At 44.2% G+C, this 72,089-nt stretch overlaps 2 protein-coding genes and 1 long non-coding RNA gene across 5 annotated transcripts; 2 read left to right on the plus strand and 1 right to left on the minus strand.

Moving 5' to 3' along the window:
* Nucleotides 1-14,522: 14,522 nt before the first annotated feature.
* On the plus strand, nt 14,523-15,945 carry LOC120660050 (ethylene-responsive transcription factor 1B-like). Its single transcript, XM_039938373.1, has one exon. It carries the CDS (start codon nt 14,661-14,663, stop codon nt 15,444-15,446), a length of 786 nt encoding a protein of 261 aa, XP_039794307.1. The 5' UTR covers nt 14,523-14,660; the 3' UTR covers nt 15,447-15,945.
* Nucleotides 15,946-19,429: 3,484 nt separating this feature from the next.
* LOC120658772 lies at nt 19,430-21,611 on the minus strand. Its single transcript, XR_005668837.1, has 3 exons — nt 21,412-21,611; nt 21,182-21,304; nt 19,430-19,986 (listed from the first exon to the last, which is right to left on the minus strand). It is a non-coding gene; the product is annotated as an uncharacterized LOC120658772 (long non-coding RNA).
* Nucleotides 21,612-56,209: 34,598 nt separating this feature from the next.
* LOC120660051 (P-loop NTPase domain-containing protein LPA1 homolog) lies at nt 56,210-60,427 on the plus strand. 3 transcript variants are annotated; one of them, XM_039938375.1, is made up of 7 exons: nt 56,210-56,450; nt 56,544-56,803; nt 57,471-57,552; nt 58,010-58,405; nt 58,586-59,323; nt 59,441-59,563; nt 59,721-60,427. In XM_039938375.1, the coding sequence occupies exons 1-7, from the start codon at nt 56,325-56,327 to the stop codon at nt 60,096-60,098; spliced, it is 2,103 nt and encodes a 700-aa protein (XP_039794309.1). In that variant the 5' UTR covers nt 56,210-56,324; the 3' UTR covers nt 60,099-60,427. The 3 variants fall into 3 exon arrangements, with proteins under 3 accessions (XP_039794309.1, XP_039794310.1, XP_039794311.1); XM_039938376.1 differs by having other exon boundaries at nt 56,544-56,758; nt 59,721-60,403; XM_039938377.1 differs by having other exon boundaries at nt 56,313-56,450; nt 56,549-56,803; nt 59,721-60,403.
* The last annotated feature ends 11,662 nt before the right edge of the window (nt 60,428-72,089 follow it).

Raw genomic sequence — 72,089 nt, forward strand, 5'->3', positions numbered from 1 at the left:
CTTTTAACACATTCTAGAAGACTTGATAAAACTCTGGTGGGAAACCATCCGGACCGGGAGCAGTATTATTTTTCATTTGAAAAATAGCCACTTTTACCTCAATTTCAGAAAATGTTGCAACTAGTAGCTCATTTTCCTATGGTGAACTTGAGGAATATCATCATGGATCGACTCGTCCATAGACACAAATTTGTTGTCCGGTGGCCCGAGCAACTTTTTATAATATTTGGTGACACATTTCTTAAGTTCAATATCACCGTTGCTTTGTCAGATATTTGTATTAAAGTTGCGAATAATGTTATTAACGTTGATGAATCAAATGTTTGGCATTCGAGGCTTTGTCACACTAATTTTGGTTATATGATGCGGTTAGCTAATTTGAGTTTAATTTCAAAATTTACCTTTGTCAAAAAATTTAGGTGCCAAGTATGTGTTGAATCAAAACAAACTCGCAAGCCTCACAAGGCCGCGAAGGCGAGGAGCTTGGCGCCCTTAGAATTAATTCATTCCAATTTGTGTGAAATGAATGTCATGTTGACAAAAGGTGGTAAAAAGTATTTCATTACTTTGATCGATGACTGCACTAGATTTTATTACATCTATTTCTTGAAGTCAAAAGATGAAGCTTTACACTACTTTAAAATCTATAAAGCTGAAGTAGAAAACCAACTTGAGAGAAAATCAAAAGAATTAGGTCAGATCGTGGTGGTGAGTACTTCTCTAGTTTATCCACTTCATTCTGCGAGGAACATGGTATTATTCCTGAGAGGACGCCTCCCTATTCACCTCAATCAAATGGGGTTGCCAAAAGAAAGAACCACACTCTAACTGATTTGGTTAACACCATATTAGATACAGCGGGACTTTCAAAGGAATGGTGGGGTGAAGCTATATTGACTGCATGTCATGTCCTAAACCGTGTTCCTACAAAGAATAAAGAGAAAACACCATTCAAAAAATGGGAGAAGAAAAGGCCAGCACTTTCATATTTACGTACATGGAGTTGTTTGGCCAAGGTTAGTGTGCCAATAACCAAGAAACGTAAGCTTAGACCTAAAATTGTGGATTGTGTCTTTCTAGGTTATTCTATTCGCAGTGTTGGTTATAGATTTTTAATAGTGAAATATGAAGTACCTGACATACATGTTGGTACAATATTGGAGTATAGAGATGCTACATTTTTTTGAAAACATTTTTCCCATGAGAGATGAAACAAGTTCATCTAGGCAAGAGTTTATTGAGGATGATAGCTCTGCTGAGCCGATAGAATACAATGAACCTACACTTGTGGAAAATCCTGAGAAGGATAACAATGATGCTCCTAGAAAGAACAAGAGACAAAGGACTGTAAAGTCTTTTGGTGATGTTTTCATTGTATACCTTATGGATGATACACCGAAAACCATTGAAGAGGCATATCCATCTCCTAATGCTGACTATTGAAAGTAAGCAGTGAGGAGTGAGATGGATTCTATTATGTCTAATGGAATCTGGGAGGTTGTTGAATGTCCTTTTGCATGTAAACCTATTGGATGCAAGTGGGTGTTGCCCGATTGACCACAAATTATGTGTTATTTTCCTTGGCAGCCTCTTATGGTATTCTCGTTCATCAGATGGATGTTAAGACAGCTTTCCTCAATGGAGAGTTGGAAGAGGAGATCTATATGGATAAGCCAGATGGGTTTGTATCAAAGGGTTAAGAAGGAATGGTTTGTAAGTTGTTGAAATTTTTATATGGTCTCAAGCAAGCGCCTAAGCAGTGGCATGAAAAGTTCGACATAACTTTGACATCTGCTGGCTTTGTTGTGAACAAAGCTGACAAAAGTGTATACTATCGCTTTGGTGGGGCTGAAGGAGTGATCTTGTGCTTGTATGTGGATGACATACTGATCTTTGGGATGAGCCTTAATATGATTAAGGAAGTCAAAGAATTTCTATCTCAAAGTTTTGAGATGACGGATCTGGGAAAAGGTGATGTTATCCTTAACATAAATCTGGTAAAAGAGAGTAACGGTGGGGTGATTCTTACACAGTCTCATTATGTGGACAAGGTTTTAAGTCACTTTGGTTATCTGTCTCAACACCATACGATGCTAGTATAATTCTGAAGAAGAACAAAAGGACAATGAGAGATCAGCTAAGATATTCTCAGATCATTGGTTACTTGATGCTTTTAGCTAGTGCAACGAGGCTTGACATCTCGTTTGCTATGAGCAAACTGAGCCGGTTTGTTTCAAACCCAGGAGATGATCATTGGAAGGCACTTGAAAGAGTGATGTGCTATCTAAAAGGCACAATAGACAATGGAATTCACTACACCGGGTACCCTAGGGTACTAGAAGGGTATAGTGATTCAAACTGGATTTTTGATGCTGATGAGATAAAAGCGACAAGTGGATATGTGTTTACAGTTGGAGGTGGAGCTGTTTCCTGAAAGTCTTGCAAGCAGACTATCTGATGAGGACATCCTCCACTATTACCCGCTGGCAAAGACGCAACAAAAAAAATGGGCCAAATGGCCCAGTTGTAGTCGGCGCGGCGACTGTGTGAGCCTCATAATCCCACCTTGCTTAGCTTGGGAGGAGGAAGCCACCTTAAAAGGTAGAGCCACCCTTCCCCTATTGGACTAGTCTTTTAGGGTGATTGGGTCTTTCCCCAAGGGGTGCGTCGGAGTACGGTGCTAAGATTGCCGAAGTTCAGGTCGTTGGGCCCTAGTGGACTCCTGAGGCCGGATTGGTGCATCATATTTTCGGCTGTCGGTGCTAAGATTGTGGGATTCGGGGAATCTAGATCGGTGTGTCGGGCTTTTCATCCAATCCCACCTGGGCCGGACTCATCATTTGGTATCAGAGCTGGGCCCTTGTTTAAGGGGTGGGAATGATGAGGACATCCTCCACTATTACCCGCTGGCAAAGATGCAATAAAAAAATGAGCCAAATGGCCCAGTTGTAGTCGGGCGGCGACCGTGTGAGCCTCATAATCCCACCTTACTTAGCTTGCGCGGAGGAAGCCACCTTAAAAGGTAGAGCCACCCTTCCCCTATTGGACTAGTCTTTTGGGACGATTGGGCCTTTTACTGAGTGGGTACGCCGGAGTGCGGTGCTAAGATTGCCGAGGCACAACAAGAGGCCCTAGTGGCGTTGTAGGCCGGATCGGTGCGTCGTAATTTCGGATGCTGGTGCTAAGATTGCGGGATTCGGGGAATTCGGATCAGTGTGTCGGGCTTTTCATCCAATCCCACCTGGGCCGGACTCATCACTATCTTAACGAGGTCAACAATGGAAGCTGAACACACAGCATTAGATACCGCCACTCTTGAGGCCGAGTGGCTTTGTGAACTCCTTATGGACTTGTCGATAGTTGAAAAACCGATACCAGCAATCCTAATGAACTATGAATCAAACGGTGATTGTCAAGGCAATTCAAAGGATAACATGAAGTCATCAAGGTATGTGAAAAGGCAGTTGAAACCTGTCAGGAAACTGAGAAACTCCGAAGTAATAGCCTTGGACTATGTTGAGACGGCTAAGAATCTGACAGATCAGTTCACAAAGGATGTTTCACAAAATGTGATAGACAATGCATCTATAGAATTGGGCTTGAAACCCATGTGAGTCATTCTATAGTGGTAACCTATCCTACGTGATCGGAGATCCCATGAAGTAGGATTGTGAAACAAACTAAAGTCTGACTGAGAGAAGAGAATCTTTGTAAAAAGGCTCATTCTGCGTGTAAGGTGCATTTCTCTTATTATCTATATGGCAGGTTGGTCTATACCTTAATGTGTTCAAGGTGATTTGTTTAAAACAAGTTGAGTTGTTTTCTTGACAAAGATGTTCTCCTACAGAACAATTACAAGAAACACACCTATATGAGTCTGACTATTGGTCATAGTCTGTGAGAAGTGGAAGTGGGTAATCTCTAGAAACTCATGAAACGCATGGAGTATGACTTATAAGCTCCAAACCACAGGGATGCTTATGCAGCCTAGTACCAGTGTAGGTCTCTGGTCACACTTGTCTGCACAAGACTGGTAATTCAAGGCATAGTCCATTGTACTGTTGTAAATAAGTATAGCCTTTGTTCTAGATGGAAGTTCAACTTAACAGTCTCGGTCAAATACTGGTATATCAATGAGGAAATAAGAGCATTTCTAGTGTGGCTTGAAATTCTTGGTGGAAATTGTTGGAATTTACGGGCTTGGCCCCTTTAATTAGCAATGAAAAGAATTAAAAGTCCACTAATAAATGCTAGGGAATCAAATGCTTAATTCCATATCGGAATTTGAGGAGGATCTCAACCAACTTAAATGGTGGACCCTGTGTACACCACTTGTGAAGCCGGTAAGAGAAGATTGGTGAACCACACGCGCGTGCGCTCGCTCGCCTCGCCGAGCCGGTGAGAATGTTTTGTGGTGAAAAATGACATAGAATTAACTTCGGCTGTTAATTGTGATTCATGTGATTCATGGCACCCGTAACTGACGCTCATCAAAGCATATTATAGCATCCAGGTTCATTGAATCTGGGGCACCTCACACCTATATAAGCCAGCTCCCTCCTCTCATTCTAGACACACAAGCACTACAAGCTTCAGGTACTCCTGCTTAGGAGATCTCTCCCTTCTCCCTCAGCTGCTTTCTGCAATCCCCATCGTTAGCACTGCGAGAATGGTTCTGGCAAAAGCAGGCCTCCGGAACCTCTGTAATGCTAAGATCCTGCTCGGGATAGCGAGGCAATCAGGTTTTTGGGGAGTGTCTTTAGGCGACTGCTCACTTGCTCCCCAAACGACTACTTCGTCTACTTCCTGGTGATCGTGACCGAACAACAACGTCCTCTATATACCTGTGGTCGGACCTGTGTTCCCCAAGTGAACATCAAGATCGTCTCGACTACTTTCCGACGGCCATCTGCACTACAACGACTAAGTTCGGCTACATCGAGCAGCCCCTGATCGACACAATGTCCAGTCATGGGAACGGCGCACCCGGTGCCTCCGGCACAGGTCCCGCCTTGGGGTACATTCTAAACCAATTCTGGTTTATTATTTTATTCATATTTATTAGTGAGAATAACATGAACACGAGCATATTATTTGTCCGCACAATATCACTCATTTATGCCATGAAATTGAAAATAACATTTGAAATTAATATATTGAAAATTGCATAGTTATCTAACAGGTCGGAGCGTCTGTTTTTTTCTACGCATCAAACATCCTAATTCTAGCATTACCCTAAAAAATAGAAAACACAAAAGGGAAACCACAGTGCATCCTCCTCCTCTCTCTCTTTTCGAAAGAAAAGGGGAATGCACCAACGAGTAGTGCATGCGCGCGGCCCAACCCATCCTACAAGGCCGACAAAAATGGAATGCAATTCAACTCTCCACTAATTATTCGTGATTGCTTGGATGGGCCCTGCTAGCTGACTGGTTCTCCGTGGGTACAATTAGAGGCTGCAACACCTAATTGAGCTTCTCACTAATTAGTTGTTCACTTGGAGAGGATGCAAAAGCTTCCCTTTTTATATTTGGGAAATATTTCAGGAAAAGCACAATCTTAATCTCAGTTAAACATTTTAGAGAGCTAGTCAGCTACATCACCGAATTATTATTGTCTTGACTGCAAGAAAAATATAATTGGCGTGTTTTAGTGTTCCGTAGTGCATTGATTTTTGTTTAAACCTTAGTTACAAGTAATCTTATATTAGAATTGAAGTGAATGTAGATGAGTTACATTCACATTTTTATGAATTTTAAGTGGTGAGTAATGTATTAAAATTTGAAGTGCTTGAGGACCAGGTTCTAATAACATCTGAACTTTTTGTTAGTATACAATTTCGCATCTAAGATGGGACACAGATCTAGAAAAATATAGTGGCTCAAAAATCAGGCGAGCCCCTAAAACGACAGGTGGGTTCCCAAGTCTTTCCTTTTTGACATGATATTACCTTTCCGAATTGAGGGCTCGATGCGTTGACCAAGCTGTCTCCCTTTGACCGTCTCGCATCTCCACATAGCTGATGATACGCACATCACATGCATGAGATGAGAGAAGAAGATAGAAGACGAGCAGGAAAAGTCATGAGTAAGAGATTCCCTTGTTCGGTGTGTTGGGTGGTAACGGCGGTCAACTAGAAACTACCTGCATGCATCGCATATATGCTGGCGCGGTGGCTACAACAACAACTCCTGCTCGATACATGCATGGGCATCGACGCATGGAAGAAGAAATTAAAAACGCAGCACGGCGCAGCTAACATATACTCCATCTGTCCTGAAATGTAAGACATTTTGATTTGTTCTAAATCAAACAATTCCAAATTTGATCAAATTTATAGAAAAATAATAATAACATTTTGAATGCCAAATAATAATAATTAGATCCACTATGAAATATACTTTCTTAATTTACACCTTTGTTGTGTTATATGTTAGTATTCTTCTCTATAAATTTAGTCAAAAATAGACTACTTTGACTTAGGATAAAGTAAAATGACTTACATTTCAGGAGGCCAACTCGTATTTTTTCTTCTTCCTTTCTCCCCATCACTCTAACAAGAAATAATTCTCGCGTTACATCAGTGTGACGTCATTTTAATACTCAATCGGCCGCGTCATTTTAGTACCGGGCCAAGACACCGGCCGGTACTAAAATGCGACATTTAGTACTGGCCGATGTCTTGGTCCGGTACTAAATGGTCATGCACGGGTTACTTCAAAAGGAATGCATCTCCCTTTTGGTCACATGTGATGTGTAGGTGAGATGGTAGGGATGTAACGCGCGAGGCTGGAGGTCATGGGTTCGTCGCGATCGTGCACGGCATTTATGCGTGAAAAATCGCGTGACTTGTGTCTTGCGACGATGCGCGTGTGCGGGGGGCCTCCCAGGTGTTCTTCATTTTTTTTCTATATTTTTTGGGTGCAAAACCGTGTTACCGACGATACTAAATCAAACCTTTAATACCGGGCATTTTGACCGGTACTGAATGGCGTACCATTTAGTACCGACCAATTGGTACCGGGCGGGTAAACGGAACTAATTGGGGGTTCCCGCCCGGTACTAATGGCAATATTTCTAGCAGTGTTAGATTTAGAATGGAGTGGATTGCTACATTTTTAAAAAATAATTTAGTTGTTTTAGTAGAATTTAATTTTTTGGTAGTCGTTTGATTCGATGTATCCAACTTTGCTTTGTTATATCAATTTTAAATCTAATGTTATTTTTAATTATAATTCTTTAAACATGTGATATTTTCTAATATAAATATTTTTTAAACACGTGCCACCATCACGCATCTCCACTAGTATAGAAAAAGACTAAATAAAGAGGGCTCTCCTTTAGTCCTAATGGGAGAATTTTAAAACATTCCTAAAATAGAAAGTTTGATTGCAACATATTAAAAAAAGGAAAACTGGTATATTTACCTTATGCCATAAAGTAATTTCAAAGCCCTGTATAAATAAGTAATTTTATACTTTATGAAAAAAGTAACTTGCATAGTGTATTAATGTTAGAAAATGGTAACTTGCAAATGATCTGTGCATTTATTAAGAAAAGTAACTTTGTATTTATAAAATCTAAGAAAAAATAACATGGCAGAATTTTAGAAAAAGTAACTTTCTGGTTTAGATAGAAAATAACATATCAATAGTATACATGATATGAAATAAATTTTGGGACAGAGAAAGCAAGCTCTACTCAAGTGAACTCTTGTTAAAACAAACACAATGGTACAATCAAATTTTGATTTATTGTATGATTGTAAAATTATCAATTTTTAAGATTGGCATTAATATGCATATGCTTATCGTGCTCTCACATGCAACATAGAGAGTGGTATGGGTAGGGGCTATTCACGGATCGTTACAGGTCCAAAAAAGTTATATGCATGTAATCCAACGTGGCTCTGGTTAAGTTTGGACGAAAAACTCGTGGCTCGCTTGGATTGGCTCTTTAGTGGCTCGTTGAAAAATATTATTGAGCCGAGCTAAGATTTTAGCTCGGTATTTTATCGAGCTAGCTCGTGAGCCAAACGAGCCCAAAGCTATGGCTGAAAATAGTAGTCGGTCCAGCCCATACCTCTCACTTCTCAGCCCAATCCGCTGGCCTATACCTATTCCCCATCTCCTCGCAACCCTCCCTCTCTTCCTCCTAGTTCCTAGTCGCCCCCCCCCCCCCACCCGATCGCCCAACCCTAGCCACCACCCACTGGCTGGAGTCACCACCGTCGTCTGCCGCCTGCATCCGGCCATCCACCCCTCCATCCCACCGCTTTGGTCCTCTACCACTCTGACCACTCTGTCTCTCAACTTCATGGCCGAGCAGCCAAGCGGGCGGGCCGGTGACAACCCGTGGCTGTGTTGCACCCCACGCCGCGGCCCCTACGTGGCTGCGTCGCCCCTCACTAATTAACAACGATCTTTTTTAGGAGCTCTAAGGCGGGCACAAAAAGTAAACACCTCTGTTAATGCCCAACATTAACAGAGGCGGTCATTTCTTATCAACTGAGGCGGTTACAAAAACCGCCTCGCAAAATCGATTAACAGAGACGGTCACCTTTAATGTGACTGCCTCTGTTAATACCCCTATTTTCAGAGGCGGATACGTTATAGATATCTACCATAGTTAATGGACCGGCCCAATCAAATCCCGTTTGAGCCCGGTTGCTGAGAGGAGTATATAATAAACGCTAACCCTAAGCCTTCCATCCTCTCTCTTCCTCAACTCTCTCTCTATATATATATATCTCTCTCACTCACTCTCTCTCTCTCCCTCCCTCGCTCCTCGTGCTCAGATCTGCTCAGGCCGCCACCCTTTCCTCCCTCCGCTCCGCTCTGCCTCGTCCTCATGGAGCGGCGCCTCCCTCTCTCGTCCCCTCCCTCTCTCCCATGGCGCGGCACCTCCCTCCCTTGCGACCCAACCCTCACCCTCTCCTCACCTCCCTCTCGCTCCCTTGGCGCGGCGCAGGGAGGCGGCGCGGGCGGAGCTGAGGCGGCGGAGCTGAGGCGGCGGCGCGATGCGGCCCCGAGCGCATGGTAGTGCAGCACGGCACCGAGCGCGCGGCGGGCGGTCGGCACGGACGCGGGCGAGCCGACCAAAGGCGGCGGCTCTGAACGGTGTCGCAGCCCCGAGCGCGTGGCGGGCGGCAGGGGGGGGGAGGCGACGGCGGCGCAGCGGGCGACGACCGGTGGTCAGTTCAGATGGGCTTGGCATGCCCATGATGCGCTCGGCGGGCTCATCACGGGTTTTTCTTTTTTTAATTTTGTTAGTTGATTAACTGAGGTGGGCGTACAACCGCCTCAGAAAAAGTCCCATTTACTATGACCTTTAGTCTAAAGCGGTTGTTAAAACCGCCTCAGTTAATCGATTTTGCAAGCCTCAGTTAATTGATTTTGCAAACCTTTAGTCTAAGCCTGCGCGCTGCCCTGGCTAGCCGGTCCCTAAGGTCTGCTCACCTCAAGCTATGGCCGGACCCCTTTCCCGCGGCCTCGCGCGGCTGTGCTGCACCGCCCCGGCCGACTGGTCCCCACGGTCCGGTCGGCACCTGTAGCCCTGGTTGGATCCCTCTCCATGCAGCCATGGAGGAAGACCTGGACACCTTGGTCCTATCATCGCTATGATTATGTTTTCGAGCTAGTTCCCGAGCTAAACGAGCCAGCTCAAGTTGGCAAACGAGCCGAACCAAGCCTGACTTTGCTGGCTTCGATATTGAGCCGAGCCGAGCCGAGCTAGCTCAGCTCGAGCTAAGCTGGCTTGATATCCAACCTTAATTAGCTCTGGTGCGCGCTTGTACACTGTTAAAAAAAAGTAAAAGGGAGCACTTCCCCTGCGTCTCGATATCTGCCCTTGGAAATCCTTCTCTTAGCATGAATCTCAAAGCACAGCCCGATAGATATATATATGTGCAGAGAGAGAGGGGGGGGGGGGTGTCAAGTGTAGGAAAATTTGGCCGGCTGACAAAAGGGAGTCGAAAGCGCTGATCCAATAATTAAGCTCTTCGTACATATAACATTTGTGTAGCGTACTCCAGTTGTATATTTGAAGGTATTTGGTCAACGTGCGCTTTAATTTTTAAAATTATTTATTTGACCTTTACTTATCGACCGGTTGAAGACTAATTAGTGTTTATGCATGCTTTGCCCTGTTCTGTTCAACTTCAAAAAGTCGACAAGTAGTCTGGATGGATCGGATGCAGCTTAGGTGAATTGCGGCGGACGCAGCAGCTAGCAGAAGAGAGCGCCTAGCGCTACCAAAGGTCCAAACCGTTTGACCATCAAAATAATTAATTTAATTGAATCTAAGCGGTATATACATACTCATACTTCACCCCAACGTAGAAAAGCCGCGCTGCTCCGTCTGACCGTGCAAAGTTGATCTTTCAATTTGATCATGACTTATAATAATTCTTTATTGTTAGCTATAAAACTATATATAATAATCAGCAAGCATTTATAAATATACTCCATCCGCTTTCACTACAAGAAAAATGGTCATTCGTCCCTGCATGTTAGTACTAGTCATAATTTCATCTGGTACTAAAGTTGGCACGAGCCATTTTAGTACCGGGTCCAAATTTAAGAGCTCCCGGAGCCATTTTAGTACCGGGTCATAACACCACCCGGTACTAAAAGTCACCTTTTAATACCGGTCGGTGTTTTGGTCCAGTACTAAAATGGCGCGGCCATTTAGTACCGGCCAACGACACGGACCGGTACTAAAAGGTGACATTTAGTGCCGGTCGGTGATTTTGGCCGGGTACTAAATAGGCCTCCACGAATACTTCAAAACGAAAGCATCTCGCACATAGTCACATGTGATGCATAGGTGGGATAGTAAAGGAAGCTCTGCGTGAAGACTGAGGTTGTGGGTTTGAGTTCTCAAAATTGCATGCATTTTTCGTCTTTATTGTCTGTCTTTAGTACCGGTGGTGCGACCGGTACTAAATAGCCATCCATTTAGTACCGGCCAGCCAGTACCGGTACAAAGCCATCCCTATGACCGGTACTAATAAGCTATTTTCTAGCTGTGTTTTATCTACATGTCATATTAGGTTTGTTCTAAATCAAACTTGACTAACATTACCAAATTTAGATAAAACAATAATATTTACAATACCAAATTTATTTCGTTGAATCCACCATGAAATAGATATTGATGGTGCATATGTTGGGTACTATAGTTGTTGCTATATTTTTCGATAAATTTAGTCAAAGTTATAGCTAAGTTTAGGGCAAATCCTTATATATTTTGAAGCTAGGGGCGGAACCACCAGTATGGCGAGCCGTGGCGGCAGCTGTACGTGACTCATACTTAGTGCTTGTAGAATATATTTATCCAATTTTTACTTACTAATTTTTTATATTTTCATACAATTGTGACTCATATGCATATTTGATGACAGATTGTAACCTCTTGTCACATGTATGTGTTTATTTAAATAAATTAGTAGTAGTAGATTTGCTATAGGTAGATTTTAATTCTGGTTCCGCCACCGTTTGAACTGCTGAGGATGGTGAAAACATAGTCAAACTGCACATTATGCAAGGGAACCAAGAGAGTAGTATAGTCTACGGGCATGTATGTGTATCACCAATATAGGGTTACATCGGCTTTCCCTGCAGAGACTATTCCACGTACGCACCCTCTGCTGCTCTGCAATCTGCATAGTCCATGGATGAACGTGGACGTGCCCTGCGGCCGCATTCCATTTAGTGAGTCCAACGGAGGAGTACTACTCGCATTGGCCGTTGCGTTTGCGTTACCGAAAGCAAAGGAATCAAACGGACAACGGAACAGAATCTGGCTAGCTCGCTAATCGCTACCTAGGGAAGGGGGGATGCATTCAGGTAAGGTCAGCAGGTGGCGCGAAAGCTCCCCATCCAGATCCAGGACAGACAAATTTTAAAGAAAAACCAAACAAATTAAACACGCACGCCCTCTTCCGATCCGTTGTATATCTATCTGCCGCAGGCTGCTGTCCTATTTCCTGGAAGCCAGGAGGGACCCACAGGATTTCAAATACAATTATTATAGTGATGTGGAATTGGAACTGGGGCTCAATTTTAGTGATATATATATATATATATATATATATATATATATATATATATATATATATATATATATATATATATATATATATATATATATATATATATATCCCCATTCCCATGCACGAATTGAGGAGGGTGGGGGCTTTAATTTGTGGGCCACAGCGGCCGGGCATCGGATGATATATATGAACATCGGTGATGGGTCAGTCTCGATGGCCACCTGCTCTCTCGATCTCCCTCTCTCCCGCCGCCGCCGCTGCTTCCCAGAAGCACACAAGGTAGCTAGTAGCTGTCGCTAGCTTCATCAATGACGGCTCGATCGCGTAAGGGAGCACGCATGCATGCGAATTTAGTAACCTGATCGAGATATAGAGACGCCCCCATATATATGCGTACCTCAAAATGAGGTTGTGAGATTCACAGTCCGGGCATACTGTAAAAAAATGACAGTATAAATAACAATGCGTAAGTTTGATGCCATGGCCATGTAGTAGAGCCTCACGTCTTGCAGGATCCATCCTAGAATTTGAAGGCTATTAGCTTGAAGATTGTGGACCGTTAAAAGCTGGATGGTAAAAGATTTGGTTGTTCGGATCATCCCTGGATGGGTCACTGCTGCACGAGAGTTGGTAAAAATGTTGTATACCATGGTGTGTTCAGGCAAATCCAATAATTTGTGGATCCAAATGATATACAACAATTATATAGCAACAATAATAATATTTTTACTACTAGCTTGCAACAAGTATGTTAAATAAGAAGGTAGCTATATTATTACTCTCATTGTAGAAGCAAGGCTGGTCTCTTTATTAGATGTCTGGTTATTTATTCATGTTGATTTTTAAAATACACTAGATAATTTAGTCGCCATTATTGCTAGCTAAGCTATCAGCTAGTTTAGCTTGTCTCTTGTGTTTAGCTAGATTTTATAAGAGTGATGTGTTCATACGATACGCCTGAGCTTTGCAAAGCTGGGCAGCCAACTTGGACGTCATTGTCACCAACCAAAAGGCCAACCGAAGACAATCGGTGGTGGTTGGCTACTTTTTCTTACTAGTGATGCTAAAATTCACCCATCTTCTCAGTTGATCAACCAAGTTCATTCGGTGCCCATTTGACTCTTCGTAATGTGTTTTTTTATTGTTTATTGTCTTTCTCACTAAGCCACTCTTCTCGCTCCTCTCTGGCCTGCTCGATTTCGCCTCTCACTTGCCCACTACCTAGCTACGTCGTGAACAACTCATTCTTTGTCGGAGCCATACCGATCGCCCGGCCACTAGGGGTGTGCAAATTGGTGATCACCATCAACTCTCTTTAATTCAAAATTTATACTAATTTTTCAAAATGAGATCTGATTTTTTGGAGAAATAGTATAAAATTTTAAATTAAAAAAGATTGGATGGGAGGTGCAACTAATGGTTACTAATTGACACCTCTGACAGTCACCACTATAACTGCTTCATCTGGGTGATCCTCCGCTGATACAAAAATAGTTTTTGATCTTTAACATTTATCGATTGAAATTTTCTCTCTTCATTTCAAGCAATTGGACTATAGGAGGCTTTATTAGACACCATCTTTTTCCTCCAAAACTGAACTTATTTACTACACATGTAGATATAAGTCTATTCCGATTCTCTTCAATTCCTAGGGTCTGTTTAATTTGGATGAGCTAAAGTTAAGTGCTGAACTTTAGCATATATATATTAGCACTTATACACGTGCTAAAATTTTGAATTATTGCTAAAGTTTTGTCCACCCTATTAGCACTTCTGTTCGGATAAACTAGTACTAAGTTTAGCACTTTCACCTATTAATATTTGGATCTAGACAGAACTTATTCATCAAAATATAGCTTGGTCAGTCTCTGATTTGGAAGACGTCCCACTTTGCTTCAGCTCTTGGGGCTGGCTTGGCTTTTATGTGTCCAACGGATTAATGCTAGATCGATCGGTCCACCCACTAGCTACATCAATCTATGTTCGTTGGAGAGAGAGCATTCCTGTGGCAGCACATGTGTGCATACCTGCAGTTGGAGTCAAATGCAATCAATTAAACTTCTGTCTGACCAAATCAAATGTCCATGATCAAAAATTTGCCGAAGCTTGGCCTGGCCGGTCATGAAACAAATTTGGGCCAGGTAGTCCTTGCTAGTGTTAGTGTACACGGTACACCACCTTAAAGCAGCAGGCGCATCCGGGACAGGGAGGAATGGGACGGGAAGGCAGGAGGAAGCATCAGCGGCTGGAAACAGGAGGGGGTGTGACGCCGGGGAAGCCTGTCGTATCCAGCCGCCCTACGTCACAAGGGAGGGTAGTGGTGTCACGTGCCGGGCGCCCTGCCTTTTGGGCCGATCAGGCGGGCCCCACTCGGGCTGTCCACATCAGCCTCAACTCGGCCACCCGGAGACCGGTCAAGTTCAGACGATTCAATCCACTCGCACTGCAGGTTCTTCCAGCTCCAGCGGCGGCGGAGGCTATAAAACCCCCCGCGCATGCGCCTTGCCGGCCTGCGTTGCACTGCTCCGACGACTCCGGTAGTCCAATCCCCATCCCCACCGGCCGATCGATCATTAGCCAGACACAGCAACAGAAATCCAGCAAAATGGAGCAGTACGCCTCCTACATGTACAGCAGCAGCTATCCTGACCATGCATCCAGCTGCGGCGGCGGCGCCGTCACCGGCGCGGCGCTGGACGCCGGGGGCGACGACATGCAGCGCCTGCTCAACGCGCTGATGCTCGACATGGCGGCCGAGTCCGAGTCCTTCTCCGACGACATGGAGGCCGCCTCGTCGGACTCCTCGTCCTCCGCCTGCTCGTCGGCCGCCAACGACAGCCAGCAGCAGCGGCCGCAGCCGGATGGCCACAGCACCTGCGGCGAGAAGAAGAGCGGCTCCGCGCTCGGGCGGCCGGCCACCTTCATCGGCGTGCGGAAGCGGCCGTGGGGCAAGTTCGCGGCGGAGATCCGCGACTCGACGCGCAAGGGCGCCCGCGTGTGGCTGGGCACCTTCGACAGCCCCGAGGCGGCGGCGCTCGCCTACGACCAGGCCGCCTTCTCCGTGCGCGGCGCCGCGGCGGTGCTCAACTTCCCCGTGGAGCGCGTGCAGGAATCGCTCCGCGCGCTCGCGCTCTCCGCCTCCTCCGCGTCCGCGGCCGCCGCCGCCGCGGCGGGTTCTCCTGTCCTCGCGCTCAAGAGCCGCCACTCCATCCGCAAACGCTCCCCGAACAAGAACAAGAAGCCGCCTCATCAGCACCAGCGGCCGCAGCAGCAGGCGGCCGCCGCGCCGCTGCAGCCGGCGTACCCCGGCAGCGTGGTGGAGCTGGAGGACCTGGGCGCCGACTACCTGGACGAGCTCCTCCGGGTGTCCTCCGAGCTGGACCATTGCTAGTAGTAGCTCTTCCTAGTCAGCTGCGGATGGGACATGCGATCGATCGATCGCCTTGTAACCATGCTTGATGAAGCAGAGAGGCATGCGGAGGGCTCAAAGCCCCTGCTCTGTCATGGCTCGCCAAATTGCTGAGATCGACGACGACATGGCGGGCACCACTGTACACTTGAGCGTGCCGATCTTTATCCCATCAGAGATACCGTCCCCCTTCGGCTTGTATTTAAATTCTGCACTGTACCGGCCCCACCACACGGCTTGTTGGTCTCTGTTGCTTCAGGCTTCCTCCATCAACTTGTTCATTTCCTGCTGGATTTGGGTCCATTGCTATGACCATTTTGAAGATATTTTAGCTGTCAGGCAACCTGTTCTCCTTTTCTTCTTCAGAAAAAGGAAAAGAAAAGAGAAAAGATACAGGGCGTGGCAGCCATGAATCAGCACCGAACGAGAGCATTATTGTGATGATACGGGACGCAATGCAAAACCAAAATTTGCCTTGCCACATGACTCTCTTTCTTTTTTACAGTGGGACCCGGTTGAAAAGGTGGCATCAATTCTTTAAGCACCACCCTGGATATGAAAATCAAAGACCATATGCGAGCATTCCTGGTGGAATTAGCCCGGGCCCCTTGCTTGCGATGTCAGTAATTTGGAAGCTTCCATGCAGAGGCCTGGAGTTTGGTACGGTTGGATTTGGTGCACGGAGGATAAATCATCGGTACACCCTGCTGCTGGGATGGAACTTATCCTGGCCATCCGTCCTGAGATCTGTGGTTTGCTGCGGATGTACATGAGATGTATTTTGTTTTTTTCTATACCGTATAGCACCTGATCTCTGGAACAGTTCAGTTCGAAGGGATGTAAAGGTGCTTTTTCACCATGATGAGCTGACATAAAGTGCATCGACAAGAGGGAACCTGCATAAAGTTGCCCTCACACTCCGCCATCCCACTTGCTCTGAGCACCCATATGGACCACTCATTTATATTTTATAGTACCAAAGTTACAGAAAACTTTCATGGATGTACCGCACTGCTACACAATAAATTTAGCAAGCTCTCTTGTACAATGAAATAAAAGGTACCACTTACTTCCAGCATAACAAATTAAAGGTATCAAAAACTATAATTCATCGGTACCACACTGTTGTCCTCTTGTTTTTCTCAAAGTTACGAAAAACTTCCATGGTGTACCGGCACTGTTATACATTAAATTTATCCAATTCTCTTGTACAATAAATAAAAGGTACAACTTATTTCCAGCATGATAAATTAAATATATCAAAATCCATAATTCATAGGTACCACAGTGTTCTCCTCGCCCTTTCTCATGCATTTATTTTAATATACACTATGGTACTACACAGTATACCACAGTATACACTATGGTACCACATAGTACCACATATTCATTCATAGGTACCAAAAAAGAGTTTCAGCTAGCTTGAAATGCACTTAAGTACAAAAGACATAATTCATCTTCATGCTACATGAAACACCCAAAATTTACATGCTAACGTATTAACATCAATAAAAATACAAATATAAATTCTTCCATGTACATCATATATTGTGCAAAAATCACTCTAATTTGCATTCTGCTGGTTGAGAATATTCTGCAAAAATCACTCTAATGCTGCCTCTGTTCGGGCCTCCTTTCGTTAGTATGTAACGTGACCAAACCAAACATTTTGAGCAGAAGAGATAAAAGAAATTCTCAACACGAAGAGATAAAAGAAATCAAAATGAGATCAAGCAAACAAAAATCTTCTTTGCTGCCTCTGTTCAGGCCTCCTTTTTCCCAGCTGCTTGTGCTCATGGCAGACGACGAAATCAGCAACCATCTCTTGCGCAAGCCACTGGAGCTCCTCCCAGAACTGCTGCACGGCGGCCTCGTCGTGCTTTTGGATGCAAGGAGTCAACTCACCTGGGGACTCCTTGCAGTGGCAGCCACAGGCGGCGCAGCGGAGCGCGTCAACGGAGGAGCCTGTATTGTTTTTGGATTTTTAAATTATTGGTGTTGCGATAACCAGTACTGTTTTTGGATTGTGCCGATGTATTTACTATATTCACAATTTGGGTGAACGTTTTTTTTCCAATGAGCTTGCAGACGATGGCGCTCGGCGAGAAAAGTTTTGCCTTGATCACATGGTGGGTATATGCTTCCTTGTCCATGTGTGTGTATTTGAATTGATCTTGTGGAATTTGTTGGGCAAAGACCGAAAGCGACAATTTTTGCCGCAATTATTTCTTGGTGTCCTGGGAAGCTATCTCCTAGTTAGGATTCGTCTCGCGATTTCAAGAAGCCGTCACACATACTAATCTAGCATCTTTTCCCTTGAGCATCTCCTATCACTTTTTTGGGTGAAAAATTGTTTTGCGCAAATATCATCGAGTAGCAAAATGTAGGTTAGATTGACTGGCAGCAACCCGTCTATGTATAGTGAGAATTTTTATATTTGTTCTTACTGTTGTTAATATACATGGCAAGAACTTCTCGATTTTCTGGAATTATGAACACTCAAAAATGTGTTCAAACCTATGTGTACAAAGTAACGAGCAGCAATTTTCTATATTGAGGAGTACACTATGGTACTTTCATTTCATTAAATATCATAGCACTGTTGTTCAACACCAAAGAGTATTTGTACAACTGAGTACTTAGTGGTGTGTTTGTTTAACACCAAAGAGTATTGGTACAACTGAGTATCTAGTGGTACTTGGATCTGATGAATATTATTAATCGGTTATCCTTGGTCGCAGTTAGCATTTTAAGATGGTGTATCAATATGTTCAAAACAATTTTTTGTCTATTATTAGTGGTGATAGATATATTCAAAGAAGATCAATGCAATAAAAAACTTGTGACTTGGCGAATTCATGTGTCGTCCCCCATTGTATGGCATAGGGGTACCTTAAACGAGGTACAAGGATTTTATTAAATTTGAATATAAAGAATACATAGGGGTACACTGCCCAAAAAATATTTAAAATAGTTAGATTGCACATAAATTTAAAGGCGCTAATTGAAAAAGAAAAGATTCAAATAGGAGTATGTCAAATGTGATTAGGGCGGCGGCCATGGCCATGGCATAATCATGTGCAATGTGATTAGGGCTGTGGTACATGTATATCATTTTATTTTTGAAATTTAGTTTTGTGTTATATTGGCATTTTTAAATAATCTAATACACGAAGAATGACTTGGTGTCTGGCATTTTTATCAGGCAGCAAGGATCTGAACCCATCCAAATGACATTAAGCGAAATCCTATTCTGGAAAGAAAAGGGTTATTGTACTCATTGGTACCACCGTGATTTTTATATTCAAATTTCAAAAAAGAAATATTCTCCATAACCACACACCAATAAAATAAAATATTTTTATTTATAATCATATTTTCTCTTATACAGTTCAATAAATTAACAGAAACCTAAAATCAAATCATAACCACACTAATCAGGAACCACAATGATCATTGGTACCACAGTGATTTCTAAATGTACATCGTGGTACCTTAAACAATATACACTACTAGCAACAGACTCTATTATTTGAACATGCAGGTACACCATTAAAAAGATTTAAAATAGTTCACTGATATAACACAATAAAACATATTACATGTATCAAAACACACAACACTTAGCCAACAGTAAAAGAAAATAAATGATAGAATTTGTTTGCATCAATTCATGCATAACTCTCTCCCTCCCCAATCGGAGCCAGCAACTCTCCTCCGTTACAACAGCTCCTCATTTCCCAACAAAACAAAAAGCAAATCAAGAACAAAAAAGGATGGAGAGGCATGAACAATAAGGGTGGCATGGAGACCTGGAGGCCGACAGCTTCTAATAGCGCATGGTGAAAGTTGAGGTGGAACAGGAAGTCCGAGTGGGGGCCGCGGTCGCCCTCGCCGCCGCATGCCGCTCCGCCACGGCACGAAGCTCCGACAGCCACAGTCACTATGGGTAGCCAGCGCGCAGCAGTCGGCGAGGCCTTCACCCTCCTCCGCCACTTGTACGACCTCTGCCTGAACTAAGAAGCTGCTGAGATGGACAAATTGAATCGAATATATGTATGAGCGCTACAGAAACAAGGATCTAACATCCAGAACATCTAGGTTGAACATCCAAAAAATATAGCAGAACAAGACTACAGTGCATCAACATCCAGAATCGGCAACAGCCAGAATCGTCATCATCAGCAAAAGATTCATCAATGGGTGCAAAGACAAGCTGGGCACATGCACCAGCTGCACTTTCATCCACACCGCTGCACAACTGCCAAAGAACATACAATCCTGTGAGGCCAATGCAACAGCATAACTGAAACTAATCAAAGGCTAATGGTGTCTGAAAATATACCTGCAGAAGATATGAAACTGAAAAGGTATTTTTTGCCAGAAAAAGAACACATACAGTAGTACACATGCATATTATGAAACTGAATAGACAAATAGGTAAACTGCCAGGGTTCTACAAACTACCATCCACCAGCTTTCCAATTCGTTAAACATCCATGCTAGTTCATTTCGTTGAAACCTGAATCAAATAGGAGACATTAGGACACATTTGAATATCATACCAAGATAACAAGCAATATGAAAAAATAAGAATTTATTGCATTCAGCTTAAACAAAAGGTAAACAGGAAGCTATGACTGATTCGGAATTGTTACTGTGTTCCATTGACCTGACTTGAGAAACTAAAAGCAGTCCCTTGACTTGAGAAACTAAAATAGCATGTTATTTTGTTCTGCTTATGCCTGATTCGGAAAAAAGATTACACCACGATCTGTTACAAAATAGCATGAACATCATAGTAACCATCAACATTTAGCAATCCAACCTGCAGTATCAGTATGTCAAGAACTCAAGATAAGATAAGTTGTTCAGTGCCCTTAAGCTATTTGTAGCACCGGATATCTAGTTTGAGGGGGGAAATTTGTTGTTTCAAATGGTTATACAAAGTACTGAACTCTGTTACGCGGATACTCCTAGGAGGTGGCGTATCCGTATCCGATATGTATCGAATATGGATACGCCCCGGATATGTCTCGGATACGTTTCTAGCCGTATTCTGAAAAAATAGATATGTATTTGCTTGGATACGCGTATCCGATACTTTTGGGCCACATGGGATACAGCCCAAAGCAGTAGTCAGCCCACCCAAATGTTGTTTTGGTAGTAAAAGATGATACAAAATGATGAACTTGCTGCAATAGAACTGTAGAACTAGATGAGCAGCAACTGAAGAACCCCTTGTGGAATCAGTTGTGCTTTTAGAGAAGGCTAGTTATAGAGGTAATGTTATATGGGCATGCAAGTATTGCACATCTGAATATAGGGAAAGTTACTCAAGAGTAAAATCTCACTTGCCGAATATCTATGTGATATTTATATATAATTATTAATTATCCTAGCCGTATCCCCGTATCAGTGTTTTTTGGAAAAGTGCGTATCCGATACGTATCGTATTCGATACCCGTACCAGTATCCGTGTAACATAGGTACTGAAAGTACTGCAAATCTACTTGGCGCAATCTAATTTCAAAAAAGTAGTTCATTTCTGGACTCTGAAGAAATTCTCAAACCAAAGCCACCACGATAAATTGATGATCAGTTCAAGATCATAAGCATTGATCATACACTAGAAACTATAGTATTCTCAAGCACGAACTGCAGTGGTAATAATCGACGAATTAGGGAACGTAGGAGTACAGGTTGAAGGAGATCACTTCCAGGGGACATCGTCGACGAGCATCCAGTCGCCGTCCGTGTCCTTGTACGTGGACACGTACTCCGTCCCGTTCACTGCGTCCACCTGCTTCCTCTCTTCCTCTCATCGTCGGCGAACTCCCCTGCGCGCCGTCCAGGCAAAGCACCCTCATCAGCTGGAACGCTCAACCAAACAGAGCAAAGTGCTGCTGCTGTAACCAGAAGCTGGCGAAGCAGAGGGGGGTTTTACTCACGGATGTTGAAATGGGAGAAGAGCTTGTCCTGGAGCGCGCGCCGAGGACCAGGTCGTAGCCGGCGTAGGCCTCGAGGTCCACCTTCCGCAGGTAGGACGCGCCGTCGATGACCACCTTGACGAACTTTGCGGCCTGCTTGGCCTTGCTGGAGCCCGCGGGACCCCACCTCCTCCGCCAGGGGCAGCCGACATCGTTGGAGCTGTTGTGCTTGTCCTGGCCGCCGTCGTCGCAACGCTGGATCCATCCTCGCCAGCGCCGCATCTGGGGCCCGGTAGGCAAGCACCGCCGGCCACGGCCAGCGTCGGACTCGCCACGCCGTCACCGGATCCACCCTCGACAGTGCTGGATCTGGATCTGTGAGGCTAGACCGCGGCGCCGGGGCTGCCACGCTGGGTCGGTGCAGCGGGGCGAGAGAGGTCCCAGCACGCGGCGGCCACCTAGGCGAGCGTGTGCTCGAGGAGCGCGGCGTCGTCGTCGGCGAAGAGGCGGCGCACGCCCGGCCTCGGCGCGGAGGTCATGGCAAGCGCCGAAATTCGCCACGCCATCACAGGATCCACCCTCGCCGGCGCTGGATCTGGACCCCTGGGCAAGACCGCGGTGCCGAGGCCGCCGCGCCATTCTGTACCCCGGATTGCGAGTCATCAGAGTTCGGAACCCGCAGTTCATTCACGGGAAGACGGTATGAGCTGCGTGTGAGCGCTCACCTCGTCGTCGATGGCGGCGGGCCACCGGTCGTCGGTCGCCGCTTCCACGCACCATCGCGCCTTGTCCTTGCGTTGGGCCTGGATCGCCTTCACCACCTCTGCATGCGCGACAGCATCAGAATATCAGTGGGCGAACGGATTAGCTCGCGTCTCCTCCGAATGGAGGAATCGGGCCACGAGGAAGAGGGATCCACGAAAGGAGGGATGGCACGCACCTTGCAAGGTGATGAGGCGGTAGACCTGACCCAGCAGCAGCGCGTCCTGGGGCTCGATGAGCTTCACCTTGGTGACCCTGGCTCGTCCTCCTCCGCCGCCGCAGGGATCAGTCTTGGAGACGCGGAGGACCACGACCTGACGTAGTGCCTGGGATTGCCACACATCACCTCGCCCGCCTTGGCCGGCCCGTGCAGCCGCTCCACCTTGCCGCCGGGGTGCTGGATCACCACGGTCACCGCCTCCACTGCGAACAGATAGGTACGGGTGCCGGTGGCGCACCCACTGGTAGTCCGCCGCTGCTCATCCCGCCGGCCTGTTTCCGCCGAGAGAGGTGGATCTGGATCTGGTTTTCAAAATGCGAAACATGCCGTCCACACCATGTATAGATCCGTTGGACGCCATGTCAGCTGTACATCTCGGGACATGTGTATATGTATGTATACAGGATACAAAAAGTGCATACGTTTTGCAGGTTTGTTGCAGGTACAGAACACATCCCGATACACAAATGGAGGGTCCAGATAACACCTATCATGCTACCATGGTGTATATTATCTTGGTTCGTGCACGGATAAAATATATGGGCTCTGCAATTGAGGGGCAACGAGACATAATCATACAAGCTATGCTGATTAGAATATCTATGTGCTAATCTACACCCTAGGTGTAGAATAACATTCTACACCCAGCACCCAAAACCAGTTAGCCCACCCACCGTCCTCCGGACCCGACCCAATCAAGCCAACCTGTGAGGCCCACGGCCCATCCCAGCATCCCTCCCCCACACCCCTCCCAATCGCCCCACCAGTCCATGCGACCACGCTGACCTGACCGCGATTCTAGGCCTGATTCGGCAGCAGTGACGGCGGATTCAAGGCGTGCGGCGACGGCGGGATCCCAGGCGGCGCACCCTCCCACACCCTCGAGCGGCGGTGGCAGGATCCTAGGTGCCTCCAGCGATCGGGTTCGCGGCACCTCGACGCGACAAAGATATCGATTGGCCTGGAAGACTCCGGGCTTGCCAGCGGCAGCCCCAACGGCGGGAGCGTGGCTAGCAAGACCGGGTGGGAGCGTTGCTTGGGCGCCCAAGTGGGGGAGCGCTGCCTGCCTGATCCAGCGGGAGCGCGACTCGAGCGCCCTGAGTGGGGCAGCACGACTGCCCCGGGAAGCGACACGGCGGAAGAACGGAGCCAGCCACTAAAATCAACCACCCCCCTCTTGCTCACTGCTCGTTTATGCGTTCAGCATTTTCTGGTGAGCATCCTTTTTCATCATGCACAGCCCCACCTTTTTCGATTAATTGGGATCATGGTGCTAGATCGATTGAAATCAGATGTTCTAGCATTTCAAGTTCATTTGATTTTTTTTCTCCTTTTTAGTTGATTTTCATCCTGATTGTGAAAGCAAAAGCAGCGTGAAGAAATTAAGGTGTGATTATCAACACTGCGCACCTCCTATCCCCCATTTCATTTAATCATGCATCAATTTCAGTAGTTCAGTAACTTATGTTTGCTTTTTTAGTCTGGTATTTCTGTAAGCATTTGCAGTTCAGTAATTTATTATAGCTAGCACAACTATTCATTTTTGTAGCTTAGGTTAGGCTCAATCCTATGTTATTTCAGTAGTATTACAGTAGTTGTGTTAGCATAATATCAGTAATTTTCCATCATTACTGAACATTTTGATGCTCTGAGTTAGGACAGTAGTTCAATAATACTATAGTAATTATCAATCATTACTGACATTTTCTCCATGTGGCTGCGCGCCACCAAGCAGCATTGATTCCTGTTACTAATTTTAAGCCAAATTACTGAATGTTTATGATGAGCCGGTAGTTAGTTCAATGGTATATAGTAGCAGCTCAATTTTGTTCCGCCTTTTTAGTTTTACTAATTCAGTAACTTTTTAACTGAAACTACTGAAACTAAAAAACTACTGAAGCTCGTGCAATTTTATATTCAGTAACTTAGGCTAATTACTGAACCATCTAGAGCTATGATACAATCTCGATGGCTAAGAACAAAATAATTTACTGAATGTTGATGCTCTAAATTGAGTAGTTAGGCTAGTAGTTTTGTAAGGATTTGGTATCAGTAATTTGTTTGGTTTAGCAGTTAGTCTATTATTTTTCTATTACTGAGCATGGACGATCCTCACTAAGTAGATTTGGATTTAGAATTCATCCAAACATTTCATTAATTGATTATTCACATGTTCAGTAATCACTATGCAAAAATAACGATTCTTGTCTAGTAATATACTTTCTTTTTGTGTATATCCAATAACATTTCGAAGGAGAAGCGGTGTGGAGAAATTGTGGTGAGAATCTCATGTATGAGCACACTCCCCTGAAATGTTCCAATCGCACCGCACTCCTGTGATTTTGTGTTTGGAGTTTTTTTTTGGGGGGGGGAGCTGTAGTTGATGGATTGTGCGCTTTTTTCCCCCATAGGATCCTATATGGGCTTCACGCAAAATTTTAATTCCATTAATTTCAATAATTATATTCAGTAATCTTGTTTAGTTCTTTTTTTCAAGTAATGTGTTTCTCTTTTTCTCTAGTAAGTTCTTTTTGGCCACTGTTTGATGGTCGATAAGAATGAACTAAATCCTAACCAATAATACATTCAGCATGTCCCTTCTATTAGTATTTCAGTAATTCTCTGTTAGTAAATCCCCTGCTACCCCCATTCTCTCAAGTTCAATAGTCGATCATTTTAGCTTTTTGGTAGTCCAACCTATATGATTAAGTATCATCCATTTCATCATGTTTAGTTGTAGCGAAAATGGCCTCTCATGCCATATTTCAATATAATGTTTTGGTGATTGATATAGACAACACAACACTTGGACTAATATGATTGTTAAGATGACCATTCTCAGGCTTTTAGGTTCAAGTGATGACAAAGAGAAGATAAGCGTGAAGAGACCGTGAAGAAATCCAAGTCAAAGAAATCAAGACAGAGATACTTTAGTATCACCGGTTGAACCGACGCTGAGATAGTTACATACGTCGGTGCATTGACTTGGAGCAAACCAGGAAGTTTTAGTATCACCGGTTTAACCGACGTTAGGAAAGTTGAATACGTCGGTGCAATGGACCCAGAAGCTGAGGCAAAGTCTATACACCGGTTAAACCGACGTTAGGGAAATTGAATATGTCGGTGCAATGGATCCAGAAGCGGAGGCAAAGTCTATACACCGGATGAACCGACAACAGGGTCTTGGTGAACGTCGGTGCAGTTGTCCAGAGAGTTTGTTTTTCAGAGTTCACAGGACAATTGCACTCACCGGTTAAACTGACACAGCATCGGTTGATTGGCTGTACACGTAACGGCTAGTTTCTGAGGCAGGCAGTTTAGTATCACCGGTTCAACCAACGATGGCTTTGGAGGTGCGTCGGATTAACCGGCGTTAAGTGTTTTTCTGGCAGCTTTTCTCCAACGGCTATATTTGCTTGGGCTGCCTATATATACCCCCAAGGCCGGGTCATTTGAGGTTGCTGGAGACTAAGGAAGCATACTACACTTGAAGAACACCTCCAACCACCATAGAGCTTCATTGTACATCATATAGGCTTAAGCACACTTGTGAGAGTGCTTAGTGCTTGTAATAGGGATTAGTTCTTGCGAGAGCTCCCTTGAGAGAAGTCTTGCTGCGGCAAGCAATCCTTGTGATCCGTCGTGTGACCCTCCGACTTGGTGTGGAGTGGCAACGACCCTTTGTGCGGGGGAAGAGGAGACCCCCTCCTTGGTGGAGAAGCTCTGTAGTGGATTTTGGCTGGGTGACCAAGAGAGACGGTGGTGGTGCATGAGACTCGGTGTCTTGTGGGCACTTGCCTTTGCTTGCCGGCATCGTCTTGGTGGCGTAGTGCAAGACGGTGATCGGAAGAGCCTCGGTGTCCCGTGGACGTAGGCGTTTGTGCCGAACCACGTTAAATGACCGTGTCTACTCGGGAGTTTGCATCCCTCTTGCACTTACCTCTTTACTTACCATATTACGTTTCCGCATTTACTTTATCTTGCGTACCTTTATTTTTCTAGTTAGTTTGTTTAGGATTGGCTATAGGTTGCAAGTATTTTGGAGTAAGTAGAGAATATCAAAGATAAACCTTAGTCATAACTAGCATGTATAGGACGTGTTAGGTTTATCTTATGCAAGTAGTTTGAGCCCTAGGTTAAAAAGCGATTAGCGACCCTATTCACCCCCTCCTCCTCTAGGGTCGGACACCCCGGTGATCCTTACATCAGTATTGTTGGTCTATCTTAATATGTTCGACACTCCCGGTCCGTCGAGTTCAGTAGTACTCCATCTAATCATGTTTAGTATTCAACTGGCTCCATTGTTAACAACACCTTTTTAGTTTTCTTAGTAATATGTATTTCTGTTCATTAATATTTTTCTTGCTTTTTGGTGTCTAGTCAAGGTGCTTTACATCAGTTGCCCTACAATATGTATTTTTGTTTAGTAATACATCTTTTGATTTTGCTCAGTAAAATACTTTCCTTTTGTGCGGGCCAGTAACATCAAGGTGCTTGTTAAAGAATCACTTCAGCCACATGAAGGTGCTGAACTTCATGCTAGAGACGGCTCCAAGAAGTGAAGAACAACATGAAGATTAGTGTGTACAAAATTGAGTCAATTATTTTGTGCATTACAAGATTTTGGTTGGCTGCTGTTTTTGTAACAAGCATTGTGTATATATGTGCATAGGTCACTTGTTATGACATCTGAATGATAAGATATGCACACATGCTCTGCGTATCTATGCTCAGACATTGCATGTTCATTATTCCTCTAAGGCTCTGACCAGTAATGCTCTAATGCTCTATTAAGTAATCATCTCAACTAGAATAAAACCCTGTGTTAGTAATCCTCCTCAGCTAATATATGTTTAGAACTTCATTTTCCTATTCAATTCAATAATCCATGGTAATACCACTACTATAAATTACCTCAGACGTAGTAATATTTTATTATTCAGTAATCAAACATTTTTTTATCGTGTTTATCAAGGCATGTATCTACTTTTTTTTGCTATCCAGTAATCACCCGTTATTCGGTATTGCTAGTCCCTCTCATCATGTTCAGTATATGCTCCGTAGAACTAGTACACACAAATCCATCGAATGCATCTCATAGTTCCAACACTCACGTAGTATCCAGTAATTCGACAATGCAATGGCACCACTGAACAACCACAACAATTCAGCAAAAATCATGTCAGCGTGTTCTCTTTTCTTTAGTATTTCATTATACTTTCTTCAGTAAATTTATTTCATTAGTATTTTTCTCTCTTTAGTATTTTCCTTTAGTGTAGCCTCCAGTAATTGATGGTTTAGTAATTTCCAATATTATGTCCCATTGTTTTGTCAGCACTTTTTTAGTGCTTGATAGTATCTATCTTATTTGTGAGAACTTTTGTTATTTCTTTCTCTTAAGTAAATTTTTATCTTGATAGTAATTTTGCTCCATATTTTCCATCATTCAGTAATCCAAAGTTGGTTCAACCGATAGAAAACGTGGTACGTTGATTACTACAAGCTTCAGTAGTAAATCTCATTTTGCACATAGGGCAGCGACAAATGCGCTCATGGGCATGAATAGTTTCAGTACTTCTCATTTCCATATTTTTAGAAATTCCATGTGACACCTTATTTTTCCAGGAAACATCCATCATATAACAAATTGAGTTCTTTTAGAATTGATTCAGTTGCCCAAGTCCCCTATAGCCTAGCTCTGTATCACCCAACCACAGGACAAACTTGTTCTCTTTGATATTCTTTGCACAAACCATTGCTTTGCAGCCATCCCGCTTCGATTCCTTCTCCCTCTTACAATCATCCCCTTGACGTTTTACTCTGAATTCTCCTCCTGCAACCACAGTATTTTAGCAACCAACAACAAATAATTTGTTCAGTAAATCTTCTAGTACATTCGATCTAATTAAGCAGCGCATGAACATCACCTGTAATTTAGTAATCCATACTTTCAGAAATTCTAAACTACCCTTTTCAGTAGATCCCATAAGCTTCACTTGTCAATTTGGATCAACAGTGCATTTCATATTTCTATCACCTTTAGCAGTCTATTCTTTTGGGTTCAGTAATGGACAACAGCTTTTTAGTAATCTATCCTTTTGGTTTAATATAGTATCCCATCAGCTTCAGTAACAATTGGGTTCAGTCTAACAACCGACATTTCTACTCACAGTTCTAATATCCTATTAATTTTAAATCACCAATAACCACATTAATCTAAAGAGCAATTGAAATTAGGTGTTGGGAAGATAAATTACTGAGAGGGAGAGTAATTTGGCAGAATGTTGAACTCACTCCGGTCAAAAATTAGGTGCTGTGAAGCGCAATGACAGGATCCCAGCGCGTTGCTTGAAACCCAGCTTTCTCGCCCCCCGGCCAGCCGGCCTCTGGCTCTGTTCCTCGCTGTGCTCTGCTCCGCGGCGCCCCCGCGCTCATGCACTGCGCTCGCGACGGCACCGGCCGCCGCCCACTCTGCCGCCGCCGCAGCCTCCGTCGCCCGCCTGATTCTCGCGCGCCTAGCCGCGCGCAACACCCACACAGGTGGCCTCCGCTGCCGGCCTGCTCCTCGCACAGGCCCGCACCGGCCCGTGCGACCGCCTCCCCTGCGCCGCCGCTCCCCGCAGGGACTAGGCATGCGCGCCACTACTACTCTCGCCCGCGCGCCACCGTGGCCTCTGCTCCGGCCGGCCCATCGCTAGCCCGGGCGCCGTCGCGGCCACCGCCCCCACTGGCCTGCGTGCCGACGGCCCGACGACTCGCACTCACCTCTCGCGGCTCGTGCTCGCGAACAAAGAAGCTGGACAGGAGGGGGGACGCATCGGTTGGTTAGCTGGTGAGTGTTAGGTTGGTTGGGTGTAGAATACTAATATATATAGCACTGCAAATATAATATATATATATGGTATGTATGCTATATATATAATTATTAATTGCACTCAGCACATGGATGGACCCGGTCTGCCCTGCCCTCTCTCGATCTTGGGCTCCTCGCGTCACCGCGGACGTAGCATCCAGCGGACTCTGTTCATGGTCAGTGGCGGCGTCAGAGAAGCAAGCGAGGGAGGATGCGTCCTGCTTTTTGCTTCTCCCTGCTTTGGCTACCTGTTCATCCGTCTAATCTAATCACGTTACGTATAATGATGCATGCGTTCTTTCGTTTGCATATTTTGACCAGATCGAGATTACTAGTACTACATAAATGAAGTTATGAACTGCGCATCAAGGAGTGAGGGAAATCCATTTGCATCGCTCAAGAGTCAGTAACCTAATACTCGTACATATACATTTTTATCCTTTAACTGTATATTTCTTTTTCATGTATTTTTTTACTCATTGTGTCGCTGTTCCATGTGTTTTGAATGCGTGTTTAGTTCAAACTTTAGCCTGAGTTTGTGTACAATGTAGCAATTGATATGCTTTGTTGCTTTATACATTCATAGGCACATGTGGTCTTCATGTTGACATAATGATGCACATATTATAATGTTAGTTTTTGCTATTATAAGCGGAAAAATTTAAAGGTTTAAAAGAATATGTAGCGTACTTGGGATACTATTTTAATAAGTAATAATTTCGAATGGAAATATTTGAATTCCATTAAACCCTTGATGCGTGGTGATATCACCGGCCACGAAATCCTCAACACCTATAGGTGTACAATGTCACCACATAGTTACCAAAAGTACCATATCAGCTTCACACTGGAATGAGAATGGTACCACCTCCCTCAATGCATAGTTTAATTGCACAGCTTCACATTGTTGATAATTGGTTTTAATGATCAAATGTGTCATGTCACCAATAGAAGTTGATGAATGTGTGTAGATGAAACTCAAATAGTCTCAATGGAGTTTTGATAGAGTCGCGCGTGGCGATCTTCCGAGAGGTAGATAAGTTCGATTTGGGGAACACTCAACTCACGATCAAGGCTTTTAAACAGCGAGGATTTGAAACCCACAACTGTTACACCGCTGTGTTGGAGTTGATCTCCACGGGCCCGATCCAAAGATCGGGCCGGACCCCTTGAACATGCCCTGATCGGGGTGTCCAGCCCATATGGCTGGTGGGCCCCCGTCGCCCGCGCTATATAGAATGGGAGAGGGGCCAGGGCATGCGACACGAGGTTCACCGCTGCCACAACCCTCTCCCACATCCCTACCGATCTAGGGTTTGCGCGAGGCCGACGGGAAGCTCCGCCAGCGCCCTCTCTACTCCACCACGACGATCGGATCCGCCATGACCTCCGCCTCCTCTGCACCACCTGCCACCGATGGTATGCGCCTCCTCATTCCTCACTCTCTCTGTCTCTGCCTCTCTTGTAGTAGATGAAGGATGAGCTACTTGTATATCTACTCAGAACCCATGTACCCCATTCCCGGTTTTCACATCTAGATGTTGATCTTGTACAGAAACCTAGAACTATTGAATCTAACACTGGTATCAGACGCCGATCTAGTTGTAGATCGGGTTTTTGGGGAAGAATCAAAGAAAAAAATAGAGAATCGTTCTCGAATCGAAGCAACAGAACCAAAATAAAGCAAGATTCGATCTTGGATCGACCAAGAACGCCAAGAACCCTAACCCTTGAAATCCCTAAACCCTAACCCTAAGAACTCCCGATTCGGATCAAGAGAAGAACACCCGGGGGGGACTTACCTTCCTCGGCCGCCGCCGCTCGTCGGCGCGCGGACCAAAAACAGCCACCGCTCGTCGGCGCGCGACCCGCGCGCGAGGTCTCGGTCGGCAAAAAGAACAAGGGGGCGCCGCCTGCGGCCACTTCGACGGTCGCGCGTTCACCTTTTGGCTAGAGCGCGCGCCGGCGAGGCAGGTGCGGCAGCACCACTGCTTTCCACGGCGCCGGCCGGTGCCGGCGTCGCCGCCGCCTGCTCGGGCTAGATCAAGAGGAGGGGGAGGACGGGGGAAGCAAGAAAGAAACAAGTAGTCGCCCGGCGTCAAGACACGGCCGAACGCCGCCGCCGGACACGGAACAGAAAGGAAGGCGGTCGGAATGGAGCTAGGGTTTGCCCCGGGCGGCCGAGAGGCCGGTTTTGATCGACCGGAAGCTCCGGGGAGCCGTCGGATCGCATCCGACGGTCGGCGGCTCTTCGGCGGCCGATGGGTCGGATTTGGCCCAACAGGGAGCCGAGCGCCAGCCGAAATCGCGGTCCAGGCCCAGGTTGCGGCCTCGGAGCCCGTGGCAGCGGCTGCGCAGATTGGGCCTTGGGCCAAATTCCGGTTTGGGCCGAACAAAGAACACATAATGAGTTTTTCCTTTTTTATTTTCCAGAAACAATATTGAATACAAATTTATATTAGAATTTACACTCTATAAATAAATGCACCAACGTGAATTATTTAAAGAGTAGAAAATTAAAGAAACATTTTCATGAATACTTAGAATTTCACGTATTTCCGCTGCGAAGAATTGTGATTTTTTCTCTGTGTTAATTTGAACCGATGGGATAACTAAAACAGAGGAATATTGAATTTTGACTTGAATACATAATTTTTTGAATTATGATATTGTAATTTCTGACCAAAGTTAATGTTACAATAATATAATCTTGTCCAGAAATTTTTATCATTTTCTCTATCTCTGGCTAAAGGTGATTTAGACTTAATGCACAGAATATTGTATGTTTGAATTTTGAATATAGAATTTTGACTTGAACACTGAATTTTGTGAATTATGATATTGTAATTTTTTACCAAAGTTAATGTTACAATATTATAATCTTGTCCAGAAGTTTTATGCATTTTTCATATCTCTGCCCAAAGGTGATTTAGACTTAATGCACAGAATATTTTATGTTTGAATTTTGACCAAAGTTAAATTTAAACATGCCATTATTTTTATCTTGGATTTGTACTCAAATTTTCGAATTTTGTGATCCTATGCTATGTCATATGTGAATGCCATTCCAGAATTAAATGGCCAGAACTATTGGAAATGGTTTTCAGAAGTTACAAATTGCTCTGGCGATGTATAATATAGATTTGGTCATTATAATTCCAACTCCAGGAGAACTAGAAAATCCCGTAAGGCCTCAGAACGAAGCAGACGATGCATGGGCTATTCGATAGAAAGCCCATGACATTGCTTGGACCAAATGAAAAATACAGCAGGCACATTGGAATATTTCAAGCCGCAAGTGCCTGATGATCATTAGAGGTTCCATTTTTTAGATAAGGGAATATATCAAGCATATTCCAGCCGCTGTATCGATTGATACACAACCATACCGCACAAAGCGTCTGAACAAAAATGAAACAGAGTAGCAAAAGTAAGAGAGATTAAAACGTGCTTAAACATAAGCAATCCGATTAATAAAAGGCCATCCATTCGACATGAAGACTTTCATGGCAAAGCACTCAAGTGCGCGGCACCCCTCTAACACCGGCGGCCTTTCCTCTTCTTTTTCCAGCTGCACCCAAACCCGGATCCAATATGTTCCTCTGAATAGCACCTGCAGAGATGAAGAATGGAAATTCTAGAATGAGCCGCCGCTACTGAGTATCTAGCAATGGTGAAGAGTCACTTCACTGATTCTTCCAAGCTTATGCTGCCACTTTGGCTGAGCAGCATATAACCATGAAATATGCTGGTGGTGGAATAAGATAATAGATTCTAGAAATGAGCCACATGGCAAGCAAACTTAAGACAATGAACATGCCTCTTCTAGATCCTTTTCGTTGTTTAGCTAGTGTTCAAGCCTATTCCTAAGGATTTTTTAACTTTTCATTTCAATTAAAACACTTAGTCAGAAAATAGGAATGTTGAAAAACTGTTTACCATGTGCAGTCAAAAAGAGGATATACTCAAGGCCGCCAATGGAGGTGAGCTTGTCTTCCATGTTCAACAGAAAAACAAGAACTATCAGAACAATAAGAAATTTTTCCCACCTATTACAAATCAAAAGGAGTATGATAAGAATGCCTCATCATCTATGAATCTATGAATGTTAATAAGAAACAAGTGAATTGATGCAATCTCATCAAAATTATGGCACTGTCGTTTAGCCCATATTTCGAGGGGGAGAATAGAGCGCTTAGTGAAAGCATCAATTCTTCCGCCATTAGAATCTTCAGAATTAGAACAATGTATCGATTGCATTAAAGGAAAATTTGCTAAGAAAATAAAGAAAGATGCCAAACGTAGTGCGGGAATTTTAGAAATAATCCACCTTGAATATATATGTGTGTGTGGACCCTTTCCTGTCACTACGATGGATGGTTATGATTCATTCATAATATTCACATACGATTATTCACGTTATGACAACATTTATCCAATTAAAGAATGATCAGAAGTGTTGGATAAATTCAAGATATTTAAAACAGAAGTAGAAAATCAACATGATTTAAAGATCAAGATAGTAAGATCCGACCGTGGGGGGGAGTACTACGGTCGGCACACCCCTTATGGCCAAGTTTTTGGACCTTTTGCGAGGTTCCTTATGGAAATGCCATAGTTTCCCAGTATTCGACACTGGGCGAGCCTCAGCAAAACAGAGTAGCAGAAAGAGGAAATTGTAACCTGATAGATATGGTCAGAAGTATGAATTATGGACAGGAAGAGAACCCTCGCTTAATCACCTTCGTGTGTGGGGCTGTCCAACTGAGGCTAAGGTATTTAATCCAAACACTGGAAAATTAGATCCCAAGACAGTAGTTGCCATTTTATTGGCTATCCAGAAAAGTCTAAGAGATATCGCTTCAACTGTCCCAGCAGACACACGAAGTTTATAGAAACAAGACTCACTGCCTTCTTAGAAGATCAGATGATCAGGGGGAGCATGGTAGCCAGAAAAACTAATCTTGAAGAGAAGCGGGTATTCATTCCCACTCCGATGACTCAAGAGCCTTATTTCTCGTTGCCTATTGTTGTGGCACCGATAGCGCAGGAAACTGCAGTGCCAACGCCTGTTGTCAGTTCTCCTGATGTGGCAGCAAATTGAAATGAGGATCATGTTCCTCAGGACCAAACAGAACCCGTTGCCATGGATTTGGGGGAGCAGCAGCAGCCTTCTGTGTAAGAAATACCAGTTGCAGTGGCCCCGAGTAGGCCACAAAGAATAAGAAGATTAGCTATTTATGATGACTATGAAGTCTATAATAGCGAAGAAATTCAAATGGAGGATGATCCCACCTCTTTTGAAGAAGCCATGAGAAGCGTGAATTCATCCAAGTGGACTGCAGTCATGGAAGATGAAATGAAATCTATGAGTGCCAATAAAGTTTGGGACTTAGAAGGAATTCCTAAAGGAGCCAAAACAATAGACTGCAAATGGGTCTACAAGACGAAATGTGATAGATTTAAAGCGCGACTTGTGGCGAAAAGTTTTACACAAAGAGAAGGGATAGATTACAATGAGATATTTTCCCCGGTCTCATGGAAAGATTCTTTCAGAATAATAATGACCTTAGTGGCACATTATGATCTAGAATTACATTAGATGGATGTGAAGACGGTATTCCTGAATGAGGATTTATATGGAAATTTCTACATGGCACAGCCGAAAGGTTTTGTCATGGAAGGCAAAGAAAACTTAGGGTGCCTCCTGAAGAAATCGATTTATGGCTTGAAGCAAGTCTCAAGACAGTGGTATTTGAAAATTGATGAAACAATAAGAAAGTTTGGATTTAAAGAAAATAGAGAGGACAATGGCATTTATGCAAAGTTCAAGTATGGAAAATTCATATGTGGATGACATTCTGCTAGCTAGCAGTGATGTTGATCTACTAATGGAGACAAAGAAATTCTTGTCCTCGAAGTTTGATATGAATGATCTCGGTGAAGCTTCATTCGTTTTAGGAATTGAGATTCACCGAGACAGAAGGAATGGGGTGTTAGCATTATCACATAAGGCATACCTAGAAAAGATATTAAAAAAATACGGTATGCATATGAGCAAGCCCACACCTGCTCCAATAGTCAAGGGCGATAGTTTCGAGAAATATCAGTGTCCCAAGAACAAGTATGAGCTCCAATAAATGAAGGTAGTGCCTTACACTACAGCTATCAAAAGTTTACAGTATGCACAAGTGTGCACACGCCCTAACTTGAGTTTTGTTAACGTGGTACTTGGAAGGTACCATAGTAATCCAGGCATAGAGCACTGGAAAACGGTGAAGAAAGCATTGCGCTATGTGAGGGATACAACAGGCCTCATGCTGACAAACAGAAAATCAGAACCTTTAGAAATAGAAGGATATTCAGAATCAAACTTTGCAGGAGATGCGGATGATAGAAAATCTACGTCTGAATATATCTTTACTCTTGCAAAGGGAGCGATATCGTGGAAAAGCTCCAAGCAGTCAGTCACAGCATCATCCACGTTGTATGCTGAGTTTGTAGCATGTTATGAGGCCTCAGGGCAGGTCACATGGCTTAAAAAATTAGTACCCGGATAGAAAGTGGACGACGGTGTAGAAAAACCATTGAAATTATACTGTGGCAACGAGCCAGCAGTATTTTGTGCTCATTACAACAAGTCGAGTGGTGCTGCCAAACACATCAACATTAAGTTTTATGTTGTTAAGGAGCAGGTCCAGGATCAAATGTTTTGTCTAGAACATGTCAAAACAAGCAAGATGATAGCGGATCCTCTTACAAAAGGCCTACCACCCAATGTGTTAAGAGAACACTTAGCCGGCATGGGTTTAAGGGAAAGCCTATGATTCCTGGAAAAGGAGGGCCCAATAATAAGACTCTGTTCCAGACCGAAAAGATGATTGTGGCTGTTAATCTGACGGTAATAACTGTTATGACGAGGCATGCCTTATACACTGATTTGTGATGGGATGGGCCAAAGTCAGATACAGAATGAGAATAATAATAATGAGAGAGCAAGGGGGAGAATGTTGGAGTTGATCTCCACGGGCCCGATCCAAAGATCGGGCCGGACCCCTTGAACACACCTTGATCGGGAGCGTCCAGCCCATATTGCTGGTGGGCCCCCGTTGCCCATGCTATATAGAATGGGAGAGGGTCGGGGCATGCGACACGAGGTTCACCGCTGCCACAACCCTCTCCCACATCCCTACCGATCTAGGGTTTGCGCGAGGCCGACGGGAAGCTCCGCCAATGTCCTCTCTACTCCACCACGACGATCGGATCTGCCATGGCCTCCGCCTCCTCTACACCACTTGCCGCCAATGGTCTGCGCCTCCTCATCTCTCTCTCTCTCTCTCTCTCTCTCTCTCTCTCTTGTAGTAGATGAAGGATGGTCTACTTGTATATCTACTCAGAACCCATGTACCCCATTCCCGGTTTTTGCATCTAGATGTTGATCTTGTACAAAAACCTAGAACTATTGAATCTAACACGCTGCTCCAACGAGAATCAACCAAGCGCACTCGATTGATGATCCTGCAAGCGAATCGAAGAACACAAGCAAGAACACAATAAAGATGCAATCTGAAATTGCGAATATATATAAAGTGAATCTGAATTGAAGAGGTTCAAGCTCTTGGTACGAAAGGACTAATCGACACAGTCGCAAAGAACAAGAACAGGGGGGCCTGGATCACTGTAAAAGGAATAATCGACATAATTATAATGAACGATTCAGTTTCTCGATGGAAAACTAAACTCAAACAAAACCCAAACCCTAACGTGGTGGCAGTTACTGAATATATGTGGGTTAGGGCGTGGAACCACCTTAGACACGCCACTATTGGGCTCCAACACGATACATGGGTCATCGACCCAAAAGTGGTGGCGCAGCAGCCTGGCAGATTCTGATCGTCGATTTGTTTCATGAATTGCCGTCGACTCTGAATAGCTATGTGCCAGAATCTAGTGGTTTTGAAAAGGTTATGAAATTATCTTCCAACATATAAAGATCTCCTAAAATGGACACCATACGTGGCCGTGGCGTCGTTTTTGGTGCAGACTATTTCTAGAATCTGAAAAGGAAACGAAGTCTAAGTTGAAGACGATTTTGACTTCAACATGTACATATCTGATGTAGTGATGTCCTCATAATCTTCCCCTTCTTGAATTGGAGTCATCCTCGACTCCATCCTAGCGATGCCCACATCATCCTCCCCTCCTTGGATCAAAGTCGTCCTCGACTCCATGCCATCACCAATTTCCTGCAAAAGGTTAGAAACAACAAAACGCATCGAGGAAGACAAAGTATAGCATGGTATATCCCGAGCAGGAAAGGCAGAAAAATCATTGTGCATAGCCAATAAAGCAAGTCCTTTCTTCTTAACATCAACAACCATGTCATTAGATCGTGATTTATCCAAAGCATTTGCATGGCGTTCTTTCTCAAATTTCACAATTTCAGCCGGTGTTAAAGGAAGTAAAACAATATTATTCCCATTGTGCATGAAAGAATATTTATTACTTCTACCATGATGTGCAGCATCTAAATCAAATTCCCAAGGACGACCTAACAAAAGCGAGCAAGCTTGCATAGGTACGGCATGAAAATCATCATAATGATGATAAGAACCAAAAGAAAAATGCACACGTGCTGAATGTGTTACCTTCTCCTTACCATTGGTGTCAAACTACTGAATCTCATATGGTTGTGGCAAAGCATGCATGATCAAACCGAGCTTCTTGACCAAATCTGAACTGACCAAATTGTTGCAACTCCCGCCATCAATAATAGCAAGTACACGACAATTGTTGACGATGAGGAAAATATGGAACAAATTATGGCATTGAATCTTGCCGGAGGGTACAGGTTGTGCACTCAACGCACGCTGAACTAAAATAGACCTCAAATGTGAAGCCATCGCATTGGAATCAATAGCTTCATCATCCTCCTCAGCTGTCTTTTCTTCTTCATAAAGGTTAGCAGCAACTCTATATTCATCTTCAACATCACTAGCACTCTCATACCCACCATCACATGTTGCAATGTAGGCACGCCTACTGGGGCAGTCCCGCATCACATGCCCCATGGCCTTGCATCGGTGACATATGATGTTCGCTGAGCCACTTGAAGAAGGAGATGAAGATGGTGCCTTCTTATTAGATGGTGGTTCCTGCGAAATAGATTTGCTCACCACGGGTACCTATGGAGCCAATGTGGAAGGCTTCTCCTTGTCCAATGTATTCCGTGGAGAAAAGGGCTTGCTGAAATTGCCTTTGACAGAATGTTGGCAGTCCTATACTTTCCTTTCAGCTTTCAAAGCAAGATGATACAATTGTCTAAATCTAGCCCATTCTTTATAATAAAGAATATCATGATTATCATGATTTAAACCACCCATAAATCTAGCAGATAAATCTTGATCATCCTCATGTATATCACAACGAGCTAAGCCCATAAGCAACTCCTGATAATATTTTTCTACGCTTTTACTACCTTGATTCAAATGTTGTAGTTTTAAACGTAGATCAAGCTTATAATAAGGAGGGACAAAACAAGATTTCATACGTTGTTTCAAAGCAGTCCAAGTCTGTGGTAAAGTATGAGCATTGTTGTTGTCACAAAGATCACTCCACCAAAACAAATCAAAACCAGTAAACTCACTAGTAGCAAGTCTAACTCTGTGCTTTTTAGGAACTAAGTGGGATTTAAATTTTGATCTACAGCAAGTTCCCAATCTAAATACGCCTCAGGATCAGCATTACCAGCAAAAGGAATCATGCTAAACTTAGCTTTAGCAAAAGGATCATTATTACCATGATTTTGATTACCTCCCATACCTTGACGATTGCGACGAAGACGGTCCGCATCACGAGCATCATCATCAAGGTCAACATCCTCATCCTCTTCCTCGTCACCATCATGTGGTTGTCGTCGATGCCGTCGTGGAGGAGGCTGTTGTTCAACATGTTCAATCCGAGTGCCCAGATTTGTAATGTTCTGCATCAACTCTTTGAACTTCTCTTCCAAGTAAGTTTGCTGGTCCTCAACAAGATATCATGGTTAGATAACAAGAAAAGATAACACAAGAGTATTATCCCTATCACTAATAGGTGCTGGAAAAGGTGGAAAGTCACACACTCTCAAGCGTCTTACCACGCTCTTACAAGTGTTCTTACCAAAGCAGCAAGCAATACAATCAATGGCGGCTTGTGAAACATGTTGTTGCTATGGTGTAACAATTGCAAGCTAAACCTATACTGATCATAAGTGTTTGTGGAGCTCATACATGCTAATGATAAGGATTAGCAATTAATCAATTCAGAAATTGCAAGTCTGAAAAGTAGTCCCAAGCTAGTTTATATTGCTGGGCTAAACTCGTTTGAGACCTAGTTCAAGCAAGCAAAGATGATAGGACTCAACCAAGGACTCAAAGGATGCAATGCAATTCTGAAATTTCTCTTCTTTTCCTTCTTTTTTTTGGATGCGGCTTTTAGCACCTCTTTGCATTTTCCTTTCTCTCTTTTTTTCTCTTTTTTGTAATTCAGAACTGCAGCAAGATAATATGAATTACAAGTTCTAGGAACAAAATTTCTGCACACGTGAGCAATTTAAATCTCACGGTTCAGCAGCACACTCAACGAATTCTTTGTCGTAGAGAAAATAGCAAGCAACATGCAGTCCTAGATTTATTTATGCACAAGCAAATATGTGAGTAAAACAATATGTTCACATGGACATATCAAAAATCAATCTGGTCTGATGCAATACAAGGATCAGGACGTCACTCAAACTAGAATCAATCGACCTAGACACAGCAACACAAAGACACACGCGAGGGACTAAAATTCAGAAAAGAAATCTGAAAAGAAAAATTGCAGCGGCACAAATGGGTTATAGGACAGGGAAAACAAATCTTTTTTAGGGCTTTTTGTGGACTTTAGGTAGTGAAACAAAACTAATCTAAAGAGGGTTAAACAACAATATACCTCAGGGAAACCCGACCAAATCTGATATCAATTCATAGAGTCGCGCGTGGCAATCTTCCGAGAGGTAGATAAGTTTGATTTTTGGAACACTCAACTCACGATCAAGGCTTCTAATTAGCGAGGATTCGAAACCCACAACCGTTTCACCGCTGCTCCAACGGGAATCAACCAAGCGCACTCGATTGATGATCCTGCAAGAGAATCGAAGAACACAAGCAAGAACATGGTAAAGATGCAATATGAAATTGTGAATATATATAAAGTGAATCTGAATTGAAGAGGTTCAAGCTCTTAGCACGAAAGGACTAAACGACACAATTGCGAAGAACAAGAACAGGGGGCCCTGGATCACTGTGAAAATACTAATCGACACAATTACAATGAACGATTTAGTTTCTCGATGGAAAACTAAACTCAAATAAAACCCAAACCCTAATGTGGCGGCAGCTACTGAATATATGTGGGTTAGGGTGTGGAACCCCCTGGACATGCCCCTATTGGGCTCCAATACGATACATGGGCCATCGGCCCAAAAGAGGTGGCGCATCACCCTGACAGATTCTCGTCGTCAACTTGTTTTGTGAATTGCCCTCGACTCCGAACAGCTATGTGCCCGAATCCGGTGGCATTGGAAAGGTTATGAAATTATTCCAACTATATAAAGATCTCCTGAAACGGACTCCATATGTGGTCGTGGTGTCGTTTTTGGTAAAGACTGCTTCTGGAATCCGAAAAGGGAACGAAGTCCAAGCTGAAGACGATTCGGACTTCAACATATACGTATTCGATGTAGTGATGTCCTCATCAAGGTCCATTCCAGTTTCATGGCTCTTGTAACTCTGTACACCAAGTTTCATCACCATGGAACTATATTTTTCTTTTTCTTCTTAAATTGCATGGTATGTCATTTAATAAGAATGAAACTCATATGACACTTATATTGAGAATGACCTTATACAGTTTGTAAGGCAATTAATATGCTGGTTACTCCCTCCGTCTCTAATTATTAGTCATTTTGGTTTTTTCTACGTATATGGATTTTGCTATGCATCTAAATATAATATATATCTAGATGCATAATAAAAACTCATCTAAAAACGTCAAAATGACTTAATTTGGGATAGAGGAAGTACAAACTATGAGCTAAACAAAAGTCTTAATGTCAAATGTGGTACCTCCTCCCACCGTGTGTGTTTGTGTCCCCTTACGATGCTTTGTTTTAGCATCAGTGATGAGCCCATTTCAATTATCATCCGACTCATTCCACATTCAGTGACAGCTCTCACTACCAGAAAACTAGGTATTCATCCATGAGTATTAGTACTGGTCACATTTAGGACCGGTACTAAATGGCCTCAGGGGTCATTTAGTAAAGATTCTAATGCCATTTAGTACCAAGTTATACCTCCACTCGGTACTAAATGCCATTATTTAGTATCATTTTGTGTTATGACTAGGTACTGAAATGGCGTGACCATTTAGTACCGGTCATTGACATCACTCGGTACTAAATGTCATCATTTAGTACCGGTTGGTGTCTTGATCTGGTACTAAATGTTGCTCCATGGGTTACTTCACACTGCTAGAGAAATCAATATTTGTACTGATCGAGAACCCATGTTTAGTACCAGGTGCCCGACTGGTACCAGTTGTCTGGTAGTAAATGAGACGTCATTTAGTATCGGCCAAAACGCCTGGTACTAAATGGTCCATTTAGTACAGGTCGGTTATATGGACAAATACTAAATAGTTTTGTACCCAAAAAAAAAAAGTATGACAAACCCTGGGAAGGCCCACACACGCGCATCGTCTGGAAGATGCATTTCTTTTGCAGTAACCCGTGAGAGACCATTTACTACCGGACAAAGACACCGGTCAGTACTAAATTCCACCCAATAGTACCGGTCCGTGTTATTGGCTGGTATTAAATAACCGCATCATTTTTTACTGGGCCAAAACACCAACATGTACTAAGAGATACCGGGGGGTCTTATGACTTGGTACTAAAATGGCTCCGGGAGCTTTCAAATTTGGATCCGGTACTAAAATGGCTCCATGTCAACTTTAGTACCTGACCAAATTATGACGGGTAGTAATACGCAGGGACGAAAGGTTATTTTTCTGGTGGTGTCAAAGCAAAAGCATTTCTACCTTCCTTCACGTGTGCTTTGCAGGTGAGATGGCAAGGAAGTCGCGTGAGACTTGAGGTCGTGAGTTCGAATCCTAGAAACTGCGGATGCACATATTATGCAAGTAATTTATTTATTTTTAGACACAAAGCTGTTTACCCATCCGTACTAAATAGACCATTTAGTACCAGATATTTTTACTTGTACTAAATAGCGTCTGACCACCCGATACCGATCAAAGTTGGCAAGGCATGTTTACTGCGCCTACCGGAATCACCTCTCCAGCAGTCTCCATCATTGTCCCGGAATCACCTCTCCAGATCTCTTTGTCGCCGGATATGATCCAAGAGAATTTATCTTATTGATGTTATTTTAACTGCACAGTGGATAATTTGGACAGGGGTTACTTTTCATTATTTTTAGGTGTGTGATTTAGATAAAGTTTAGGTATTATTTTTTGGTTATTTTTCGTAATCGAAGAAGTCAGTAATTTAGATAAAGATTTTTGAGACTATTTTCATAATGGCAAAGGTAGATTAATTTTTAGAAAACAAAATAGATCCTTTGATTTATTGTTATTAGTAATGGCTAGAGTCTACCAAATTGGTGGCCAGATGTTTTTTTTATTTTTGTGGGAATGTCTAGAATCCTTTTTTTTTTCTTGCATGTCTCATAAGTCATGACTGCCTCGTAATCTTAAACTACGATTCCTGCACCAAACCAAAACTTATCATTAGGCCACGTTGCTTCCTTTTCCTCAAGCATTGGATGAGAAACGATCGACATCAAACACTGCAACGTGGCTCTCTTCGTGAAGTTTCTCGGGTACCAAATCCCAATACTCATTCTGTTCTGCTGTTCTGCTCTAGCACCAGCCAACAGTATTTTCCTCTCACACCACTCCAGCAGTAATCTCCAGCCACCAGCCAGCCAGCAGTGTTTTTCTCTCACACCACCCCAGCAGCAACCTCCAGCACCAGCACAGCGAACAGCGTGACTGTTTCTACAGTCGCCCGTTCAAAAGCGAACTGCCGGTCGACCCACCCAATCCATGCAGTCCGCGGAGGCGCAGAGCAAAATCACATGGTAGGTCCCACACCGCGACATCTCCCATCGTCCTCCGTCCTCATCCATCCAGATCTTCTCTTCTCTGTTTCCTTTTCCTCTTCGCTCTCTCTTCTCTTTGCTGGATCCAAGCTTACGGAGGATGTGAGCAGGCGCGAGCCTGCAACGAGCGAGGAGGCGAAGCTTGATGCGAGCAGGCACAAGCCCACAGGGAGTGAGGAGGCAAAGATCAATGCATGGGCGCGGCGGCTCCAACGGTGGGCGATAGCGGCATAGCCCAAAGCAGCTGCGACGGCGCTTCGTTGGTCCGCCATGCCAGTGAGCACGGCAGCGACTAGCTAATTTTTTTCTCTTTACTATTTTATATTTTCTTTTTGTAAAAGTTGTACATAAAACTTTTGCTGTTTCATAAATTTTGTTTGTTCATATTTTTCTTTGAAATTTTTGGCTTTGCACTTTTTTTTTAGTCTGATCCTAATTTTTGTTTCCAGTTTTTTTTCGTCCTTTTATTTGAAGAGTTTTTCTCCAAAATTTTGCTCCCAATTTTTTGTTCTCCTAATTTGAAAAAGTTTATCCGCGATTTGTTTTTGTTTCCTTTTTTCTACAAAATTTTGTGTTTCAAAAAATGTATATGCAAAAAAATTTCTGTTTCAATAAATTTGTATGAATAATTTGCAACACAGTTTTTGTGTTTAAAATATTTTGGATATAATATTTATATGTATATATCTTTTGAAATTAACGAATCGGGAAAAGAGGCTGGAAAAGAGGCTGCTGTGAAAGGCGTTCCGACAGCCGGTCGGAAATTGACGGTACGCAAGGCTGCTCCCGGGCGACCCCAAACTAGAGTCCCCCATACCAAGTTTCTTAGGAGAGTCTCGATCAGAAGAGGAAAGCGTATTTATCTCTCTCTTACTTGTTGCTTCTTCCCGACCCTTCCGACATCACAATCGCAGCGCAAGAAAATCTCTGACCAGAGGAAAGATGTGTGATCTCTTCTTCTCCATGAGAATAATGTTGGTCGACAGCTCCAGGTCGTCGCTCCATCTCCTCGCCTGTGCCTCCGCCGCCAACACGCTCCCCACGAGGTCACGATCCTGCCGTTCCACCCTTGCCCGCTGTAGCGTAGCGAGCGCCGGCCGGGGCGGAAGAACAGCATGGTCTTCGTGAGCGCCCGTGCCGCCCCGCGCCCGCGATCTCCGTTGACTATGCGCTCCCCACCTGCGCTTCCTCCCATCGCGCAGCCCCGTGCCACCATGTCCCGCGCATATGCCCGGATGGCGGCATCCTCGAGCCGGCCCCAGCTCCTGGTGGTGTCGTCAGCCAGCCACCCGCCGGATGCGAACTCGAAGAGCAGGTGGTGCTCTGCAGCCGCGATGACGCGCGAGCCGAGACATGCCACGAGGCGTCGTCGAAGGCCAGCCACACAACAGAGCACAACGCGCGGCGGCCCAACGTGCGTACTCGCCTGAGCTTCCTCGCAGCCGAGGTGAAGGTTGCGTCGACGCCCACCATGTGTTCGATGCGATGCAATGCTAACAAGAACAGAGGTAACCATGCAGTGAGGACAGCAAAGCACACACAAGGAGTCTCATTGTTCTGGAGCCTTTTTCTTCCTCTAATCAAAACCCCTACAGCCTGCTAAATTATAATGGCAGATTTTCTCATCTTTACAAATCTATTCTTGTCCATTAAGCAAATTAAGTATATGTTGTAGTTCCTGAAAAGAAATGGATGCCAATAATGTAACAGGGGCCAAGTTAATGGATCGCTGCTGGCCGTGCCTAAACTGATCAAACAGGCCTTCATGCTCAAACTCGCTCAAATGAAAGTCTTAAAATTTAAAAGCATTTAGTATAAAGGTTGCTCAAAATTTCAAAACCTACATCTTCACTACAGAGCAAATTTAGAAATCCAAAGCTCTATGATAAATCACCCATTGAACCAAAAGATCTTAAAAAAAAAGTGTTCGATATCAAAATTCAAAGTGCTTCTACACACGAAAAGAAAAAACTGTGCAACAGGTACATCCACCGGCCACTCGCGGCAATGCCGCGAGGTTTTCTAGTATATAGTGAGGTTGCCATAGACAGGAGTAACTATTACTGCAATACTTGGTAAATAACTTTGCATGTCGACATGACCGATGTTGCCATCGGTGCTGGTTTACTGCTGCTCAAAATTAAATCAGCTTGCAACCTGAAGCTGAGGGTACTTACTGATCATCATGCCCGGTGAAGACATGCTATATCAGCTACCTGCAGGTATACGTACCGATCATACCAGACGTTGCTATCAGCTAGTTTCCTCTTTTGATGGGATATTTGCAGATGTGTAGCGCTTGATAGACCATACATGTGCGGCTAATGACCTATAGCAGTTCAAAGATTCTGTCACAGGACCTACTCCTATAGCATCTGGCATGTAGGAACCAATGCAATATAATGAATCAACGCCAAAGAACGAAGGAGTCAACCGAGTTAAAACCTATTGCTAAATTTCCTTGATCGTCACAACTAGGAAAGCTCGCTAGTTGCTTTGACCAATACAACAAAAATACTAATTATTAAGCAGGACTGATCACGTGGGCAAGATCGAGTATATCAAGATAGGGATGTGCCATTGTTCAATCGTTTGAAAATCAATTGCGAGCCCTGGAATTCAAGGTTCAACGACGATGACTCCATTTTTCCTTTTCCATAGCTCCACAGATGTGGTGTATATGGGGCCGAGCAGGCCGGCTTATTTGATTGTCTAACTGTAGCTACCTTATATGACTTTCACTGGCTACTACTATCGTTTGAATTGATCAAACGATCCGGGCATTTAGAAGATCGATTGGCGCTGGCGAAGGAATAAACTTGGTTATAAGTCAAATCGTAATCAGTTAACCACTAGTTTTGACCAATAATACTGGAGGTCAAATCCAAACGCAGTATTTGCACAGGAGGAATAATCCAATCCAGGCTAGGAAGTAACGTGGATGGTGTTGACTCTTGTTTTATTCCATCTCTGCCCTCCATGCCAACCTCTAGCTTGTCTTGACTGCCTATCCTGCATTAAAATTATATTTCTTTTGGAATTCAGTCGGATTCTGGTCACCGGGGCTGACAGATATACATGTCATTATGGGAAACCTGGAAAACCAGCAGTGCTTCTGTTAATTTTTGCAGCTAGTTTTTATATGTCCATAGCAGCAAAGGAAAAACTGAATAATTCTTTGTGTACTGGTGCTGTGTTTTCTCGCATTGTAGACGAGTAACGTAGCACACTCTCTCGCTTTCAACCAGTTGTTCATTTATTAATTGTGAATGACTTACCTGTCAACAGGAAGATACATGACTTTGTTAATCTTAATATCTGTTGACCCGGTCTCCAATATGTGTTTACAGGTAGAGTGTTTGTGTGTGCTTATTTTTTTATGTGCGTGTGAACCTGATCTGCATCTCTTTTGGGCTTATAAGAAAAAAATGGGTAGGGATTCACTAGAAGACACTCAAAATTTGTGATGAATGTCAAACAAACATGAAAAATGTATCTTTTCTGTAGGACACTACAAATCTATGTAAATTCTTAAAATTTTGATCTTTGATGAAAATAGACTATTATTTCTAGTACCATCCTTAACTCCGCCTGTGTTGACTGGAAGACTTTCTCGAGTCGTCTCAACATAGCCGGTCCCAAGCCAAGGTAAAGGAGGAGGGTTGCGGTAGGCTTGGCGAACCTGTGTAAAAAATAGTCACTCTAATGGATATGAAACCCATAAGAAACTCGTTGGGGGCGTAACCCTCTTAGCGACGCGCCACATCGGAACCCAGGTGTGGTGTTAAATGGCCAAGGGCCGGGTCGCCACCCCCCCAATGGCGCGTCGTATCGTAACCTGGGTACGATGATAAGTGAGCAAGGGTCGGGTTATCACCTGAGTGGCATGCTACATCTATGCCCGGGTGTAGTGATAAATGAGCAAGGGTCTTCGCACTTCCCTCGACGGGTGCGAAGGGTAAGGAAGCTAGCCAATCCAACTAGGATTCGTATAGGTAGCTGGAACGTAGGGTCCCTAACGGGTAAGTTGCGAGAGCTAGTTGATGTAGCTATTAGGATGCGTATAAATATTCTACGCGTTCAGGAGACTAAATGGAAGAGCCAGAAGGCGAAGGAGGTTGAGGATACTGGATTCAAGCTTTGGTACACGGGGGCAACATCGGGTAGGACTGGTGTCGGTATCTTGATCGATAGGAGCCTTAAGGATGGAGTCGTAGATGTTAGAAGGCGAGGCGACCGGATTATCCTGGTCCGGAGAGTAGTTGAAGATTCGGTTGTGAATGTGATCAGTGCCTATGCCCCTCAGGTAGGCCTTAGTGAGAGCACCAAGAATTAGTTCTGGGAAGATCTGGATAGTTTGGTCAGTACCGTGCCTGTCAGCGAGAAACTCCTCATAGGAGGAGATCTCAACGGCCATGTGGGTGCGACTAATGTAGGGTTCGAGCGGGTGCACCGGGGTTTTGGGTATGGTAGCAGGAGTCAAGAGGGGAAGGATGTTTTGAACTTCGCGTTGGCCTAAGACTTGATGATAGCGAATACCCTTTTTAGGAAGAGAGAATCCCATCTTGTGACCTTTCGTAGTGGGCAACACTCGAGCCAGATCGACTTTATCCTTGCTAGGAGGGAGGATAGACGGGATTACTTAGATAGTAGGGTGATACCTGGGGAGTGTATTGTTCCTCAACACAAGCTTGTGGTGGCGGACTTTCATTTTTTGGTACGTGTCCATCGGGACAAACGTGCCAAGATTATGAGAACGAAGTGGTGGAAGCTTAGAGGGGAAGCGGCGCAAACGTTTAAGGAGAGGATGCTAGGTGAGGGGCCTTAGGAAGAAGGAGAAGATGCTGACGACATGTAGCTAAAGATGGCGACATGTGTCTGGAAGGTGGCCTCAGAGGTGCTTGGCGTGAGTAGGGGAGGCAAATAGGAAGGAAAAGACACCTGGTAGTGGAATGACGAGGTGCATAGGGCTATTAAGGAGAAGAAGGAATGTTTCAAGCGCCTCCACCTTGACAAGAGTGCAGCCAACATTGAGGGCTATAAATTAGCGAAAAGTGCTACAAAGCGAGCTGTGAGTGTAGCAAAGGGTAAGGAGAATGATGACCTGTATCAGCGAGTAGGCACGAAGGAAGGGGAGAAGGACATTTATAGGATGGCTAGGATCCGCGAGTGGAAAACACGGGACATCAACCAAATCAAATGCATCAAGGATGGGACAGATCGACTTCTAGTGAAGGATGGTGAGATCAAGGACAGATGGCAAGAGTACTTCGACAAGCTGTTTAATGGGAGAATGAGGGCACTATCTTTGAGCTAGATGACTCTTTTGACGATACCAACAGACGTTTTGTGAGAAGATTTCAGGTGGCAGAGATCGGGGAGGCTTTGAAGAGGATGAAGGGCGGTAAAGCGATGGGCCCTGATGGTATCTCCATTGAGGTGTGGAGATACCTAGGTGACAGAGCGATAGTATGGTTAACTAAGCTTTTTAACCTCATTTTTCGGTCAAACAAGATGCCTGAAGAATGGAGAAGAAGTATATTAGTACCGATCTTCAAAAACAAGGGAGATGTTCAGAGTTGTACTAGCTACCATAGGATTAAGTTGATGAGCCATACGATGAAGCTCTGGGAGAGGGTTATCGAGCACCGCCTAAGAAGAGTGACAAGTGTGACCCAAAACCAGTTTGGGTTCATGCCTGGAAGGTCGACCATGGAGGCGATTTTCCTAATACGACAATTGATGGAGAGATATAGGGAGCAGAAGCAGAACTTGCACATGATCTTTATTGACCTCGAGAAGGTGCATGATAAAGTACCAAGAAATGTCATGTGGTGGGCCTTGGAGAAGCACAAAGTCCCAACAAAATACATTACCCTCATCAAGGATATGTACAAGAATGCGATGACGTTTGTCCGAACATGTGGTGGTGACACCACTGACTTTCCTATTAACATAGGACTACATCAGGAGTCGGCATTGAGCCCTTATTTATTTGCTTTGGTGATAGATGAGGTCACAAGGGACATACAAGGTGATATCCCTAGTGTATGCTCTTTGCTGATGATGTGGTGCTAGTTGACGAGAGTAGAGTAGAGGTTAATAGGAAGTTAGAGCTGTGGAGATGCATGTTAGAGTCGAAAGGGTTTAGACTTAGTAGGACCAAGGCCGAGTACATGATGTGCGATTTCAGCGCATCTAGGCATGAGGATGGTGACGTTAGTCTCGATGGGCAAGTGGTGGCTCAGAATGACACTTTTCGGTATTTAGGTTCGATGCTACAGAAGGATCGCAACATTGATGAAGATGTTAGGCATAGAATCTCAGCTGGCTGGTTGAAATGGCATCAAGCTTCTGGTGTCCTCTGTGGCAGGAGGGTGCCACAAAAGCTAAAAGGTAAGTTCTATAGGACAGCGATTCGCCCGGCGATGTTATACGGTGATGAATGTTGGCCAACAAAAAAGTGATATGTCCAGCAACTAAGTGTAGCAGAGATGCGGATGTTGCGGTGGTCTTGCGGGCACATAAGGAAGGATAGAGTCCGGAATGAAATTATTCGGGAAAGGGTAGGGGTGACACCAATTGAGGATAAACTTACCCAACATCGGTTGAGATAGTTTGGACATGTCCAACGGAGGCCTCCGGAGGCGCCGGTGCGTAGTGGGGTGCTAAAGCGTGTCGATAAGGTAAAGAGGGGTAAAGGTAGACCTAAACTAACTTGGGACGAGTCGGTTAAGAGAGACCTTAAAGATTGGGATATCTCTGAGGAGGTCGCTTTGGATAGGAGCGCTTGGAGACTAGCTATCAACATGCCTGAACCGTGACCTTTGTGTCTTTTGGGTTTCATCTCTAGCCTACCCCAACTCATTTGGGACAAAAGGCTATGTTGTTGTTGTTGTTGTTGTATTTCTAGTACCATCCTTGGGGAGAAGATCGTAGTGTTCTATGGCAAAAACTTTCAGTGCAAGCTATATGTTTGGAGTGTCCTATGATAATTTTTTTCTAAATAAAAACAGTTGCATTTCTTGTGGTTAGTTATTGGCAATGCTCCGATCCATTCTGAGGTTATCCATAACTTTCTATAAAAATATTAATTTTCTTGTAGATCTTCCTCAAGTTCATGCCAATGTTCTATTGGTTATTTGTGATGTTTATTAGATTGTATTAGTTTCCACTGATTCAAGGACAATATTCCATTGACCCATCAATAACATTTTGGTATATTCAGAGCCAAGTTCCGTTTGCCGCCCCAACGGTATATTACAACATTACAACCCTTACTAGATTTTTTTAGGAAACATCTTTTGTTAGAATTGGGTGGGGCTCCGACGGTGGCTCCTCTGGTGGAGATCAAGCCGCTTTGGAAAAATGTTGGCAAAAACAGCTTCTCCAGTATTTTGTAAAATGGATGTGAGGTGTAGTGTCCCATATGCCCTTAGCCATGTGGATGGTTTGAATGGATGACTTGATTGCTTTACATCAGTTTATAAAGTACGCACAAAAATAAGTGTCCATTGTCATATAGTAGACTAAATTTACAAAAGTAAGCATAATCTTATATAACATATAACCATACAAGCAATCACACATTCTCATGATGATCTAGATAAAGGAGGATTGCACGTGCAAGGTGGTCATCTCAGAATTTATCCATGGTCCGATCATCAGATTCCAAATTGAAACCTCCTACATCTTGTAGAACATGATGTTTTCTATATATTGAGGGTATAATGGGCACATAATCGGGGTTCTGCTCACATTTTTGGAAATCTTTATCTTGTGCACGGTTCTCACGAATGAAGTTATGGAGACACATGGTCGCGGCAACAGTCATAATTTCCTTCGCCATTGAGAAACTCTCCACTTCATTTTCTACACACCAAAAAAGCGCTCTACCACATTGCAAATACCTAAATGTAAATGGTTAAAATGCTCTTGCTCGCCATTAGAAGCAGGACCCCTCCTCCAATCTGGCACATGATACCTTTCACCCTTGTATGACGCCAAGTATCCATGTCTATTTGGATATCCGGCATCAGCCGTATAATATTTTTCTAAACACATATGTAATATTGAAGGACGTGTAAGCCGAATGTAAAATCTATATCTATACAAACTGGAGAAAAATATATATATTTAGATGATCTCAACATGTATTTCGGAGGGTGTGGAAATGTATCATCCTACGATCACTACTAATCCTAGGATGTGTACCAGAGAAATTTGGGTCAATTGGCCTTAGGTAGTATGCACTCATAGCCACCATACTGTTTAAGACCACCTCAAACTTTCTACTGATTGTCTCAGTTGAATGCTTGAATATTATACCTTGCAGTGCATTGCTAGACATACCATGGCCACAAACTAGCTAGAAGAAAGATAGGTAGCTATTCCAATGAATTCATATGAATAGATGATTCTAGACCATAATTACACAATAACAAATCATGCAGCATGTAAAAAAGATTTGCATTCATACGAAACATCTTATGGCTTTCACTAGAAGTGTTCAATTTTTCCTTGGTCCAACCAGATCCACGTTATGTTGGAGTTCTAGCATCATTCTTATCATAATATGTCATGAAGTACTAGGCAGCAGTAGCAAATTGAGGGTGTGTTTGGTTGATCTCTGTGGTTGTAGAAAAAGTTGTTGTGGGCTATAAGCTGTGGAAAAGAAGTTGTGAGCTGTGAAAAAAAAATAAAAGCCATTTGGTGTAAACTATGAGCTGTGAGATATTTATCATGTGGGTCTAATCTGTTAGCATCTTAATCCCTTTCCTTCTCTCTCTTATTCTCACACTGGCCGCCATTGCTCCTCCCCTCCACTGCCACAGATCCTCCCCTCCGCGCCAGCCCGCGCAGATCCTCGCCTCTGTGCCGGCCGCCGCCGATCTTTCCCTCCGCGCTGGCCACCATAACTCCTCCCCTCGCGCCAGCCGTAATAGCTCCTCCCCTCTGCAAGCCCAGGATGTCCCGTGGCGCTGCAACGGCCTTCTTGGCATCCTCGAGCCCTGCCCTGAGGCCCTCATTGCTGGGGTCGAGTGCGAGCTCCTTCTTGTAGGCGGCGATGGTGCTGGCAGCATCTCTGAGGTTGAGGGAGTGAGCACTGCCATGAGAGAGAGAGAGAGAGAGAGAGAGAGTTGACTGGTGCCAACATATGGTAGTGGTTAATTTCTTTGAACTTTCCGCAACCACAACCAGGAAAAGCATCTCAAGACTTGCTTTCGATTTTGAATAGAGGAAAATCTGCTTTTGAAGGTTTCTTCTGGTCATAGCCAAGGCTTTTGGGTGGCTTTTTGGCTTTATTTGAAAGCCACAGCCGGTTGTATCTGAACCAATCAGACCTGAGTATTCTTTATCCATTCATGATCTTCAGACATATCATCATTAGAAAATATAGATTTGTAAATCACGTTGATTACATGTATTAACTATTTAAATTCAAAAATAACATAGTACCATACAAGAAAATCAAGTAAAATTGTACCATACTAGAATCTTAAATAAATTGTATCATTAAAGATTCTGAAATTAAATTATATCATACAAGAATGTAAATTGAAATGCATGAAAGCATAGGAAACAATCCTTTAAAAGGAATGCAAAGACTACTTAGACACATCATTTCCAGTCATCAAGCATACTTCCGCTTCAACCCATCAAATCTATCCTCGGGTGTGTCCAAAGTCATAAACATTTCCCTTTCTTTGTAAAAACTACAGATGTAACAACATGTTCATTTGATGATGGATGAGCACCACATCCTTGACCAAATCCATGACTTTTTAGTGGAACAAACGGATATATCCTCCCTCCTTATGATGAACTCACATGATGTAGTTATCCTTTCATAGTTTCATTCATGTCAACATTTTGCCCATTTGTCCTTGAAACTGATGACCAGTACTTGTATTTGGTTTCTTTCCCTTATTGTTACTTGCCCCTCTTCCTCTTTTTGAACCATGCACAGTAGTAGGCGTGACCTCCTCTGGCTCACTGTCATCATCCGTGTCAGCTTCATCCTCTTCATCAATTGAAATGGGAGAATTCTGATGACACAAGTTTGCTAGGAAGGTGTAATGCAATTAGATGCAGACCAATATTCATCACCGGTGTTTTTTTATATCCAAGTTGGTAGTGGAAGCCCCAAACTATTTGGTAATTTTATATTATATATATATATATATATATATATATATATATATATATATATATCAAACCCATTTAATTCGCTCCTATAAGAAGTTGGATCTTGACCTACTAGATGCTACTAAGGTATTCTAACCACTAGGCTCTTTTGCTTCATCACTGATCTTTTGAAGGTCTTCAAACATAATTGCTAACTTATCCTCATGTTGAAGCCTTTTGACCTTGAATATAGTACACCCCTTTATAGCCTGAAATGCAAAAAAATTATTTTAGTCACATAATAATCATTTACCATGTTGTAATCTTAAAATTGTGAAAGCACTTACTTTTCTTTTCTCTTTTACCAAGTCTTTGGCATCATAATATTCTTATGTGCTTCATCCCATCCAATATTAGTCTCCTTATTGATCAATTGCTTCCAAATACCATAATTTGTTTTCAACTTATCCCATTTTTTCTTGAATTGCTTCCTAGTATACACAATCATGTCCTCTCTTTAAACCTTGCTACATTCTTGTACTCAGTTTTAATCAAGTGGGTGTTTGATCAATCTCTTTTAAAACTTCATTGGCTAAAATATCACATACTATCCTAGTGTTCTCATCTGCCAATCAGTAGCGTTATTACCAACAATGTCAAATTCATAAGGAAACAAGAACTAGTCTATACTAAAAGCAGCAATGCAATCATATTGTAGTAAGACCGCTATCTATCGCATCACATTGCATAGAGCAGTAACCATACCTTGCATCAGTATAATCGACATCAATGGAACTAGGAACAGCAATAGACGACGAAAATGCCCTAGGTGCATGGCCACCACATTGTTCTGTAGAGGCACCCCAAGCTGGATCATAGGTGGCCTGAACCCGCACTAGCTCATCCCCCACTTGTCATTTACCAACCACCGAGGCTACGGTGACGCCGACCGAAGTGCCAGCCTCCGGACCAAGTCAATCTAGCCCAAGTGCAGCAGTTGCTTGATCTTGCAAACAATTTTGGCCATCCCTAGTGACCAGGCATGGCCGCAGCTCTAGAATCGACTCCTAGCGTGCCAGCCACGACGCCCCCCACAGGGCCTGGAGTACCGGCCATGCTAGAACCTAAGGCACGGTGCCTAGCCACCCGCGGCGCCGAACCCGCTGCTCTTGGTGCCAGGAAGCGCATCTACTGCTGGAATCTGGAATTTGGATTTCCCGCAGCTACGAGGTGGGAGCCTAAGGGACGTGCCGAGCGTCATGCTGCCCGGAATGTTGTTAGAGACACTAGATCTGCCTACTTTGTTGGCTTCGGCGTCATTTCCGGCCACCACTACCAACTGATCCCTACACCGGCATTGCCAATTTACAGCCAAGGAGAGGAGAGGAATATGATGGATACACATGGGTGAAGAATGAATCGGTGAGAAGGTATGAGTTCAGGTTGACTGGCGGCAAATTCGTCTTGGTCGTGGAGGGAGCCATGGGGAGCTACCTTTTTTTTTGCTCCCCTCATCCTAGTACAAAATCCCAGTACAAAAGGGAACCGGTTTCACAAGTCCTTCATGCTTGAAGTTGTTTTTTGCAGCTGTTTGGTAGGGCTTCATAAGAAGTGCTTGGTGGAGTTGCAAACTAAGCCCTGCAAAAGAGGATCTTATTTTATATATTGTATCACGAGTCACAATTAAATGGCCTTCCATAAAGAAGTAAATAGACTAGAGAGAGAGAGAAACAAACGAACAAACAATCTGAAATAATGACAAGAATAAAGTTTAAATAGGATAATAAAGATTAAGTAAAAGAAAATGAAAATAAATATGAAGATAACAAGAAAAATACATTTTAGTAAACAACCAGTAATGTATTCTAACATAATATTTGTGAGTTTATAAATCATTATACGAAAATGGCAGGAACAATATAGGTTGATATATTAGTGGCCTATCATTGTTAGTTGTGTTATGAACCGGTAACGATCCTTCAGCACTATTGGTTCTAAGGCAACTAATAACAGGGTGGCAACAATGATGATGTGTTATATATTATTATATAACAAATATAATCGACATTCCTAGATTTTTAAAAAAGAAAAAAGGAAAACAAAATGAGCACATGAAATGAGTTGTTCTTTATATCAATTTCACATTTATGGAATTATCAAAATGATGCAATTCAATTAACAAAGAACTACCATGTAAAGTAGGCATGTAAAGTAGGGAGCACATATACACTTTTAACAATAACATAGAGATTTTGTAGTTAATATCATGCACAATCATCACAATGTTAATATCGTGCACAATGAGGTGGTGCGGTGGCTATATCTAGTGTGGCGGTATGGGTTTGTGGGGACCGGTAAATAGGTGGCAAATTGTTAGTGTCGGGTTTGGCATAGCGTGATTAATAGTTTAGATTACCATAGGGCAGTCAATTTTGGGTGGTATAGATGTGTTGGTGAAGCAGTGGCAAGGTGGTGGTACACTGATATCATGATGGCACGTATGAGGCGAAATCCAAGTTGCCGTAGAAGTAGTAGACTACTCCGTAAGTAGTAGAAGCTCAAAGAAAGCTGCCGTGTCGTGTCGTGTCGTGGTCGGGCCCGGCAGGAGAAAGCCCAAACCGAGTAGCCAAGCTGACCCACCCACCGAATCAGAACCAAACCGACCGACCAGACCAGAACAAGCAGCGAGAAGGGAAAGGGGAACCACCGGACCGGGCCGCGCCACCTTCTCTTCTGCCGGCGATCTCCAGCCACCGCGCCATGGCCGCGGCGAAGCTGCTCTACATTGTGGTGGTGGACGACAACGGCTCCTCCTTCCGCTACACGCGCTCCCTCATCCACAGCACCCTCCAGCTCATGGGATGCAAGCCGCGCCACGCTTTCGAGGTCCGCCCGCCTCCCCGCCTTCGCGGCCGATCCCTCCGGGCCTCCGATCTTTCGAGTCTGATTCGATCCTCCCTTCCTCCATTTCTCCTGTAGATCAGCCGCAGGGTGTTCGATGTTATCCGGGGTGACGGCAGCGACGAAATGGCCGCCTCCGCCTCCGCCCGGGTGCAGAGGTACGAGGTCGCCGAAGCCACCTCCACCACAAGCCCTCGTCAGTTCCAATTCGAGCTCTACAAGCGCCGCACCACCGTCCTCCTCCCCAGAGATCTCTTCCTCGACCTCGTCTGCGATGCCCTCGCCCTCTACAAGTACGTCACCCCAAACCAGCGCGCCGATCTCATGCTTGCCTGCAGGTGCGTCCGCCGCCCTTTTGTACTCTCTCAGTCTCTCTTCGTCCTCTCCCTCCACTATGCTGTATGCTCCCCTCCCCTCTGTGACTGCAATTTAACTGGCTCCTTTCCCATCTGTTTCTAATTGCTGGCAAAAAAGAATCTCCCTTATTTTGCAGCTTGTAAACGCGGTAATCTGGTGTTTCGTCGCTGTTAAACATTCAGCAGCTCATTTTTAATCAGACTTGGGAATGCTTTGCTCTTGATAGATAGTTACAAACACAGCACGGCAGCATGTTGATTTGATTTGTTAGAAATGCTGTGCTCTTGATAGATAGTTCCAAACACAGCATGGCAGCATGTTGATTTGATTTATTAGCATACGTGGTATATTAATCTTGGTTTCGTGGATATGAGAGTGCTCGATGTAACATGCTCAAACTTGAGAACGAGTATGGCTGTTTGCCTATTGGGCGGAGAGGTCAGACTATGGCATCGCTATTGTTTAGAGCTACAACCATAAATTGATTTCCTTGCATTCAAATGATATAGCTTTCTCCATTTACTGTTTCGGACCTATAAGCATTCTAGCGCCCCTGAATTGATTTCATATATTTCAAAGGGAACCTTTAATGGTGTTCATTTCATGTTCTCCCCCCCTGTCCGCTTATAATCTTTCATCTTGCCTTAGGATTCGAGAACGGAAGGAATCTGTCACGGTTCTTCTTTGTGGAACTAGTGGTTGCGGCAAGTCTACTCTTTCGACTCTGCTGGTAAGAATTCTCCTACACCATTTTCCATTCCTCCTTGCTTTCTTGTATGCCTTCCACCCCACCCCCCCTCACATCTCTTCCATTATGACATCTCTTCTGCGAACACCTGTCTTAGACCTGCTATTCTGAGGAGTATTGGTGTCAGAATGTAATGATAGACCGGATATTCAATGACCTACAAATTGGATTATTAGTCCATGGGAGCCTGTCAATGCCACCGGGATAACAGTGACCCCTCCCTTGCCTTGCTTGATTTGGATAGAATAAAGCAAAGTTATTAGTTCACTAAGTTTCTCTTCCATCGGTTTTCGTTTTTCATGGGTCCTCCTCAATAGCTGGTATTGAAAACACCTAATCATCTTTTTCTAAACTAGATTATGTCCATTTCATTTGTGCGGCAAAGCCTAGCCTTTTTCTTTTCCTGATTTTCCTTACAGAAATGTTTATGTGTCAACAGGGAAGCAGGTTAGGAGTCACAACTGTAGTTTCCACAGATTCAATACGTCACATGATGCGGAGCTTTGTCGAAGAGAAAGAAAACCCTCTTCTCTGGGCATCAACTTATCATGCAGGTGAATGTCTTGACCCAGTAGCAGTTGCTGAAGAAAAAGCTAGGCGGAAAGCAAAAAAACGCTCAGGCGTGTCAAGCAGCTCAAATATTGATTACGAGAAAAGTGGGGCTCTTACTGAAAAAGTTGAAGGGAAATCAATTGGGAAGAAGCAAATGGCCATAGAAGGTTATAAAGCACAGAGTGAGATGGTGATTGACAGTTTGGATCGGTTAATTACTGCGTGGGAAGATAGGAAAGAATCAGTTATTGTTGAGGGTGTTCACTTAAGCCTTAATTTTGTGGTATGTTCTTGCAGAAACAATTTTTCTTTTGTTGACTTCTTTCCTTTTATTCTTGCTCTTGATTTGTTTTAGCTCATATCAAACCTACTATATCACTTCTGTTCTGCCAGTAAATGTGGAATTGTAAATTTCATGGTCAACATGGGCACTTTACTCCTCATTTCCTTTTAATTGTTTCAGATGGGTCTAATGAGGAAACATCCTTCTATTATACCTTTTATGATCTACATATCCAATGAGGGTAAGCACACAGAGAGGTTTGCTGTACGTGCAAAGTACATGACACTTGACCCAGCGAAAAATAAGTATGTTAAATACATCAGTAACATTAGAACTATTCAGGAGTACCTCTGCAGTCGAGCTGACAAGTACCTAGTTCCCAAAGTAAATAATACTAATTTTGACCGGAGTGTTGCTTCGATTCATGCCACTGTTTTTAGCTGCCTCCGGAGGAGAGCTAATGAAGATCGGTTATATGACCCTGATACAAATACCGTAGCTCTTGTTAATGAAGAGTACAAAAACCAGTGCATGGCTAACTCCATGAGTTCCAAGGGGATGTTTAAATTGATTCAACGGCTTGGGTCCTCAAGAAAGCTCATGGCCATCATTAATGTTGATGGATCTGTATCCAAGGCTTGGCCAGTTGAGTCCAGGGGAGATGGGAAATGCAGCTCTGATAACAGTACTCAGAAATCTGTGGGGAATCCAATTTATGGACCTTTAAACATTGGAAGAGCAGAGTCAGTCAATCTGCAGTTTGGCACCTTTGGGATAAGTGCCTGGCCTACTGATACGGGCTGTACAAGTCAAGCTGGAAATGCTGATGAATCATGGGCCAATGCTACCGAAGGTAGTAGCAGACATGTTCCGTCTTCATCTGGTTCTCTAAAGAAGTCTGATGGACACTGTAAAGAGGTATTAACTACTATTTCTACCATGTTTGTGCTGATTTGTCTTATTTTTGTGATTACTGTTCTTCCATTGGTAAGGGAAGGGTAGTTTTGAATTTTCGTTTATACCTTTTGAGAATAGATCAAAGAGTCATCAGTAGCATCTGGCAGTGATGAAGAAGAGGAAGAAGAAGCTGATGTTCGGCCTAATTCAGGCAGCGACGAGGACCTCAGTGAAGAAGACAACAGGGAGATCCATGAGGAGGTGAGATGAAGCAGCCTATATATCCCCTTTACTTCAATTGTTACAGGGTTTTTGTTGGTTGATACTCTGAAACAGTAGTAAAGGGTACCCATGTAGTTGCTTCATGCACTCTGCGCTGGATCCCATTATAAGCATATTTGTGGATGTTTGCATGCAGATGGAAGGTTCTGTTGATGAAGATTGCAACAGGTCTGATGAGGAGTATGATGACCTGGCGATGCGGGACTGTTTGGAGAATGGCTATTTAACTGATGATGGCATGTTTTATACTGGTTTAAGCAAATCATTGAGCGGCAATCAACGAAGCCATGGCACGCCAAGGAAACACCATGCGAAGCTCGATGCAGGTCTTCCTGAGACTGCACGCTCTACTTCTTCAACAGTCCCTGCTGGCACAAGCATCAAGCGGCATGGCACTAGGAAGTGGAAGCGCTCCCTGAGCGACTCATTCCGTTCACGGCCACGGAGTGCTCCTGATTTGGTGTCAACCTACAAGGGTTCACCACCTGTGCCTGTGGCTCCTGATGAGAGGTAGCTTATTGCCTGGCAGGCTAGTTGCAAAGACGTATCTTGTCTTGTTTTTTGAGCATAAGTTGCAAAGGAAAGTACGAGATTATCTGAGGTGTTATGAGCCGGTTGAGAATTGTCTTTTGAAGCATGGCATGTTGTGAAAGAAGTACCATGCTATTCATTTTGTAATTTTTGGTTATAACTAGAGCAAATGGATCGGATTTGTACAAATTAAAGGGCCTTATTGCTTCACTTGTGCCCCCGCACCTTTAACTAGAGCAAATGGGTGGCAGATGGCTCCACTTTGATTCCAAATCTTGATGAGCAACACTCATTGTGGCTTTTCACACTGCATATGTTCGTTATGTTTGCCCATGACCTGCGTAGAATGTATTTCGTGCTGTTGAGGACATCATGTAACGAACATGACCCCATTTAGTCCATTTCGAGTGATTTTTGTGATCGTATGACAATACAATCAATGAGACTAACGTGTGTGTCAAGTGTATCTCATCAGGTCCCTAGAATGGAGTAAAAAGCCCTAGTGAAGCAAAACACGAAAAAAGAACTCAAAAAAATGTTGAATTGGACGAGTTTTGCAGAACACAGTAGGGTCGGATAAACACTTCAAAGAAGCCGGATTATCTGACCCTATATAATACACGTTGGATTTTGAATCAGAGCATCCTTCAGAGAGCCTGTTTGCCAGAGTCTGAAATTTCCTTTAGGCTCGGATGATCCGATGCTAGGAAAGTGCCACGTCGGACAAAGTCTCGGATGATGTACCAGAGAGCCTGTTTTCTCATATGGAATTCATGCTTCAGGATCGGATGATCCGACGTGGGCCTCACTAAGCGTCGGACTAATGCTAAGGGGCAATGATCAGTGAACGTTGAAAGGAATCCGACGCATCTTTCAACACGGCGTCGGATAAACACGTCGGACAAATGACGTCAGTAGTTGGTTTGAAAGTTAATGGCTACCAGGGGAATCTCAGTGGGGTCGGATGATCTGACGCCCTCCACAGAGCCACATCGGATTATCCGACGCCCTGCGCAGAAAAAGTTTAACGGCTCTAAAATGGCTAGTTAACTTTGAGGGCTATATATATGGGTTCCCCCGGTCATTTGAAGCTTGCTGGAGTTCAGAGAAGACCTACACACATCCAATAACATCTCCAAGCCAACCAAAGAGAGAATTAATCACATCTTTAGGTTTAGTTCTAGATTAGCTCTTGAGTGAGTGAGTGAACAAGGTTGTGTGCCTTGTGCCCTAGTTCTTGTGTGAACAAATGTGTATCTCGGTGAGCCGGCCATCCTTGGAGTCTTGGTGACTCGCCGGCACGTCTTCGACCTTCCGGCTTGGTGTGGAGTGGCGACGACAAGCTTTGTGCGGGTTTCTTGGTGGAGAAGTTCCTTAGTGAAACCCGGGATCAAGGTGACCGTGGGCTTGGTGTCCTCGAAAGAGACTTGATTGCCGAGAAGCAATACTCTTTGTGAGTGCTTCAACAACGTGGATGTAGGTGTGCCTCTGTGGCTAACCGAACCACGGGTTAAATCCTCGTGTCACAAGAGTTTGCTTTCTCTCATCCCTCTTTAAGCTTCCGTATTTACTTATTGCAATCTTTGTGTACCTTTACTTTCTAGAGTAGAATCTTGATAGGATTAGCTATAGGTTGCATAACTCTTTTGGGATGAGGGTTTTCAAACTAGATGAACACTAGTTGCACATTTAGATAGCTTGTCTTAGTTTAAATATTGTGCAAATAGTTGGAGCTTGAGGTTAAGATTTTTAGTTTGCCTAATTCACCCCCTCCCCCTCTTAGGCTACGAGCACTTGGTTCCTTTCAATTGGTATCAGAGCCGGGACTTATACCTCTCACAAAGGAAGCCAATTCCATTGGCAATTTGTGTTACCGGCTCATAGTATCGGTATTAGGCTTCACCGCCTAGTGAGTTAGCTTGCTCGGAAAGGAATGGATTTCTTAGGACCTCCTCCACGGTTCGATGGCACGGGCTTCCAACGATGGAAGATTTTAATGAAATCTCATCTCCAAGCTAAGGGCCTAAACGTTTGGAGAGTAACCAGTGAGGGCATGAAAAACAAAGGTCAACAAGAGAAACAATTTGATGCTATTACAAAATGTGCTATTTTAAGTTCTCTTGGTGACACCGTGTTCAACCGAGTATTTGCTTGTGAAAATGCTAAGGATCTATGGAAAACTATTAGTGAGAACCATGAGGACACAAAAGATGTGGCAAATGAAAAATATCATGTTCTCATTGATAAACTTAATAGCTTCAAGCAACTTGATGAGAATGCCGAATCCATGTACTCACGGTTGAATGTTCTTGTGAATGAGATTAACTCTTTAGAGGTGAAGAAGATTGATGATTTGGAGCTCATTCGCAAGATCCTTCACTCTCTCCGAAGGCCGGAATATGATTTGGTGACAACTATTCTCTATGAGAAAGAGCTCTCAACAATGACACAAAATGAAGTTCTCAACAAGGTGATCGTCCATGAGCTTCGCATTAACATCAAGCCAAGAGCTCCACCTTCTTCACCAACACATAGCACTCTCACAAGCAAGCAAGAAAAGGTTGTTGAAGAAGATGGCAATCAAGAGAAACTCAAGTGAAGAGGAAGAGGAGAATGAAAGCCAATGCTCCTCAAGTGATGAAGATGTCATGTCCCCCAAGCTTTTCAAGCAAGTGAAGATCATGAACAAAAGCTTGAAGAAGATCAACTTGATGGGGTACATGGTTTTCCTCAAAGATGGGCCTCACCACCAACATTTGAAGGTTGAGAGGAGATTCAAGAAGAAGAAGGAGAAGAAGCCCAAGGAAGAAGCCTTCGTCGTTCTTGGCGAGGGGGACAAGTGGTGGTGAAGAATCAAGCACTAGCTCAAGTGATGAGTCAAACAAGACCTTCACCACCCGATTCAATATGGGCACGGCCTCATCATCCAACATATGCCTTATGGCTAAAGATATGGAAAGCGATGTAAGTGATGATGACTCTGACTCTCCTTCCTATGAAGAACTTCTTTACTTAGTACATAAGCGCCAAAGAGCAATTAAGAAACAATCTAAAAAATGTGATGCTCTTAATGATCTTAATGCTACTCTTGCTACAAATTATGATAACTTGTTGTGCAAATTCCAAATGCTTAGCAAGGAGCATGAAGAGTTCAAATTAAAAATTGAGAGCATCACTAAAGAAACAAATGACTCTTTGGAAACAGAGCAATCTACCCCTTGTGAAACTCCATTTTCTAAGGTAGATGTTTCTTGCATTGATTTAATTGATAAATCTTGCTCTAACCCTTGCAGTGAGAAATGCTATAAGAATGTTGTTGTAGAATCATGTGATGATCTCATTGCCAAGGAGAATGATGAGCTCAAACAAGAAGTGGAAAGGCTCATGAAGGATTTGGCAAGATTGAAGGGCAAGAGTATTGTCCAACCTTCTCAAGATAACCGTGAAGACATGGTGAAGAAGCTTCAGAAGGGGTCCACCGTGACACGCTTCAAGTGCCATCAAGAAGGCCACAAGTCCAACAAGTGCTCTCAACGAAAGAAGAAGCTTCCGGATGAGAAGAACAAGAAGAAGATAACAATCAAGAGTTCTCTCATCTACACCAAGCCCAACCGGAAGAACAAGAGCAAAAGCACCACCTATATGATCAAGAAGAAGGACAATGGCAAAGTGGTTGCTCACAAAGTTGGGAAGAAGGATTGGAGTTGGAACTGCTCCATTTGGGTGCCCAAGGAAGTCATCACCAACATGAAGGGGCCTCAATTGGTGTGGGTTCCAAAAGATACTTGAAGCCCAAGGATCGGCTTTGGGGGATTTTGAGGCTTAGCTTACAAGATGATGAGAAGGTTCAAGCCAAAGAAGCTAAGCTCACACCTTGGACATTTGGTGCCCAAGTCCCCCATAAGGTAATGGTAGCTAAATTTCAATTCATGCATCATGTAGCTCCATTACTCTTGCTAGGTTGCTTGCATGCATTGCATCTCCTAGTGTTATATATGGTGGGTTGCTTGTGTCATGACCTAATCCATGAGCAACCTACATGATTTAATAAGTGTGTAGAAAACTACACAAGATCACCCTTTCATGGTACTTGGACTTCATGAGGTGTGTATTTCATTTTTGTACCATGAACACAAGCTATAGGGTAAACTTCCCATTGTTGTCATAAACAATGTGCATACTTTCACTTGGCGATTCAAACACTAAATGCACACATTTAGGGGGAGTTCATCCTATAGTTTGTGATTTTGGAGACTAACGTTTTTGCAAGTTTATTTTTTGTAGTCTCTTTCCGGAATTAACACTCTAAGAGAACGTTGTTCACGCTTAATGTGAATTAACAACTCTATAAGAGTGATTAGATAAAGTAGTGTGCTTTCATGCATATTGAGCTAAGTCTTATTGAACTTAAATTTCCATATCTAAGTTCATAGGCTATGTGCTCATACATTTGTTCACCTTGGAGTACCCAAGTGCCTCTCACTCATCTTCTTTCAAGTCGTACAACCAAGGTAACTAAGTGCCTCCGGAGGTATGCAAGGTACTAAAACTCATTTCAATTGGTATCTTTATCATTTCTTTATTCTTTAGAGCTACCTCCGTGTATGATATGATCTAAACTTTCTGGGTCTAAATACCTAGTTGTGCACTTGATTTTCATATTAGCATTTTGTGCACACACTTGTGGAAAGCTTAGCTCATGTCATGCAAGTTTCATGTTTTGTGATCCACCTTAGTAATCATTCAAGTGGTATCTTCATCGATATCATACACATGGATCATGATTCATGGAACTAACTCCCTAGGCTACTAATCTGTTCCTTTGAGCTATGTTATTTTGCAAGGCCTTTTTAGGTGATTTGACTCCAAAGGGGGAGAAATTTGGATCAGAGCCTAACCCAAAGGGGGAGGAATGTCTTCCAAATGGGGGAGAAATATGGGGAGAAGAAAAGGGGGAAATCATGGATTTAGGGGGAGTCCAAGCCAACATTGGATGGTGGTAAGCATCCAAGCAAGTGTAAGTGGTTCAATTTATCAATATTTGCAAATTTATGTTTGCTTTGATTATGTTGTCATCAATCACCAATAAAGAGGAGATTGTAACGAACATGGCCCCATTTAGGCCATTTCGAGTGATTTTGGTGATCGTATGACAATGCAATCAATGGGACTAACGTGTGTGTCAAGTGTATCTCATCAGGTCCCTAGAATGTAGTAAAAAGCCCTAGTGAAGCAAAACACGAAAAAAGAACTCAAAGAAACGCTGAATTGGACGAGTTTTGCAGAACACAGTAGGGTCGGATTATCCGAACAGACAGGGTCGGATAAACACTTCAAAGAAGTCGGATTATCCGACCCTATATAATACACGTCGGATTTTGAGTTAGAGCATCCTTCAGAGAGCCTGTTTGCCAGTGTCTGAAATTTCCTTTAGGCTCGGATGATCCGACGCTAGGAAAGTGCCACGTCAGACAAAGTCTCGGATGATGTACCAGAGAGCCTATTTTCTCATATGGAATTCATGCTTCAGGATCGGATGATCCGACGTGGGCCTCACTAAGCGTCGGACTAATGCTAAGGGGCAATGATCAGTGAACGTTGAAAGGAATTCAAATTTGAAGAAGGCACCGGATGATCCGACGCATCTTTCAACACGGCGTCGGATAAACATGTCGGACAAATGATGTCAGCAGTTGGTTTGAAAGTTAATGGCTACCAGGGGAATCTCAGTGGGGTCGGATGATCCGACGCCCTCCACAGAGCCACGTCGGATTATCCGACGCCCTGCGCAGAAAAAATTTAACGACTCTAAAACGGCTAGTTAACTTTGAGGGCTATATATATGGGTTCTCCCGGTCATTTGAAGCTTGCTTGAGTTCAGAGAAGACCTACACACATCCAAAAACATCTCCAAGCCAACCAAAGAGAGAATTGATCACATCTTTAGGTTTAGTTCTAGATTAGCTCTTGAGTGAGTGAGTGAGCAAGGTTGTGTGCCTTGTGCCCTAGTTCTTGTGTGAACAAATGTGTATCTCGGTGAGCCGGCCATCCTTGGAGTCTTGGTGACTCGCCGGCACGTCTTCGACCCTCCGACTTGGTGTGGAGCGGCGACGACAAGATTTGTGCGGGGGACGTGGAGACCCCCTTCCTTGGTGGAAAAGCTCCTTAGTGGAACCCGAGATCAAGGTGGCCGTGGGCTTGGTATCCTCGGAAGAGACTTGATTGCCGAGAAGCAATACTCTTTGTGAGTGCTTCAACAACGTGGATGTAGGTGTGCCTTTGTGGCTAACCGAACCACGGGTTAAATCCTCGTGTCACAAGAGTTTGCTTTCTCTCATCCCTCTTTAAGCTTCCGCATTTACTTATTGCAATCTTTGTGTGCCTTTACTTTCTAGAGTAGAATCTTGATAGGATTGGCTATAGGTTGCATAACTCTTTTGGGATGAGGGTTTTCACACTAGATGAACACTAGTTGCACATTTAGATAGTTTATCTTAGTTTAAATATTGTGCAAATAGTTGGAGCTTGTGGTTAAAGTTTTTAGTTTGCCTAATTCACCCCCTCTTCCTCTTAGGCTACGAGCACCTAATTCCTTTCACATCAAAACCTTAATTACTATAGTATTTGCTCTCCTTACCCAAGTGTTTGATTTTTGAAATAAAAGAAATCTCTATATGGTGGATAGCCATTTCATATTGATTTTTCTGAACTCATATTTTCTTGGTTTGTGTGCATGGAATGCATTGGTTAAATGTAGTGAAACTGAGTGAGTAATTCTCATGGGCAGAGCCATCCACCTCTAATGATCTGCCTTATAGGATTTTTGATGACTTGATATTAAGTTAATGGCGAGATCCGTCCAATAAGAACTGCAAAATACTATTAGGATGACCTTGTTTCCATAGACACAATATCATTAGGATAGTTGTATATTTTTTTATATTCATATGTCACTACAGTTTTAAATAAAGCGATGAAGTAAAAATGTATTGGGAATAGTGCGTCAAAGATCACCTAGAAATCTTTAACACACGAATACCTACAATAATATGGACGTATGCATACAGAAAGCATGAAAAATCACCGTCAATTTGAACAAAACGACGGAGGCCGAAAGGCCATCAAGTTGGTCCTTCAAGACAAGGAGGAACAATAGAGTCCCTGTGGTTTTGAAGGTTTCTATGCATGCGTGCAGCCTGCTGATTCCTGTCCAGCAACTGTACTGCACCTCATCAGTCATGCATTAGCAGTATCCGCAGAGAGCAGACAGGCGCTTCAGAATTTTTGGGAGAGCGCCAGCAAAGGGTTGATGTTTGGATTGCCTTTTTCAGCAATTAGGTTAGAATGGTGGATCACTGCCGGCTCTTCTGGGAGAATGGGGATGATGATGCCTAACCCTTGCATCCGTTCCTTCATCAGCGTTCAGTGTACCGGCGTCGTCGATCGAAGTCGGCATGGACTGTGTCGATGGTTGTGGGTCCCATCCACGTCATCAGGTGGCCGGGCCTGCGCGCCATGCAATGCTTCTGGCAGCGGAGCGAAGCACAACACGCACCGGCCAGCAGCTTGGCTTGTCTGATACTGGCTGTACGAATCGCTACCATCACATGTATAATCAGTATATTCAGGTCGTCTGATCACTCGTTCTCGTGATCGTGTCGCATCTTACTCCCTTCGTTTCAAATTATATAATGCTTTGCTATTTTTAAATATAAAGTTTGCTATGCACCTAGATAAAAATTATATCTAGATACATAAGAAAAAGTATACATCTAGAAATACCAAAACAAGCTATAATATGGAACGGAGGAAATAATTGCTAATTTGGCATCTGCAGCGGCCAGCAGCTAGCTGCTCATGGCCATATATATGGCGGCTAGCTAGCAGCTAGTCGCATTGCCGCTCCGCCCACCAGTCCCCCACCATTGCCGTCGTTCACCTCGATCTGTCTCTCCCATTTCCTCCCTGCACAAGTGCAGATAGAGCTGTAGTGTGTCAACTCCACTCCATACTACTCCTGATCGATCGATTTTAGGTCATCATCAGGAGTACTCCAGCTCATGATGTAGGGATGGAGCAACAGCTGCAGTCGGTGTTTGCGGGCGTGGCATCATCAAGATTCACATCGTGACATCGATCGATCTAGACCACTCACTAGGTGGTCTTTGAAGTTTGGAGGAGACGCATGAGAATCTTGATGATGCTGCATCCGCAGACAAGCGCCTATGGCACCCCGATCTGGCAGTCTGATTATGCATGCCTCAGTGCTGCAATAATGCAGGCACTTGTGGTCCAAACATGCACCAGTAAGTACCCTTTGATCTTCGTTTGTTGTCAGATAGCTAGTATACTACCTCGATCTGTTTAGATATTTGTGCAAATAGTTAATAGACTACAAGTCAAACCTACCTAAAGTGTATATATTTAATGATAGATTTAGTCGTACTTGTATTACTTTACTTCTTAACTAATTGAGTAAGCAAATATTGCTAGTCAAAGTTTGAGAAAAAGGTAAATGGTACGGTATTATATATTTATAAAAACAAAGGTAATATATACACTACCGGGAAAAAAGATAGATATTACCAAAGTGATGCCACAAACTGTTGCAAAAACAGTTCTGCTAGCATAATAAGTTAGCAGATAATAAATTCTTAAAATAAGGAAAATTGTGTGTTGTTGTATAAAGAAGCAGACAGCTATATAAGGAAAATCCCATTTCCAGAACGGGTGAGGGCATGACCCGCCTTTAGAAATGCATTTGTAGCTGCAAAAAGTAGGAGCGGGTACCGCACCCACCCCTACGATTTTTATCTGCCCTTAAAAACCGTTTTCGTAGTAGTGAAACTCCCTCCAATAATTCACTTAAATCAGAGCCACATGCATGGCCAATTTCAAGGAGAAAAAATGAGATCAGAAAATTAAAGAAAATATAATTTCATGATCTTAGGTGTTTCAAGTTCCAAAGAGGGATCTATCCAAAAACAAGAAGTTCAAGTAAAGACCATTTTTTTTCTTGGTGTAGGCGTGTAGCACAAGCAGGGGTTTCTGTGCCCAAGCAATTACGCCTTTCAATGCCCTGGTGTAGCACAAGCAGGGGTTTCTGTGCTGCAGTGGCATTAGCGCTGGGCTTCTGGCCCGAAATGTCATTACGCGGTAACTCTGTCAAAGAGAGGGTTTTTATCATTTAGTAGATGGAAGCTACATTTATCTACAAGCTCGGGTTAAAAAACCTTATTTGATAGTACTAAGTTGTTGACATAAAATTCGGTCAACACATCGAATGTGCTAGAATCCACGGGTCGCAAAAGAACCAAATCATCGTGAGGCTGTGCAGACCAATCAGACCGGCTCAGCAACCTGGTTAGACCAGATTCTTAGGGTTTGGCCTAAATCGGTTGTTCGAAAGGGATAAATACCACGCTTACGTGATGGAGCATGTCTGTAGATGAAGTACATATATACATAGTTGTTAGTTCTGTACAAATCAGATAATAAGTTTTCTTCTAGAAATTCATCTGAAGTTGTACACATAACAGAGGTGCTACGACGCGTATCCATACGAACCAGTAAAAAAGTACTAATCATGATTTGAATTTTTTTTGAAACAAAAGGCAGGAGCTCTGTCGCTCAATTAAGACGATAGAAAAAGTATTTACAGAAAAGGTTAGCACAACCGGGAGCCAAAGGACTTCCGAAGGCTAACCAACCCACGCAACACGGTTGAGCACAACACGATGCATTGCCATAGGTCATCGTTGCCGAGCATGGAAGCAACGCCGCCAGCAGCTCCGACTTCCCGTGGCAGACCACCCACTAACCATGCACAGAGGTTCCGAAGCAAGCGGCCACAACCGGTTATCGTTGCCAAGCTCAATTGTGAAGAGCAGCTTCAACTTCGGGCCGAAACTCACGCCTCACCCTAGCGGATGAAGACCCCAGCAAAGACCCAGACTACGCGGAGGAGGGAGGTTGCCGCGCGTCATCGTTGCCGAGCCGCGTCCCCTACGCAGCAGCTCTGACTTCACGTTGCAAAACTCGCCTCCACGCGTCGACCGGACACCGAGAAACGAGAGCATCCGCCCAAGAGACTTCAAGGTCACGACGAAGTCCAAATGCGACGCCTTCAACAAGGGAGCAACAACAACAACAACGCCATCGCACGTCCACAATGGACCGGGTTTTCACCCAAGGACTTTGACACTAGGAGGATACACGACGCCCCCAACAGGGAAAGCGGCGCACAATGGTGTCGCCGTCGCCAAGACTTTCGCCCAAGACCCCACTAGCACCAATGCCGAGCCAAGAAGCCGGACCCCTCACCATCTAACACCTTCAAACACCGCAGTCCCGCAGTCCCATGAAGGCCTCATCAGAGGGCAACGACGCGCCGGCTGCACGCGGCAGCCGCACAGCTGCGTCGACCGCCACCCCCTCCGACCAGACCGCATAAGGGGCCGGACTTGCCTCCACCGCTCGCGTGACACCGCCGCACGTCGAGGCCGTCGCCGACCGCAGCCGCCGGTACAAACACCAACAGCCGTCGCTGACAACCTTGACCGCAGCCACGGGCGCCGCCACACCACCATGGGCGCCCCCCCTGAGGGCGCCAGCCCCGGCCGGCAGGGCACCCGTCCCCTGCTCCCAGCATCTGGCCGCCGTCGCCGCCGCCATCTGACGGATCCCGGCAAGATCCGCAAGGGCAGCAGCACCGGTCCCGCCGCCAGGACACGGTAGGCCGGAACCGGAGCGCTAGCGCTCCCAACGGACTCCGCGCCCGGCCTGCCTCCGAGCCCCGGCGTCGTCCACGGCGTCGGGCATCGCGCCCCAAAAGCAGCCGTCGCGCTCCTCCGCGGCCACCGGATCCGGCCATGGAGGCCCCAGATCCGGCCTCGTCGGAGCCGCCATCTCCGCCGCCGCCCGTCCGGCAGCGAGCCCCCTCCGGCATCTCCTGCGGCTGCGCCCGCGAGGTGAAGGGGTGGAGAAGGGCGGCCCTGCCACCGCCCTCCTCGCAGGCCGCGCGGACTTCCGGCTGCCGGCTCCGGCGGCGGCATGGCAAGGGAGGGGTGGCGAAGGGATCGGCGGCGGCGGCGGGTGCTTTGGCGTCCGCCCGAGTCGCCCTACGCGGGGGCGTTTCTCCAATCCATGATTTGAAATTTCCCTGGATATGATGCTTTTAATTTAAACGCGATCCAGATCGATCTTTGGGTGTAATCTTTAGGATAATATAATATATACAAGCACTACACTCATTCCTAAAATATGTGTATTCTCAAGAAAAATATCATATATATATATACATCCAAAATATAACACTAAGAATAAGATCGCATAGATACCAAGGTGAAATGAAGGTTCAGGAAAAAAATTTCTTTAACTACCGGGAGCACCAATGAATTTCGAAGAATATATGCATGAGGTTGAGGGTGGAAAAAAGAAACCTAGTCAGATTTTCGACACGAGAGCGTGCGTGGATGGGCCCCACACCCTACTGACATTCTCTTCCTCAATCAAAACTATTTCCTCCTCCTCCTCTTTCCTTCATCTTTTTTCCTCCGGATAGATCCACAGCCATGCTGACGTGACTGAAGGTGATGACGCACGGGGCCGACGCGCTGCAGCTCGTGGAGGCGGCGCAGGGCGGCGTCTCCTGTTATGGAGTGGGGGAGCTCCGCGCGCTTTGCCCTCCGGTGAACCGTGAACGGCTACGGGTGCGGCAAGCATTGCACGCTGGGAAGCCGCGGCGGACTCCGGGAAGCTCCGCTGGACCGAACCAGCGCAGGTGGAGAGCTCGGGAGCGGCGGACTCCAGCGAGCTTCGTGCAGCTGATGGGCTCTCGCCAGAACCGTCCAATTTGTACTCGGTTTAAATGAAAATTATTGATTAATCTATTAAGATGAGAGTTAACACATGTCCGTCTCTCGACACGTCACGTGTTAATCCACATCTTAAAAATACTTAATCAACACAATTC

Source organism: Panicum virgatum, chromosome 2N (assembly GCF_016808335.1).
Source record: "Panicum virgatum strain AP13 chromosome 2N, P.virgatum_v5, whole genome shotgun sequence".
Taxonomy (NCBI): Eukaryota; Viridiplantae; Streptophyta; class Magnoliopsida; order Poales; family Poaceae; genus Panicum; species Panicum virgatum.

What these genes read in the sequence shown, in the direction of transcription:
- LOC120660050 (XM_039938373.1), top strand. Translation starts at nt 14,661, where the DNA reads ATGGAGCAGTACGCCTCCTACATGTACAGCAGCAGCTATCCTGACCAT.
- LOC120660051 (XM_039938375.1), top strand. Translation starts at nt 56,325, where the DNA reads ATGGCCGCGGCGAAGCTGCTCTACATTGTGGTGGTGGACGACAACGGC. An exon ending in GATCTCATGCTTGCCTGCAG is followed by an intron (nt 56,804 to 57,470) that starts GTGCGTCCGCCG and finishes ATCTTGCCTTAG; the next exon opens with GATTCGAGAACGGAAGGAAT. An exon ending in ACAGGGAGATCCATGAGGAG is followed by an intron (nt 59,564 to 59,720) that starts GTGAGATGAAGC and finishes GTTTGCATGCAG; the next exon opens with ATGGAAGGTTCTGTTGATGA.